At 40.1% G+C, this 72,089-nt stretch overlaps 4 protein-coding genes and 1 pseudogene across 7 annotated transcripts in view; 2 read left to right on the top strand and 3 right to left on the bottom strand.

Moving 5' to 3' along the window:
• The window catches only part of pgm2l1 (phosphoglucomutase 2-like 1), a 26,099-nt gene extending 25,050 nt beyond the window's left edge, over positions 1-1,049 (top strand). The window contains exon 14 of the mRNA XM_048160986.1: positions 1-1,049. This exon is cut by the window's left edge and continues 262 nt beyond it. The gene's annotated coding sequence lies outside the window, so the exon portion shown is untranslated.
• A 12,386-nt stretch (positions 1,050-13,435) lies between these two features.
• LOC125248965 (olfactory receptor 51I2-like) lies at positions 13,436-17,214 on the bottom strand. Of its 3 annotated transcripts, none has more exons than XM_048161135.1 (2): positions 16,647-17,214; positions 13,436-16,422 (listed from the first exon to the last, which is right to left on the bottom strand). In XM_048161135.1, exon 2 carries the CDS (start codon positions 16,390-16,392, stop codon positions 15,475-15,477), a length of 918 nt encoding a protein of 305 aa, XP_048017092.1. In that variant the 5' UTR covers positions 16,393-16,422; positions 16,647-17,214; the 3' UTR covers positions 13,436-15,474. The 3 variants fall into 3 exon arrangements, with proteins under 3 accessions (XP_048017092.1, XP_048017091.1, XP_048017090.1); XM_048161134.1 differs by having other exon boundaries at positions 16,610-17,212; XM_048161133.1 differs by having other exon boundaries at positions 16,517-16,654.
• A 7,954-nt stretch (positions 17,215-25,168) lies between these two features.
• Positions 25,169-26,639, bottom strand: LOC125249227 (olfactory receptor 51L1-like). 2 transcript variants are annotated; one of them, XM_048161472.1, is made up of 2 exons: positions 26,308-26,639; positions 25,169-26,127 (listed from the first exon to the last, which is right to left on the bottom strand). In XM_048161472.1, exon 2 carries the CDS (start codon positions 26,095-26,097, stop codon positions 25,177-25,179), a length of 921 nt encoding a protein of 306 aa, XP_048017429.1. In that variant the 5' UTR covers positions 26,098-26,127; positions 26,308-26,639; the 3' UTR covers positions 25,169-25,176. The 2 variants fall into 2 exon arrangements, with proteins under 2 accessions (XP_048017429.1, XP_048017430.1); XM_048161473.1 differs by having other exon boundaries at positions 26,345-26,639.
• Positions 26,640-28,862: 2,223 nt separating this feature from the next.
• LOC125249137 (putative gustatory receptor clone PTE03) lies at positions 28,863-30,499 on the bottom strand. The gene is made up of 2 exons (XM_048161344.1): positions 30,414-30,499; positions 28,863-30,290 (listed from the first exon to the last, which is right to left on the bottom strand). Exon 2 carries the CDS (start codon positions 30,257-30,259, stop codon positions 29,342-29,344), a length of 918 nt encoding a protein of 305 aa, XP_048017301.1. The 5' UTR covers positions 30,260-30,290; positions 30,414-30,499; the 3' UTR covers positions 28,863-29,341.
• A 13,621-nt stretch (positions 30,500-44,120) lies between these two features.
• LOC125249788 lies at positions 44,121-48,393 on the top strand (annotated as a pseudogene).
• The last annotated feature ends 23,696 nt before the right edge of the window (positions 48,394-72,089 follow it).

The raw sequence follows: 72,089 nt of genomic DNA, 5'->3' as shown, positions 1-72,089 counted from the left end.
AAAATGTAAGTATGAATGCTTATTCATTGTAGTGTTTAATATGACAAAAAATTGTCATGATCATTTTCTTTTCTTTTTTTCTTATCACAATTGAATGTGTTTTGCTCAGAGAAGTGAAATTACAAGGCTTTGATTTTATTTCTATAACATTTTTCAAGAAACCCAAACGTTGAGTGCCACATTATTGCCATTACTTCTGTTGTATTAATCCCACCTGTTTTGACCTGTTGTTTGCTGGTGTCCACATTATATTACATTATTATTTTAACCCATGATCTGCTCGTTGTTGTAAGAGGTTTTGCTGAGAGTTGCTGCTGCTACCTTTTTAAAGCTCTGTGAACATGTGTATTTGTTTTGCTCTCATAAACCCGTGTCCGTATTAATGTGTTGATGCTCACATATGTGTTGCAACGTTTGTTGATGCTCACACGCTTTATGTGGTGTATATGCGTTGATAATCAGGAGGCAAGCAGGACAGCATCTTGTTGCTTGCCTGACTTTTGCTGGTTTTGTCATGCTGGATACGCACAGAGTAAATGTACTGAATGGAAGAATCTGTGTTTTGTATTTGAAACTTTTGATTTCTGCTGTACACAGTTTGATGGGCATATTTGACTTTTGTGGGTTATATACACAATGTGCAAGTTGCAGTAAGTCATACAAGTGCCATTGCCTTGCAAGCAAGACAAGCAAGGCATTGGACTCTACTGATAGATTAAGACCTGGAGAAGGATAATTATTCACTCCCTAAACAAGAACTTTCAAAACAGTTCAGAAAAGAAAAGTTGGTCACGTTACTGTTTTATTTCCTAACAGTTCTCCATCACATTTCTTTGTACAAATTAAGAAACAAATTGTTTAGGCATTTTTATTTTTTTTTTTCTTCATTTTTCCAAAGGATCTTAAACTACTATATTTATTTTGTTGTTCTATAACTATGCACTCTGATAGTTATTTCTGCCATACATTTGTTTTTGCCCACCATGAATTAGATTTATCCTTGTCTCAATTAATATTGAGTTGGTGCCATTTAAAGGGTTAGTTCTCCCCTTATAATTAATTCTGTCATTAATTACTCACCCTCATGTCTTTCTACACCCATAAGACCTTCGTTCATCTTCAGAACATCTTCAGATATTTTTGATTAAATCCGATGGCTCAGTGAGGCCTGCATTGACAGCAAGATAATTAACTTTCAGTGCCCAGAAAGTTACTAAAGACGTATTTAAAACAGTTCATGTGACTGCAGTAGTTCAACCTTAATATTATAAAGCGACAAGAATACTTATTGTGCGCAAAATGAAAAAAAAAAATAAAAATAACGACTTTATTAAAGGATATCTAGTGATGGGAGATTTCAAAACACTGCTTCATGAAGCTTCAAAGCTTTACGAATCATTTGTTTCGAGTCGGTGATTTGAAGCAGTGATTTCAGTAAATGAAGTTTTGTTACATCATAAGTGTTTCAAAATTTCAGTAGTTCGCCACTGGGGGGCGTGACTTTGGCAGTTTGATACACACTCCGAACCACTGATTCGAAACAAAAGATCGTAAAGCTTAGAAGCTTAATGAAGCAGTGATTTGATATTGCCCATCACTAGATATTGTTGAATAAAGTTATTTTCTTTTTTTGGTGCACAAATAGTATTCTCGTCACTTCATAACATTAAGTTTGAACCACTGTAGTCACATGAACTGTTTTAAATACATCTTTAGTAGCTCTCTGGGTGTCTGAGAGTGTTAATTACCTAATATATCTGAATTTGTGTTCTGAAGATGAACGAAGGTCTAACGGGTGTGAACGTGAATGACATGAAGGTGAGTAATTAAAAACAGAATTTTCATTTTTGGGTGAACTAACCCTTTAATATCCTTGGTATTGTACTGTTACACTGAGTGTATTTTAACAAATATCCTCTGTGTAATATTGTCCGATTGAAGACGCTTCATTATTAGATCCAAATCAAAGTTCATGAAATGTAAAGTATTTTAGTATTTTGAAAAAAATAATAAATATTTTTGTTGACTTAACTGGTTGAGAGGGTCAAATAGAGTGTACCTGATTTTTGAGGTGGGGAAAAAAAAAGATATTTTGGAAAATCAAATGAAGAACCATTTTCTTGAGTCTACATGTGTACAAGTACAGAATGTTTTCTTCTTTCTGCATTATTGTTTCAAGTAAAATATTTATTTGCAGTGCAACCTTGACATTCCTTATGTACACATTTCTACAAATAAATTGTATTTATAATGTGTTGTATTTTAACTTTCAAAGAATATGGGAAATAGCAAAAATTTTTTGTTAATATTTATGATCAGGAGCATCAAACAATCTGTCTTTGAAATCTGGACATCATCTGGCCCCAGTAGTCTGTGAAATGTATGCTATTGCAGAGGAACAGCATTTTAAAATTAAATTTTCGGTCGATAAAATGAATGTAACGCTGTCCAATGACAGCCTCATTTGCCTCCATTGAGCTTGTGTTCTCCCTGAAATCCTAAAGTATTGTATGTAAATATAACTGAAATACAGACAAATCATGTGAGATGAGGCAGTTCCTCTTTTCTGTGCCTGTTTATTATGTTGGCAAATAGACAACAAATCCACATCCAAACTGATGGAAATGGGTGGATTAAACCTGTGGTCCTCAACCAGGGAACACGAAGAGTTGAGAACCACTGCACTAATTATTAAACTTGACCATTTCGATATCATAAATTTCAGTGATGCCTTTCAGTCGGTCACGTTGACGTTACGGCAGAGACTGACAAAATGGGGTCTCACCTGAGAGCCCAATCACCTTTGAGTGTTACAAAACGAGCCAATGATACGAAGAGTATCTTGGTCTGCGGAATTTTGTACTTAATATACTAAAAATTCTTCTTTAGTACTTCTTAAGATAATCTTAAGAACATCTAAGTTTAATTTTGAGGCACCATGAAATATGAACTAAAATATGCTTTTAATATACTATCTCTGTATTTTAAAAAAATATATTTAGATACTAGTTATAGTACATTTGAACCCAAAGTGTACTACAAGTGGTAACTAATACAGTATATATTTTTTTAAATACAGAGATAGTATATTAAAAGCATATTTTAGTTCATATTTCATGGTGTCTCAAAATACAGTTGAGTACACTTAGATGTTCTTAAGATTATCTTAAGAAGTATACTAAAGAGGAATTTTTTGTATATTAAAGGGTTAGTTCACCCAAAAATGAAAATTCTGTCATTTATTACTTACCCTCATGTTGTTTCACACCCGTAAGACCTTCGTTAATCTTCAGAACACAAATTAAGATATTTTAGTTGAAATCCGATGGCTCCGTGAGGCCTACATAGGGAGCAATGACACTTCCTCTGTCAAGATCCATAAAGGTACTAAAAGCATAAATCAGTTCATGTGAGTACAGTGGTTCAATATTAATATTATAAAGCAACGAGAATATTTTTGGTGTGCCAAAAAAAACAAAATAACGACTTATATAGTGATGGCCGATTTCAAAACACTGCTTCAGAAAGCATCGGAGCATTGTGAATCTGCGTGTCGAATCTGAGGGCTGTTTCATAAAAGATGCTAAGAAAAGCGAGGATTAAACTCCAAAACCTGACTTGAATGAACCTAACAAATGAGTTTGGGCTAAAACGGTTTCATAAAAGGTAATTGAAGTTCACGCAGTCCCACTAATTTGATCCAGGTTTACCTAGTCAAGATAATTTTGCGTGCACGCTTTTTTTAAGCAGCCCTGTAGGTCGATCATGGATCAAATCGATCCACCATAGGAAACAGCATTCATTTTGTGCTATTTTATGCGTTTGAGACATGGTGTTTTCCTCAGTGCATGACTTACTTCTCACAAGTTTATTCTCCATCTGTAAATGTTAGAAAGTCATGCAAATATTTCAATTTTGCTGCTAAACTTCACAGTGAACGAGCGCTGCTGCGCGCTAAACAGACGGGACGCATTAGAAGCGCAATAAATCTAAAATAGCCTATACGTTTCGCTAAAATATTTGATGTTGGACATTAAATGTGCCTTATGTACAATTTTAAACATACAAGTAAGTGTACTTTTATGATAGTAACTGTAAATGGACTATTGTAATGGGGTAAATCAATATACTTTGGGCCAATTACTGAGTTTAGATTCATCTTACCAATTAAAATTTTGTCTGTGCGTGTTTATTTTAATTTTTAATTTTGTGATTTTAATTTCTGCTCCTCTAATAACCATAAAGGGTACTACAGCTGCCAAACAAAACCAGAGAGAAATGTATTCATATATTTTAAAACAATCTAATTAAATATTGGGCACAAAACATTTAGCCAGTAAGAAAAGAAAACCTGTAGGTTACACACACACACACACATTTTATATAATTCAGGTTGATTGGGACACTTTTTCCCAGTCATTTCAATAGCAATTGAAATAGCAATTCCCAATCAACCTGAATTCACTATATATATATATATATATATATATATATATATATATATATATATACACACAGTACAGTCCAAAAGTTTGGAACCACTAAGATTTTTAATGTTTTTAAAAGAAGTTTCGTCTGCTCACCAAGGCTACATTTATTTAATTAAAAATACAGTAAAAACAGTAATATTGTGAAATATTATTACAATTTAAAATAACTGTTTTCTATTTGAATATATTTCACAAAGTAATTTATTCCTGTGATGGCAAAGCTGAATTTTCAGCATCATTACTCCAGTCTTCAGTGTCACATGATCCTTCAGAAATCATTCTAATATGATGATCTGCTGCTCAAGAAACATTTAATGTGTACAATTGTACAAAATATTTGTGTACAATATTTTTTTTCAGGATTATTTGATGAATAGAAAGTTCAAAAGAACAGTGTTTATCTGAAATCTAATCTTTTGTAACATTATAAATGTCTTTACTGTCTTTTGATTGATTTAATGCATCCTTGCTGAATAAAAGTATTCATTTCTTTAATTTCTTTTCAAAAAAATAAAAATAAAAATTCTTACTGACCCCAAACTTTTGAACGGTAGTGTATAATGCTACAGAAGCTTTGTATTTCAGATAAATGCTGTTCTTTTGAACTTTCTATTCATCAAGGAATCCTGAAAAAAAAAGTACACAACTGTTTTCAACATTAAAAATAATCATAAATGTTTCTTGAGCAGCAAATCAGCATATTAGATTGATTTCTGAAGGATCATGTGACACTGAAGACTGGAGTAATGATGCTGAAAATTCAGCTTTGCATCACAGGAATAAATTACTTTGTCAAATATATTTAAATAGTACACAGTTATTTTAAATTGTAATAATATTTCACAATATTACTGTTTTTTACTGTATTTTTAATTAAATAAATGTAGCCTTGGTGAGCAGACGAAACTTCTTTTAAAAACATAAAAAATCTTAGTGGTTCCAAACTTTTGGACTGTACTGTATATATATATATATATATATATATATAGAGAGAGAGAGAGAGAGAGAGAGAGAGAGATACCAGAGTATAGATTAAATATAGGCCTTGGAAAAGGCTAGCTGACTTTATTGTGCTTTGACTACCGTGGGTAGTTCCAGTGTGGACAAAACCATACATGTCACTTCTGCAGGCTGCATCTTACTCTGTGAGATAAACAATCACTCCCTTTATAGCTTTTGCTGGCTCTGAAACACTCACTTGGTATTTCTCCTGCTCTTTGTCTAGCAAAAAAATAAATAAAAAATCACTCATCACTTAATGAAAGATTAAAAATGAAAGCCTGATTGTTTCAGGGGCCTTGTCACAGGTCTATTGACTTAATTTCTGTGTTACTTTTGCTATAGTTTCACACTTAAAACAATGATTTGGTAATCCTCTTGTCCTCTTTTGTGCTAAGAAATAAGGTTTACTGACAGTTCTCTCCCAAGTGGTTCCATTGTTGTCAGCATTAAGTCTGAGAATGATTCAGTGGGCTATATAACACTTAATTTTTAAGAAATTACTTCTCTTTAAATGTTTTGGTTCATCATACTTAACTTTAAACTTAAACTTAAACTTACACCATTTTTTTATTTTTTATTTAGCAATATTTAGTAAATGTGTGTGTGTGTGTGTGTGTGTGTGTGTGTGTTAATAAATATATATATGTTAATAAAGTCAAATAATTGTATGTGATTGAGTCAGCTGTAATATCATTGCGTTCCTATTGGTCAGTGTTAGAGGAGCTCAGCTTAGCCTGACAGTTAGCCTGCCCTGGACCAGGCTAGTTTCCCAGCATAAGTTGCCAGAGTAACTGAGTTTGAACTAATTTAAGTTTGTTTTATGAAACAGAATTCGCTGACAACAAGTCTGACTAAGTAAAATAAGCCTGGCTTGTTTTCTAATCTTGTTTTATGAAACAGCCCTCTGTAGTTCGACTTATAATATCAATATTGAACCACTGTACTCACATGAACTGATTTAGATGTGTTTTTAGTATCTTTATGGATCTTGACAGAGGAAGTGTCATTGCTCCCTATGTAGGCCTCACGGAGCCATTGGATTTCAACTAAAATATCTTAATTTGTGTTCCGAAGATCAGCGAAGGTCTTATAAATGACAGAATTTTCATTTTTGGGTGAACTAACCCTTTAAGTACGAAATTAGTGCACGAAAATAGAGCACTTTAAGTACATTATAGAAATGTACTTTTTTTTTCACCTGGGGTGGACTGTTCATGTTCCCATTACGGGAATATGACCATTAAAGTGCTTCAGTCAAGACTGGATTACCTTAACCCTCTGGAGTCTGAGGCTGATTTGGAGCCCTGGAGAAGTTTTGACATGCACTGACATTTGTGCATTTTTCAGTTGTTCATAAACATATTAATGGAAAAAGTGTCATTATACTGTGTTCAGCACAAACTAGGCTACCATAATATGTGAGAAACATGTATGTACATGTTTGTATTTTTGAAGGTTATTGAAAAAAACAAAAAACTTAAGTCACTGAAATAAAGCCAAAAAATAATATTATATATGTGTTCACAAGACTTCTGGGTATTGGAGGTTGTAGACTTGCATATTAATGAGCTCTTTCAGTCAGGTAAGCTGTGAAAAAACCCTCTGTGATCATGTCTCAAGCTCATCATGGTGTATATCAAATATACAGAAAAAAACAGCAATACTGTGAAATATTATTACAATTTAAAATAATGGTATTCTGTTATATACTTTAAAATATAATGTATTTCTGTGATGCAAAAAATTATGTTACCTCTATGACATTTCATATAGCCTTTTAGCTTAAAAGCATGCACATTTGGAGAAATATTGATGGATTCTCATATGTTTGTCAATTTTCTATACAGAGGAGTAATATTTATTTAATATTTATTGTCATTACCATGAGCGCTGGATACTGTGTTTTCAATTCATATGTGCAGCCGGAGGGCGCTCTGTGCACCTTTAGTCCACAAATGCCTCCTAAAGAAGAACAGGTCATGTGACAATCCAGGAACTAACAGAGGCTTCCAGAGATCGCTAACTATGGCTATGCAAATCACTTTTGAAGACAATAAATACACGATTGCGACGATGTATAGAAGTATTGCCTCAGAATTTGCGTCTGAATAGTGCTAGCTCCGTGGGCGTGGCCGCATTAGCGGATAATGAGCTGAATCACGGACTTCTGACATGGCTCTTTTTTCATACAGATTACACAAACAGAGAATATTTGTTTTCGATTTGACTTAAAACCTGACATTTCAACAGTTTTTTAGACATAAGTCTCATTTTTGTGTCGTTAGTATTCACTAAGTAACAGTTCATTTTCTGAGAACTATGAGATTGGACTTCGTTCAGAGGGAGACGACAGATCACGCATCATGTTTTCTTTATTTTGCAAAAAGCACAACATTTTGTTTTTACTCTGAGTGTACACAAATAAAAGAAGATATTCTATAGTTTCTATGAACAAAAAAATGACAGAGTATTTTAAGTCTGTTTTGCTGCAATGTGAAAAAAATCCTGCAAAACGCGCCAGCGCAGGCGTGCCATTGGTGCGGGGGACAGAAAAGACAGAAATCGACCCCCGCACTTTTGATAAGGGCTGCTTCTATCAGTCACAATATATCATCTTTTAGCTTAGGATATTTTCTTTGAAATGAGACCCTTTTCACGTTTCTGAGAGCTTTTGTTCGTAAATAATCAACTGTTTTGTCGCAGATGTGAACAGGAAATGCTCTCTTGAACGGAGAAACACGCGATCTCCAAGCAATCGATCACAGCGTGCTTACGTTTTAGGACAGGTAGATGGTATATAAATCGTGGCCGAACATTAGCGTTTGTCAATCAAGCCAAACCGTCCATTTAGAAACCGAGAAATTTGACACTTTAAGGTAAGGAGGCTGATCTCTCATGTTGACGTGCGAGGATTTGTAGTTTATGGACTGTTTTGATTTCGGTAATTATATCTAGAAAGTTAAAAGCATTGGTGGCATCTATAAAAGAGATATCTAAAAGTGAAACAAAAGTTATTGCCTTGAGTTCAAAAGAGAAAATGAATACATAGAATAAAGCCTATAAAAGAAAAGTCAGGAGGTAGGAAACTTGGATACATGTTTATACATTTCCCAAGTGGTTATATAGAGAATACATAGGATTAAAGGAGTTTATTTGTCCTTCTCAGAAAGAATGAGTCACTAGTCTCGGCAAAATTCTTCCTGATCATAAAAGGTCCAAGTATCTGTAACAGGACACCTAGTTCTTCCTGTAGTTTAGCTACGTTTGGGATGCTAGTTTCAGTTTTTGGGGGATGGGTTCACAGAACTTTGATAGAGTAAGTTTATGGGTAATTCCTTAAATATAATGAGTAATTTTGTGTGCCTGATTGGTCCAGATGCTACAGATCTCATGCATGCACATATTATTGTACATCATGTGAAGAAAATTTTGTATAGGCCTATGTTAAATTACAGTACCAGTCAAAAGATTGAACGCATTGCCATTATAATGTTTTTAAAAGAAGTCTCAAGGCTCTAACTAAATAATGGTTTTCTATTTTAATATACTTTAAAATATAATGTATTTCTGTGATGCAAAGCATCTGAATATTCCTACCTCTATGGCATTTCATATAGGCTACTATATTTGTTATATTATATAGCTTAAATGTTAATGTGCAGTTGACAAACTATACATCATTAAAAAGATCTAAGAATCAAGCTTCACATTTTGACTCTTAAAAAAATAAATAAAAAATATTGACCGTAATTTCTTAATATGCTTAACAGCATGCACATTTGGAGAAATATTGATGGATTCTCATATGTTTGTGTCAATGTTCTATACAGATGAGTAATGTGTAGCGAATTAACTCAAAGGGGAAATATTAATAATTATTAATAACTCAATATGATTAATGATTAATTATGAATATGTAAATCTGTTAATCAGATTTACTGGATATAGCTACATTAATCTTAATATTACAATCAATTAACCTGTTGTCCAGGGAACACTTAGTGTTGATTGTTTAACAATTCTAAGAAATGTTGATTTCCAGGTTATGGAAAAATAACATTCTTATCGCACCGTGCTACTTAGAGCATAGGTTCGGGTCTATATCACTTAAGAGGCAATTCATTAGCAGATGGAGTCAGAACCAAACATGTATTGTGCACAATCTTTATTAACTAACTCACAAACACATAACTAAACTAACAAACACATAACAAAACATAACATACACAAAGGGTCACACACATATGTAGGTCAGAATGAGTAATGATAGAGTTGAACCGGAAGAGGTACTGTTACTAGAGCTATAGGAAAAAGTCAAAGACAATCTGGAAAGGACTCATCAGGTTCTTTTAGCAATAGCAAAGGTAAGTCTTACAAATCAATACTAAATCGCTGCTTAGCATTAAAATGTGCGATACTTGCAAGATGCCTTTAGGCTGAAGAGCGTCGGATCTGCAGGTTGCGGATAAATATTGAGATTATCGTCTGAAGTTGTTGCCAGTCTGTTGGGTGATGAGCACATGGCTGGGTGGGGGCCTACCGGCCTTGTGGGCCGGGCCTAGAGAGGCCGGCCACAAGGAGACCTGTTCGGTCGTCCAGAAGCAAGGAAGAAGAGGGGGAGTGGCACTGTTCGCTGGTTTTTAACCTCTGGTCAAAGTCACACCTCTCAGTTGTTGACCGGACCAATGAAGATGTTGTAATTCCGGGTGGCAACACCCCTCCTGTCAGGGCTTTTACAACCCAGAAAGATTAACAGGCTGAGTTCTTGAATAAGAACTATTAAAGCTTCTTGTAATACTGATGTGTTGCACAGGTATGGACATACCGCATACACAAGCATTTAAATCTTCCCGCTATGAACGTATAGACACTAAACATGGCATGACTGAAGTTACCTTAAATGTCATATAACTTAAAAATCATAAAACATGTAAATACAATGACTGCAATACAACACAGTAATAATAGATACCATTTCCTGGGAATATGCCTGTTCATTTATAGAATTAATGCAGTAACGTCTTTGTTCTGTGTGGAAAATGCAGGGAAGATGCAGATTTCCCGTGTCTCTTCTCTGCTCTCAATGTGGCAGCACATTGTAAATAAACTTCTCAGGGGATGGGGACAGTCAAATCCCAGAGTGAGCTTAAAACTATTGGTGAACTAACAAATAATTGTGTCTGATTTGTCTCAGTCATTACAAATGTTTATTCAATATTTATTGTCATCACTATGAGCTCTGGATACTGTGTTTTCAATTCATACTTGCAGCCGGAGGGCGCTCTGTGCTTATTAGTCCACATACGCCTCCTGGAACCTACATGTGTGGTTCCTGGATGGGACAAGGAAGGTTTAGGTACCTTACCACCTCAGGTGGCAGCTACCATCACTTGAGCTAAAACTTTGTCTACCAGACAGGCACATGCCTTGAAGTGGAACCTCTTCGTCACTTGGTGTTCTTCTTGTCAAGAGAACCCCTGGAAATGTCCGATCAGGTCAGTGCTTTCCTTTCTCCAAGAAGGGTTGGATCGAAGGCTGTCTCCTTCCACCCTTAAGCTCTATGTGGCCACGATTGCAGCTCACCATGACCTTGTTGAAGGTAAGTCCTTTGGGAAGCACAACCTGGTCATCAGGATCCTGAGGGGGGCTAGGAGACTTATTCCGCCTAGCCCTCCCCTTCAGGCCAGTAGCAGGATCTGCTTGGTGTCATTTGCTTGCTGCGCCATTCCACTCTAGGGACTGGATGCGTGCGCTATTTTCCTCAGTTGAGTTCCACTGTTCAGAACCCTGGGTTCCTCCAGCACTGATGATGTCTACACTTGCATGCATGCCCTGTCGGTCAGCCCCTGTGTCAGACTCCATATGTTGTGATTCCCCTCTCTGGGCAATCCCACGTGTGTATTCCACTTTAAGGAGGGAACGGAGACATTACGTCCCCTTGCCACAATTACTGTTCTGCTGTACTGCTGGGCCACATGGCTCTGCTCCTGAGTGAAGACTTGAATGCAAGTTGCTCGCGCATGCAAATTCCTAAGACCAAGATACTCTTCATATCATTGGTTCATTTTGTAACACTCGAAAGTGACTGGGCTCTCAGGCGAGACCCCGTTTCGTCATAGCCTGACTACGTCAGACTTCCTACTTCCGCTCAATTTCATTTCGCTTCTGTACTCAGTCTGATACAGCGTCAGAGCTTTGTGTTTGCCACCGGTCTGGAAACAGCCGGGCCAATCAACGAACAGAGGGCGGGCTGAGAGCCGTGACGTAGATGCTAAGCGCCGAGTTTTACATTGTAGGTTAGAGAAATCGAAAACCGAAACAACCGCGGAAATGGGAAACGAGACACGGGATGCAAACTTCGGGATGCATTAACTTCGCATAATCTGCAAAAGTCGTTTACAGCCATGTTCACTCCGGTATTTCGCTCACATCATCATGTGTTTACAACAGGTTTACAGTGGAAGTTCAATCATAGATTTGAGTTCGATGCATGATGTCTGTGCTTCGATGCGGCTGTACAGGCGGATAACATACGTCATAACTAAACGTATCTGATTGGCTTACGGGTAACCAATGATTTTAAACTTCAGACAAGCGTCCCCTAGCGAGAGAGAAAACACTTCTCTATTATGCCATTCCAGACTCTGTCTACGAAGCAAAGTGAAGTAGCAGAGTCTGGTATTACCAGGCTAGTTTCGTCACTCTCTGACGTAACATCTCCGTTCCCTCCTTCAGGGAATGAGGGTTACAAATGTAACCTAGACGTTTTCTGTTTAAGAACAGATGAATTGAGTTAGTTCAATCAACTCTGAGTAGGTTGTGTAAGGCCGTTCCAATCGGCCCAACAATGGTTTCCCTTATGGTGGGGAAGGTTTATTGTGCATTTGGTCTTTTCAGCATGGAAAAGTACTTTTATTCCAATTAAACTTTTATTACAATTTATTATGACCTCAAATTTAGGTTAGAATGCCATTTGATTATTGACCATTTATATTATAATTTATCTAGACATTTGATTATTCTATTTAACTCTACTCTTATTGTACTGATCATTAGTCAAAGGTTATGGCTAAAGCAATTTAACAAAGCCACCCATGCTTGCTATTGTTGAAAGGTACCCATGTAGCTGTAACGGAAGGATCCACTGGAGGCAAGTGTAGTAGAACCCAAGTGCAGTTTAATGATAATAATCCATAACATGAACAACAAAACAGACGTGACTTGACATGGCTTGGCTTGGCTTGACTTGACTTGACTTGACTTGACAACAGAACCTGACACTCACCAATAGCGGGTTACATAAAACAAAGCTAGACCAGGAAACAATGGTACATTAGGGCTATTTATACAAAGAGACTAATGACAAACAAGGAACACCTGTGAACAATGAAGACAAAGGACCAATGCGTGGGGTCAAGGTGCACTGGAGGACCTGGGCCATGGTTCAAAGGTGTACCAAGCTCCGCAGCCGCAGGAGGTTGGTACCTATAGTCAGCCTATAGCCGCCGATCGGTCTGCGCAGCGCCGCATGAGCTCGAACACACCTCATGACACATGTGACAGGGGAAGCACATGACATGATCACATGAGAGCAATGGGAAAATCACATGACATAAAACACATGGAAAACAAGGAAAACAAACAAAGCAATGAAAAAGCATAACTATGAAAATAAACCATAAAACGTGAACATGAACCAACACAAAAACAAGACATGACAGTAGCCCTCTATAGTTAATAAGATAACTATATAACAACTTGAATAAAGTTGAGACAGTAACCAGAGGTTATGGCTTAAGTGATTTAACAATGCTGCCCATGCTTGCTATTGTTAAAATAGTAACCCATGTATCCCCCTACAAGCTTTCACTTAGTCTACTTGAGTCAATAATTCCAGAGTAAGTCAGAATAAATCCAAATGTAACAATTTATTATTAGTCAGGTAAATGTATCATGCCAATTACATAATTCAAAGACAATCGATACAAAATATCAAATGCTCAGAAACAGTAAAAGATGTACTTGACATCTGGAAAATAGATTTTGGGTGAATTTCAGGAATGGGTGAAGGGAATGAGATAAATGCTGATTTTGTTTCGGATGGGGATGCTAATTTGCAAGAGAGAGTTCAAATGTTAATTTCCTTTGTTTTCTCAGAGAGTAGCCTTTTTATATGTCTATAAAAAAACTTTAGACACAGATACTTTATTCTGAATATGAGCTATGATCCACATGGCTAGTGTTGTTAAACTCATCATGGAGCTCCACGCTGAAACCGATCATATGCGTGCTCCGCGTGTATATCATAACAATTATATTTTTGATATGTTCGTATTCAAACTCCAGTTCTGATGCATCGCGGGCAAAATACAAACAACACTCATGTGCTTGCTGTGCTGGGGGAAACATGCATGTGGCTTGCGTGTTTGAACGCAGAGCTGAATGAACAGCACTTTTGTGATATTTGAATTCTCTGCTGTTTCAACTGTTTCATTAACATTTAGAAGTTAATGCAAAAACTGCCTTAGGTGTAGCTTACATGTTTGCATATAGGCCTACAATTTGTTATTTGAGTGTTGATTATTTTATCTAAAATTAAATAGCGATTGAATTTAGGCTAATATTTTGGGCTCAGTTGTTAACCTTTAATATTATAGCAGCATAATGTTCAAGTAAGGGCTCCCTACATAGTTTGTAGCATTAGCAGAGATAATTTTTTTATCCTTAAGAAACTTATATTAAAATAAATTATAACTAAATTTAAAGACAAAACCACAATTTGTTCAGTAAACCACTGTTTAATAAAAAAAAAAAAAAACTATTTTATGTTTAGTTTTCTCCCCAACTGCTGTACCGAAAACAGTACCGAACCATGACTATAAAAATCGAGGTATGTCCCTAACCGTGAGTTTTGTGTACCATTACACCCCTAATTCTAAGAATAAATTGGAGACATAATAAGCAGGTTCACTTCTGGATTGGAATAAATCATAGCTTTAAAATCAAGAATGCGCTTGGAGTCAATAGAAAGAGCAAGAGAAAGGGCAACGCCCATCTCTATCTGCGAGCGCCAACATCTGAGTCACCGTTCTTCTCAGTAGCAGAACCCGGACCACGAGGTGCAGACAACAGGCTCCCACCTCATTTTATTTTGTAACACATTATTTGACAAACTGTTTTTATTGTCATGTTATTATGCACTATTATTTTAAAAATATTTATCTCAAATTAAAACAAATTAGATATTTCATTAAAATGCTTTTTTTCTCGGTTTAGAAAGGTGCAAATTTTAACAATCTGTGTTACACTTTGACAGTAAATTAAAACATATATTTCATTAAACAACTAACTCTTTTTCTTTTCTTCATTTGTTTATGGTTTTACATAATAAAGACCATCAATAATCAGCAAAATCTAAGACTGTTTTCTGGAATTTGTCTAGTTTACTCATTGCAAGCTGGTTTGAAAATAATAGTGTTAGTATTCTTACATGGAATCACTTTTATTTTTATAAATAACATAAAATAACATTCAGTCCGACAATATTATGGTTCACATGCAGTGTGTGTGTGTGTGTGTGTATAAAAATAAAAAAAATAAAAAAATCTAAATAACACAATTGTAAAGAATTACTGACACTAATATCATTTTTAAATGATTTCATAGAAGCTATATTCTATAGTTATTAATCTGAGCTGGTAAGATATGAATGGCCCCTTCATTATTTCAATTAAGAAAGTTAATCTGTGATTGTTTTACCAAAACCCTTATATAATTTTTTTCCACAAAAAAAAAAAAAAAATTTACTGAGGAGATAATTTAATGAAAACGGGTATAGAATTCAGAGAGGTGAAAACTATCACATTTAGTGCATATACCTTTAAAAACTAAAAGGTGAGTGATTGCGCAATTGAACAAATATCTTTACATTTATTCAAACTTGGTTTTCTGTGTAACACTATTACAACAGAAACAAAGCAGGTTATTTGGAGGCTTTTATAAGATGTCTAATTTTTTTGCGGATATCAGGAAAGTTTAGACCATAAACAATAGGGTTTACAATGGGTGGTACAACAATAAATTCAAGTGAAATGACAACATTCAGTGCTATAGGAAGTTCCCCATTCACAAATCGACTCAAAGTGAGCTCACAAAAAACAGCAACTGAGAAATTTAAAAGGATTATTATGTGTGGAATACAAGTTTGATATGCTTTGCTCCTGAACTCTCGTGTGCTTCTTTGACAAATGATAATAATTCTGACATAGGTATATATTATAAAACTCAAAGGGATAAAAATGGTAGTGATCAATACAATCAGGCCATAAATATTATTAACAGTATTGTTTACACATGAGAGTTTGACAATTTCATAGTTGTGGCAGTACACCCTTAACATTTTGTTACCACAGATTGTCAGCCTGCTAGTCAAAAGACAACCAATACCATTGAAAGTGGTTGGATAAAGCCATGCTATAACTATTAAAAAAGCTAGTAACCGTGTGGTAATTATGTTGTTGTAATGCAAAGGTTTGCTGATTGCAACAAACCTATCAAATGCCATTAGCATTAATATTGTAAGCTCAAAAGATGCATATGAGTAAATGACAAAAGTCTGTATGATACATGCTTCAAATGAGATTTTGTGTGTATCATAGAGCAGGTCTGTCAGTAACCTTGGGAAAAAGCCAGCTGTACCATATACAGAGTTGATGGACAAGCATGAAATCAGAATGTACATGGGCTGGTGCAATGTCTTTTCCAGAAATATTACAAGAATAATAATGACATTAAAGCATATGACAGCACAGTAAAAAATAAACCCCAAAGTGAAAAAAGCATATTTTATGCTCCCAAGATTTTCAAACAACATGAAGTAAAAGTATGTTCCATTCTCCATTTTCCTTTCACAAGAAATACTTTCATTGACCTGAAAAATAGAGCAAACAAAATTTGTGTTTTTTACATATAAATAAAAAAAAATAAACAATCAGCTTAGAATATTTAGACTCATTGTCTTATACCATTTAATGTGACCTTAAATTTAAAGTCTTAAGTTAGATTAGTAATATAACAATTATCAAATTAAATGAATGTTGATTTATTACTGTGCTAACCAGTCTAAGATTTTTTTTTTTTTTTTTTTAGAAATACCCTCTGTTATATACTCTGAAATGACCATCATTGCATCTTCAGGTAATGAGCTCTATTTGTGTTCTGATTCAGTGAGACTGTGGAGTCACCAGTGTGTGCTAGTGTTTTTATGGTATCTAACATGACTCAGGAGGCCTGCTGTGGCATAAGTGCTGCAAAGTCCTCTGAGGTTTGATTTCACTGGAAACATTTTAGCCTATATGTAAAACATACATAAATTTAGCATAATTCTGCATCTAGTGCTTTCCAAACTTTTCCAACAAATAATTAGAGCCAGCATTTTTCATCATTTTCTCAAAACTTTCATTGCACCCAAAATACGTTGTTGTATGAATATCTGAACATGTAATATATCAAAAGAAAGAACAGAGCTTATTACAGCTTCATGGATTATTTTTTTTCAACTACTGATTGTGGCTAAGTGGGTAAGTATAATAAAAAAAAAAAAAAAAAAAACAGCATTTGAATAAAAAGCTGATAAAATTGTGTTTGTTTTTCTTCTCGAAGACTGTCTAAACATTTTTGGAGTAGATTGCATCAATCAACACCCCAAAGCACAGTCCTACTCTCTTCCTGGGTCAACATTTCATAATAAGGTTAGGCAGGTTTGATTTATATGCTGTTTAATGTTCAATGATCACGTTATTTTGCATGTGCATACACTCTTAGAAGGAATGTGTAGAAAAAGTACATAAATTATGTTTAACACTCTAATTTACACATTTTATGTCAATATTAACTAAAAATGTGTAAAATAAAACATAATCTCTTTTACACATATATGTGTAGTTTAAAAATTAACACAACTTGGGAATTTAGTCACAACATTTAACACAATATGTGTAGACTGATATACTTAACACACTTCCTCCTGGTTTGACAGACAAGGCTTTAGCTAGTTCTAGACTGAAATGCATGTTTGAGCTGAAAGTAACTTGCACTGACATATCTTAAAATGTCAGAGGGGTAACACTTTAGAATACTCTTTCTTACTTACTGCATAACTAATAAGCAATTACTGAAGAACTAATAGGTAATTCTTCATTAACACTCAAGTCACTACTGTTAACTACTAAGGCAGATTTTTCATTTTCAGTATATAATAGAATTTTATGATTTTGTTAAGTAACAGTTAGCTAATCAATAACTAATGAATTCTGGCATATGTTCTTAAGAAGTACTATTAATTATCTACTAATTAATGTTCAAGAACAATAACTATGAAGTAACTACTAATGAACAAACACAATTTTATATTCAGTTGTGGCCCTTTTTATTTACTAAGGTTATCTATAGTAGTATTATGAAAAATGCAATATTAATAAAATACAATAATGTCAGGACACAGACGGAGGCAGAGGGGTGAGTGAATACAGATGTTTATTGAAACAGAGGCATGAACACAGGTAATAGAGATTGCAGGTGAGTAGATGAACAAGCACTTTAAAACAGGCACTTAGCTGAGAGTAATGAGAGTTCTTATTTGTAGGTTGGGAATATAACATGGAGCAGACGATGATGGCGAGAAGCTCTCTGTTCCCGATGTCATAATTTTGCTCCGCCGGGGATAGCTTCTTGGAGAAGATGGCACATGGATGGAGTCGTTGTAGGTCACCCTGCCGCTGTGATAACACCACCCCGATCCCGGTGGGGGATGCGTCAACTTCGACGGTGAATGGTAGATCATGGTTCAGATAGACCAGGATCGGAGCGGTGAGGAAGGCTTCTTGGAGCTTCTTGGGCAGATGGACTCCAGGACAGAGACTTGGGCCAGCCTTTGAAGAGCGAGATGAGGGGTGCACTGAGGAGACTGTAGTTGTGGATGATGCGACAGTAGAAATTCGCAAACCCCAGGAAACATTGTAGCTCCTTGACAGTTGTGGGTAATGGCCAGTTGCGGATGGTTTCCACCTTCCTCTGCTCCATCTGGATGCTGTGTTGGTCTATGACATATCCCAGAAAGTGTACGGAGGTGGTATGGAACTCGCACTTCTCCAGCTTGAGTTATAGATGGTGTTGGCAGAGCTTCTCGAGGACCTGGGAGATGTGTGCGCGATGTTTCGCCAGGATCCGGAAGTAAATGAGGATATCGTTAATGTAGGCCACCACAGAACCGGTTGAGGAACTCCTGGAACACCTCATTCATGTAGTTCTGGAACACGGAGGGAAAGTTGGACAGGCCATACGGCATAACCCAGTATTCATAGTGTCCAGACGGTGTAATGAAGGCAGTTTTCCACTCATCCCCCCGGCGTATACGAATGAGATTATACACGCTCCGCACTTCCAGCTTGGAGAAGATGTGAGCTTCACATAGCTGTTCCAGAGCCGCCAGGACCAGAGAAAGGGGATAACTGAATTTGACCATTTGGGAGTTCAGGTGACAGTAGTCAATGCTCGGCCTCAAGCCTCCTTCTTTCTTGGCCACGAAGAAGACCTTGAAGCGGCAGGGGATGTCAAGGGTTGGATGAAACACTGTTTGAGTGCCTCCTGGACGTACTCCTCCGTGGCCTTCTGTTCCAGGATGGACAGTGGGTAAACCCTACCCTTGGGTAGTATATATCTAAAACACCTTAGTGGTGTTTTAGAGGTAAAAAATGATATAAATACTGTTCGGTTTCTCACACAAACCAATCGTTTCGTGTCTTAGGACATCAATGTGTCATCACAAGCTGCAGGGTTTAATTTGGATTTGTCTTTGAACGGTTTTTTACTCTTATAGACTAAGTTACCACTGAATTGCATTATACCACTGACAGACCACAACGGTTGGAGTTAAAAATCATAATTTGTGTTCTACTGAAGAAACAAAGTCACCTACATCTTGGATGCGTTGGGGGTAGGCAGATAAAAATCAAATTTTAATTTTAAATTTTTGTGTCATTAGTATTCACTGTTACACTTAATTTTCTGAGAACTATCAGATTGGACTTCGTTCAGAGGGAGACGACAGATCACGCATCATGTTGGTTTTCTTTATTTTGCAAAAAGCACAACATTTTGTTTTTACTCTGAGTGTAGACAAATAAAATATGACATTCTATATTTTAAATTGATATATTATAATGTTAAAAAATCCTGCAAAACACGCCAACGTGTTTCCCGACTCCAGAGTATTAAGTATTAAGTATTTGGTGCTGTGATGAACAACATTGAGATTATAAAAAAATGAATGGCTGTTTGAGGCATTTTAAAAACTTCACGTTGCTTTGTTTGCGGGGTTTCCGTGGTAACCACTGCATTCTGCTGTTTCATCAGCACCCTCTGCTGTCAGTGAGTGAACATGCACTTTCATTCAGGGTGTCTCCTTCACTCATTCCACCATGTGCTTCTCATGCTCGTTGGGCTTATTTACATCTGGGCGCATTTTCTTTTGACGCAGCATATAGTGGTGTTGTGCATTTTATACTGTTCATGGGGAAAGTATTCTTAAATGCATTTTAAAAATGTTAATAATTGGTAATAAATTATTATTGTTTTCAATTCATACTTGCAGCCGGAGGGCGCTCTGTTCACCTTTAGTCCACAAATGCCTCCTAAAGAAGAATAGGCCATGTGACAATCCAGGAACTAACCGAACTAACAGAGGCTTCCAGAGATCGCTAACTATGGCTATGCAAAAAACTTTTGAAGACAATAAATACACAATTGAGATGATGTATGCATGTATTGCCTCAGAATTTGCATCTGAATAGCGCTGGCTCCGTGGGCGTGGCCGCATTAGTGGATAATGAGCTGAATCACAGGCGTCTGACTTGTGTCTCTTTTCATATAGATTACATAAACAGAGAATATTTGTTTTCGATTTGACTTACACGATTTAAAACCTGACATTTCAACGTTTCTTTAGACATAAGTCTCATTTTTTTTGTGATTAGTATTCACTAAGTTACAGTTCATTTTCTGAGAACTATCAGATTGGACTTTGTTCAGAGGGAGACGAGAGATCACGCATCATGTTAGTTTTCTTTATTCTGCAAAAAGCACAACATTTTGTTTTTACTCTGAGTCTACACAAATAAAAGAAGATATTCCACAGATTAAAATGGTGTATAACTCTTAATTGTATGTGCAAAATTGACAGAGTATTTTGAGTCTCTTTCACACTGGTAAGAAAAGAACAGAGGTGGTATCACCGGCGTGACCATTGCCTGTTGGAATGTGTGTATAAAATTAAGCTCAGGTTGAGCTAAACTAGTTAGCATCACTGGATGGTTTGGTTCTCAGATTTGGCTCCCTTAGAGCTTAGACACTGCCACTAGCTGATGGCACGTGCCTTTCTGGAGTCACAGGCCCTGTTTGGGCTTCCTTCAGAGCATGATGGTGTTTGTACACCTCTTGCTTAAAGAGTAAACATTGTTTTTACTGAGTACACTGCTTGTTGGAATGTGTGGATAAAATTAACTCAGATTGAGTTAAACTAGCTAACCTCATTGGATAGTTTGGTTCTAAGATTTGACTTTCTTAGAGTTTAGACTGCCACTGGCTGACACCTGCATCATTCTGAAGTTGCAGGTCCTGTTTGGACCTTCTTCAGAGCATGATGGCGTAAGTTTGTACTCTGCTTGCTTAAAGAGTAAAAAGTGTTTTTTCTGAGTACATTGCCTGTTGGAAGGTTTGATCAGGTTGAGCTAAACTAGTCAACCTCATTTGGATAGTTTGGTTCTCAGATATGGCTCCCTTAGGGTGAATGAGTTCGTGCGAGAGAACTTAATCTTTTAGGGTGCATTCACACTTGTAGATCGGTTCGTTTGGTTCACTTGGTCCATTTGGTCCGGACCAAAGAAGAAAAAAAAAACATTTAGTCCTGGTCTGATTAGCGTTCAGATTGGCAATTTTATCACCAAACCAAAAGATACTGAACCTTAAGGCATATGGATACATTCACAACGTGATTGGTCGGATTTTATGACGTACAGTATTGCATATTTTGAGACGGAACTTACTAAACATCCAAAACAATGCTGTTTGCTGAGGTAAATGCGCTTGTTGTGTGTGCGTGGCCTGCATGTGATGGTATTTTGGCCAGCTGGGAACTCCTGAAGAGCTTATAAACTGTGTAAAGTAGTCAAAACAGCGGCAGGAATCCATCCGTCACACACAAATGATCTGCTGCATGGAGACGGCGGATGCTGCTGCATCTGATGCCTGTCATGAGCAAACTCGTGACTATGACAAGAAAAACTGACATGCGTGAGGATTCTGTCCTTTTTAGGGTCTTGTCTTCCTGTTTTTGGTTTGTTTACATGTCTTTGGTCCATGTTGCATTCATATATCATTCGAACCGCACCAGAGTTTCGTTTGGAAGCGGGCCGAGACCCATCTTTTCAGCGGTCTCGGTCCGCTTGTTTGGTGAGTACCAGCGTTCACATATGTTCAAATGAACCGCACTAACCGAACAATCGCACCAGGGTTCGTTTTAATCGAACCAAACATGACAAGTGTGAATGCACCCTTAGAGAATAGACACTGCCACTAGCTGACGCCACATGTCTTTTTGGAGTCGCAGGCCCTGTTTCTTTAAGCAGATTGAGCATGTAGTTTCACATGTTTCACAAGGCTGCTGTGAGGTATTTCTACTCAATGTAGAATTTGCGCCTACTCGCTCAGGCGATCTCTCTCTCTCTCTAATACTGTACAAAATTCAATGAGTTTCAATCAGGAAGTCAGGAAATGACGAGATGGATGCAAGGGCAAATGCAGTGAGGTGAATTTATTAGAAGGACACTGTTGCAAACCAGCAGGCAAAGCCAGAAAGACACAGATGCAGTCCAGGGTATCCCGGCAACGCCAAGTACCACAAACAATAGTCCAAGAATAAGATCCGAATTCGTCAGAGCATGAATCCAGACGATAGCAGGACTGAGGCACAACAGAGGGCAGGAACAGACTGCCTGAACAAACACCAAACTTCTGACAACACAGAACAGAAAATGCACAGGTTAAATAGTAACGCTAATAAGAATCAAGTGCTTCAAATGACTCAATCAGAGCTTACGCACACAGACAGAGAGAACAGAGAGAGACAGCGAGAGTGAGTCAGTGAACCTGACAACCGTGACAGTACCCCTCCCCCCAGGAGCACCTCCTGGCGCTCCCAGTGGAACATATCTGTAGATTGTAATCATCTATAAGAGAGTGATCCAATATGTCCCTAGCAGGAACCCAACTTTTCTCCTCTGGACCGTAACCTTCCCAGTCCACCAGATACTAGAATCCGCGTCCCCTCCGTCTTGAGTCCAGAATACGTGAAAGATGGGTTTCAATTTGGGAACATGAAATACGGAGTGAATCCTCCTGTACGTCAGAGGGAGTTTGAGGTGGACTGCCACTGGGATTAATGATCTGGACAAAGGCGTGAGCAGAGGGGACTGCAACTTCGGATTCCAGACTAGGACAAATTGGTGGCTGGTACCCTACACTACACTCAAAAGGCGAGAGGCCCGTGGATGACACTGGCAGCGAGTTATGTGTGTACTCAACCCATGAGATTTGTTGGCTCCAGGAGCAGGGATTCTGAGACACCAAACATCGTAACACTCGCTCTAAATCCTGGTTAGCCCACTCTGTCTGGCCATTGCTCTGAGGATGAAAACCATATATATATATATATATATATATATATATATATATATATATATATATATATATATATATTGTTACAGACAGAAGGGCAGGAGACTACAGATATGGAAATAGATGACAGTTTATTGATGAACAGTTCATTAATGTCATTACATGACTCTAATTGGACTCTGGAACATTACATTGACTTGACTCTGCAACTGAGCGGCTCAGCATACACTGTGGGGGTAGTAGAGGATGATTTTAAGATGGCCGCCACTCCAGAGCCTCGTCACGTCTCAGCAGGTCTTCCAGAACCTTTGTCACGTTTCAGCAGATCTTCCAGAGCCTCGTCACGTCTCAGTAGATCTTTCAGAGCCTCGTCACGTCTCAGCCAAGGTGGCTGCCACACCTGAGCCCTCAGCCAAGATGGCTGCCACGCTTGAGCCCTCAGTTGAGATGGCTGCCATGCCTGAGACCTCAGCTGAGATGGCTGCCACGCCTGAGCCCTCAGAGATTGCAGTGCCTGGCCATTATGGCCACAGCCATTTGGTGTGTGTGTGAGCTGCACACACATCGAATCCAGTCCATGAATCCGCTCCAGAGCCCGCTCCAGTCCTTGAATCCGTTCCAGAGCCCGCTCCAGTCCATGAATCCGCTCCAGAGCCCGTTCCAGCCCATGAGTCCGCTCCAGAGCCCGCTCCAGCCCATCAGTCCGCACCAGTGCCCGCTCCAGCCCATGAGACCGCTCTGAGGGGGGCTTTGTCATCTTTCCAGTCTGTGTTTCCCTGATTTGTGTGAAGACTTTTGTTATTTCTTGTCTTGTGCCATGTTTTGTAGTTCTTTGTAGTTTTTTATGTTGATTAGTTTTTCCAGGTGTTTCCTATTGGCCACTCCCCCTTGTTACCTTGTTTAACGTGTTTCCCTGTGTGTATATATAGCCCTTGTGTTTTTCTTTTGCTTCTGTCAGTCGTTGATGGTGTTCATGTGTTCGGTTTTTTTTTTTTTTTTTGTTTTTTTGGAAAGTCTTGTTTTCTTTTTCTTCTGGATTTCTTTTGTCATCCTCATGTGGACTATTTGCCTGTTTCACAGTCTGAATTATCTGTTATTTGACTTTTATTAAATCTGTGTGTGCACTTGGATTCACCCTGGCCTCATCCTTGCCCTATCCATTACAATTTTAACATTATGAATATATTTTCTTTAGTAAACACTTGTTCTAATAAAAACAAAGTGTTGAGAAATTGTGATAATTACCTCATTTTATTTTGTAACATTATTTGAAAATTGTTTTTTATTGTCATGTTATTATGCACTATTCATTTAAAAAAAAAATATTTATCTCAAATTAAAACAAATTAGATATTTCATTAAAATGCTTATTTTCTGGTTTAGAAAGGTGCACATTTTTTTTAACAATCTGTGTTACACATTGATAGTAAATTAAAACCTATATTTCATGAGACATTGTAGGCAAGCTGTGTTTCCAATATGTATACACTGTGTATAATGTTTGAGCTTTATGTTTGCCTCTTTTTCTTCTCTTCATTTGTTTGTGGTTTTACATAATAAAGATCATCAGCAAAATCTAATACTGCTTTCTGGAATTCTTCTAGTTTACTCATTGCAAGCTGGTTTGAAAATAATAGTGTTAGTATTCTAGCATGGAATCACTTTTATTATTATTTCTATTGACAATAGATATAACTACACCAAATATCATGATTGGTAATTATTTGATAAAAAGTATGTGTGTGTATGTGTGTGTGTGTGAGAGTGTGTGTGTGTGTGTGTGTGTGTGTGTGTGTGTGTGTGTGTATATATATATATAATATATAGCTTATATTCTGTAGTTAATAATCTGATTTGATAAAATATGGATGTCTCCTTTATTCTTTCAGTTAAGAAAGTTAATCTGTGATTGTGTTTACAAAACCCCAATTTTTCACAAAAAAATATTTACAGGCTATTTGGAGGCTTTTATAAGATGTCTAATTTTTTTGCGGATATCAGGAAAGTTTAGACCATAAACAATAGGGTTTACAATGGGTGGTACAACAATAAATTCAAGTGAAATGACAACAGTCAGCGCTATAGGAAGTTCCCCATTCACAAATCGACTCAAAGTGAGCTCACAAAAAACAGCAACTGAGAAATTTAAAAGGATCACTATGTGTGGAATACAAGTTTGATATGCTTTGCTCCTGAACTCTCGTGTGCTTCTTTGACAAATGATAATAATTCTGACATAGGTATATATTATAAAACTCAAAGGGATAAAAATGGTTGTGATCATTACAATCAGGCCATAAATATTATTATTTACAGTATCGTTTACACATGAGAGTTTGACAATTTCATAGTTGTGGCAGTACACCCTTAACAATTTGTTACCACAGATTTTAAGCCTGGCAGTGAAAAGACCACCAATACCAACAAAAGTGATTGGATAAAGCCATGCTATAACTATTAAAAAAGTTAGTAACCGTGTGGTAATTATGTTGTTGTAATGCAAAGGTTTGCTGATTGCAACAAACCTATCAAATGCCATTAGCATTAATATTGTAAGCTCAAAAGATGCATATGAGTAAATGACAAAACTCTGTATGAGACATGCTTCATAGGAGATTCTGTGTGTATCATAGAGCAGGTCTGTCAGTAACCTTGGGAAAAAGCCAGCTGTACCATATACAGAGTTGATGGACAAGCATGAAATCAGAATGTACATGGGCTGGTGCAATGTCTTTTCCAGAAATATTACAAGAATAATAATGACATTAAAGTAAATGACAGCACAGTAAAAAATAAACCCCAAAGTGAAAAAAGCATATTTTATGCTCCCAAGATTTTCAAACAACATGAAGTAAAAGTATGTTCCATTCTCCATTTTCCTTTCACAAGAAATACTTTCATTGACCTGAAAAATAGAGCAAACAAAGTTTGTGTTTTTTACATATAAAAAAACAAATAAACAATCAGCTTAGAATATTTAGACTCATTGTCTTATACCATTTAATGTGAACTTAAATGTAAAGTCTTAAGTTAATTAGTAATATAACAATTCAAATAAATGAATGTTGATTTATTACTTGCTAACCAGTTAAGATTTTTTTTTTTTTTTTTTTTAGAAATACCCTCTGTTATATACTCTGAAATGACCATCATTGCATCTTCAGGTAATGAGCTCTATTTGTGTTCTGATTTAGTGGGACTGTGGAGTCACCAGTGTGTGCTAGTGTTTTTATTGTATCTAACATGACTCAGGAGGCCTGTTGTGGCATAAGTGCTGCAAAGTCCTCTGAGGTTTGATTTCACTGGAAACATTAATTTATAGCCTATATGTAAAACATAAATAAATTTAGCATAATTCTGCATCTAGTGCTTTCCAAACTTTCCACTGCAAATAATTAGAGCTGGCATTTTTGATCATTTCCTCAAAACTTTCATTGTACCCAAAATATGTTATTGTATGAATATCTGAACATGTAATATTTTTTTTTAAACTACTGATTGTGGCTAAGTTATAAGTAAAGGCACAAATTGATGTGCAACACTCTAATTCACGCATTTCGTGTCAATATTAACTAAAAGTGTGTAGAAAAATTACTAATTTTTTACACATATCTTTGTGTAGTTTAAAAATGAACAACTTGGGAATTTACTCACAACATTTAACAATATGTGTAGACTGATATATTAACACACTTCCTCCCGGTGACAGACAAGGCTTTAGAGTTCTGATGAAATGCATGTTTGAGCTGAAAGTAACTTACTGACATATCTTAAAATATGTCAGAGGCAGAGCATGATCATGAAAACCACCTTTTTACAAGGGAGGATATGATTTGTGCTGGATCACGGCAGTGACCACTAGCAAGATTCTTTAGGTAAGCTGTGCACTGTGATTGGACGGTGCTAGAGCCTGGCGTGTCTGTGACAGTACCCCCCCCTTCCAGGGCCTGCTCCTGAGACGTCATGGTGGTCATCCTCTTCCACGTGGGGCAGGTCTGTTGGGATGAGTAACGTGGAAGGTGACCAGCAAGTTGGGGTCGAGTATGTCGTTTCTGGGGACCCATGAGCGCTCCTCGGGACCATAGCCTTCCCAGTCCATGAGATAATCCAGCTGACAATCACAGCGCCGGGAGTCCAAGATCTCGTGTACTTCATAGGCTGCTCCGTCGTCCAGGATGAGAAGGGTTCAGCTGCTGCCCCACCTGGGACTCAGCTTTCGGCAAGGCAGACACAGTCTGATGTTCCTGGTTGACAGCCAGACCTTCTTTTCTGGTTGGTATGCTGGAGCGTTGGAATGGTGAAGGTCGGCTGTCATCCTGCGTCTGTGCAAGGCCTGTTGAAACTGGTGGAAACAGACCCTCTTGCTCTCTCAGAACCTGTAGTCGACTGATGGGGAACAATGGGGGTTGGTAACCGAGTATGCACTGGAAGGGAGTGAGTCCAGTGGAAGGTTGTTGCATGGAGATTTGCGCGTACTCGGCCCAACCCAGGAACTGGTTCCAAGAGTCCTGGTGGCCGTGACAGAAGGTACGGAGGAAGCGACCAATCTCTGGATCTTCCTCTCTGTCTGCCCGTTCGACTGCTGGTGGTATCCAGATGATAGGCTGACGGTCACACCTAGGAGTGAGAAGAACGCTCTCCATACCCGGGAGATGAACTGAGGTCCTCTATCTGATACAATGTCCTCTGGGATTCTGTAGTGATATGGTAGATCGACTGGAGTCCTTGAGGTAAGCGTGAAGGTAAGTCTTGATGCGACCGAGACCGGACAGTGACTGAAGGTGTGTGAGTGTCTTTTATGTGGTGACTGATTGGCGTGCTGATTGAGTGCATGTGTGTGTGATCAGTATTCTGGTGAGGGAGTGCACTGTGATTGGACGGTGCTAGAGCCTGGTGTGTCTGTGACAATGTTGGACAACGCTGCAAATTTTCGTGGAAAACCTGATTCAAAACCGACATCTTTTTTACACTTTCACAGCTGGGTCATTCACTGAAAACTGTTTTTTCAGCTTTTCAGAGTAGCTACTTTAAGCCACATTGATCTCCTTTGTTAGTCTGTTTCTGGCCTGGTTATACAAGATTTTATCCCCACTTCTGTAGGCATCCTCTTTGGCATGACAAAGCTCTTTGAGTTTCCCAGTAAACCAATGGTTTATCATTAGAGAATGATAAGAATGTCTTGGTAGGAATGTGCATATCCTCACGTAAACTGATATATGATGTTACAGTAGATCGGTGGCAGTAGCTTCAAAAACACTCCGGTCATTCCAGTTACAGGTTTAGCTGATTTCAGTTTCTGCTTCTAAGTTGGTATGAGATGAACCAGACAGTGATGGGAAAGCCCCTGCCCCTTTGATCGCAAAAGGGAAAGTTCCCTTTGCGGTCGTGTCGTGACCCCCCGCATTCCCATTATATTTTTCCCCCATAAAACTAATCAAAGAATAAAAAGCATACGTAGTCTACCAAATTCTTTCATTCAAAAGACTACGCTCTTGTTGCTTAAAGTTTGAATACTGATTTAATATCGCAGAATAATATAATTTGCATAATGAAACAACTAGTATCTCAGCATTACAGTTTGGCAGCCCATCTGAGCATGTGCAGTATAGGATTTGAATGCACCAAACATTGTTAAAACATTCACTATGTAATGGATCTAATCTGCTATCATCGGGCTACAGGCTGCGGCGAGGACCTCTTGGGAAAATTCCATCAATGGCGAGGAAAGAGTTAATATGAAGGGGTGGATTTTACAATCCCCTTCTTTTATAACAAATTCGTTTTTAAATTAAATGAAATTCTGGTATTCTAATGCAATTCTAATGTTTCAGGCAATGTCTGTATTTGGTATCTGAGAGGTGACTTAGGGTCTGTCTGACCCATGTCAGTAATGCAGTAACAGTGTTCACTCATTTAGCCAGGCTAAATAATAGATTATATGTATAGGCCTATAAATGTATAATTGTGTCAAATATTTACTGGGAATGTTACATTTACAGATAACATGTAATGTATGCGATTACAAAGCATGGTAAGAGATAAAACAATGTTTGATTAAACAATGATTTTTTGCTGAATATCATACACATTCTGTATTACCTATTACATCAAAAACACAGCTATTTGGATGCTTTTATAATACATATCATTTTTTTGCGAATTTCAGGAAAATTCAGACCATAAACAACAGGGTTCAGGATGGGTGGTACAACAAGAAACTCCAGTGAAAGAATAATCGAGAGCCATATAGGGAGATCCAAAGTCACAAACCGACTCAAAGTGACCTCACAAAAAAGAGCAACAGAGAAATTTAAAAGGATCACCATGTGTGGAATACAAGTTTGAAAAGCTTTTCTCCTGAACTCTGCTGAGCTTTTTGTACAAATGATCAGAATTTTAACATAAGAATATAATATAAAACTTAAAGGCATGATAACAGTTGTGGTCACTATGAAAAAGCCAAAAACATTATTAATAATAGTGTTTGAACAAGAAAGCTTGACAATTTCCCAGTTGTGACAATACACCTTCCAAAGTTTGTTACCACACACATTCAGTCTGGCATTTAAAATACCAGCAATGCCGACACAAAGCATTGGATAAATCCAGCTCATAGCTATTAAAACAGATAAAATCCTGGGAGTAATTATGCTGTTGTATTGTAAAGGTTTACAGATTGCTACATATCTGTCAAATGCCATTAACATTAATATTGTATTTTCATTTGATGCATATGAATAAATGACAAAAGCCTGTAAGAGACATGCTTCACGGGAAACCAAGTGTGTATCAGACAGCAAGTCTGTCAGTAACCTTGGGAAAAAAGCAGCTGTTCCAAACACAGAGTTGAAGGACAAACATGAAATCAGAATGTACATGGGCTGGTGTAATGTCCTTTCAAGAAAAATGGCAAGAATTATAAAGGCATTGAAGAATATAATAGCACAGTATAGAATAATTCCCAAACTGAAGAAAGCATATCTTATGTACCCAATATTTTCAAACAACATCAAGTAAAAATACGTTCCATTTTCCATTTTCCGTTAAGCAAAGGATGGATTCATTGACCTGAGGATGAAAGCAGACACAGTTCATGTTATTTATACCTTAAAAAAGATTGTTTGGTAATACTTCATTTTACAGTGTCCTTGTTACACATGCTACTACATATAGTTACTATAGAATAGTCACCTTCTGTGATACAATCTGACATTACCATCCCTTTGTCTTCAAAGAATGTGTAAATGTGCAGAGAATTAGCTCTAGCCTACTTGTGCTATGTTTTAGAAGAACTAGAGTCACCGTACATGCCATTTTTATAGCATAAAACATGTCTCTGAAGACCTCTCCACTGTGGCTCGATTTGCATAAACAGCACACCGGAAGTTTTTCTCAACTAAACATTTAAAATGTGGCACAGTTGGTAAAACTCTTGTAACTCAAAACTCACTGATAACCGCAAGCTATTGAACAATTTGCTTAAAATTAAATGTTTTGAAGTCTGACGATGTAAGAATGTAACAACAACTTGTGTTGGATGAAAATGTGCAGTCTGGTGGGCAGACACAACAAATGAGGTTGTGAGGTTTTTTTTTTTTTATTTTAAATTAATTTTCAACACAATATGCAAAGTGTCATTGGTGATATGGTACTATTGACTAGATTCATACTTGTTCTCAGTTGTGTTTATCTTTTAAATGGCAAAGGTTATGTCTTAACACAGCCTTGACCACCAGATGGTGATATTGATCTGTGCATAATTTAATAGTGTGCAGCATGTGCACATCTCCTAATATTATGATTATAGTGTTGAATGGTTCATGCTTGAAATCATGTGAACATTCTCATTGTGATCAGCATTTCCTTGGCATTGTGTCTTGTTGATGTAAAATAAGAATGATACAGTATGGTACACTAGCTTCTTCATATTACTGATTTACAACTAAACACTTCCTTGTATTAATAAAATAGTGATAGGGTTTTTTTTTTTTCAAGTTACTGAAGCACTGATTTATGTTAATCTGCTCTGTGATAGTATTCATTCTTCATGTATTTAAGTATGTTTTTGTCTGATTAGTTTATTAATTATTTTTGTCTAATTATTACCATAATATGCAATTCTAGCAAAAAAAAAAAAAAAAAAAAAGCGTTCAGATACACTTCTTTAAGGCCTCTCACTCAGGTGAAGAGAGACAGAAGTATAATAGACAGGCATTGTATTTTTAAACAGACTGAATATGGTGTAAGTGAAATCTGAAAGGTGATCTTATTCATATTTACCTTTTTAAAACTTTTTTTTAATTTTAAAACTAAAAATGTGTGTGAAATGTTTTGAATTGAAATATCAATTGCTTAAATATATGACCATGTTGAATTTCAGCCCTTAAATTGCAAGAATTTTGGCATTAATTAACTTCCATAGAGGAAATACTAATGAGCCAACTGGACTGACTCAAGTACTGCCGTATTCAGGAACATCTTCATTGCTGCTTCAGTGCCAATTACCTGAATTTGACACTAAATAAGCTACTCATACATACCAAAAAGATATGGCACCTGAAAGGAAAACCATTTATGGCTTTTACCAGTATGTAACCTGCGGTGTTCAATGAACTGGATCAAATCAGTTGTCACTTAACAGTCTGATGCTGCATCAAGAAATGCAGCTAAAATCTCTGTTACACAAGGAGAAAGCTATATATTTGTTCTATGCAGAGATGCTGCCAAGTTCTCTGTGCCCAAGCTCATCTCAGATGGTCTAAAGGACAGTGGAAATGTGTGGTCAGATGAGACAATGTTTCAGCTTGTTTTTGGAAAAAACTGAGTCCCAAGTTGCAAGGCACCATCCAGACTTTTATTAGCGACAGGCTGCAAAAGAAAACATCTCTCATGGTATGGGGGTGCATCTCTGCAAACGGCATGGGTGACTTGCATTTGGGTGAAGGTACCATTTTCATGGAGTCATATATTTGGATTGTACAGAGACATAAACTGCCATCAAGATCACATCTTTCCTGGGTAGACAAAGCCAGGCCTCATTCTGCATGTGATACATCAGAGTGGTTTCTAGACACTTTACACCACAGAGTGGATGTGTCTGACTGCCTGCCTGCAGTCCAGATCTGACTCTTATTGATAATGTATGGCCCATCATGAAAAGGAGAATCAGACAAGGATGACCTAAGACTGTTTGGCAGATGTCTTGACAAGATTGGGTAAAAATTCCATTTGCAAAACTGCAACAATTAGTATCCTCAATTTCCAAATGATTAAAAATTGTAATTAAATGGAAAGGTGATGTGACACAATGGTAAACATGGCTCTGTCCCAACTTTTCTGGAGTGTGCCATTTGCAGCCATCAAAATCAAAATTTGTTATACTTACAAAATACAATAAAGTTGTAAAAAAAAACTTTTCTTTGTACTTTTGTCAGTTAAATAGAGGTTGGGGAGAATTAATAAATCACAGATTCTTGATTTTATAGCATTTTACAGAATGTCCCTCTGGATTTGGGGTTGTACAATTACAAGTGCTTTCAGTATAGTACTTGCATACTTTTTTCTATTTTTTCTACTTTTGAGTATAATGAAATTAGGGTACTTTTACTTGAGCTGAATAAAACTAAAATATTCAACCTCTGTACATTTATTTTTCACCCAAAGTGCAAAGTACAAAAATGACAATAGGGCTAATGAAGCAACTGGGCCAGCAGGCATTGATGGGCACTCTTCAAACTACTGCAGTGGAGCCCTGCACTTCAGGTAATAACAGACAGGCAGCATTGAGGTCCCCGAGGTCCAGACCTCTGTATTTTCAGACAGGTCTGTCTCAGGTGCAAAACCTGTTGCTCAACTAGCAGGATGTGAGCAGGCTTTTCACACCACTGCAAAATGGCTGAGCAAGAAAGTGCCCACACACCGTCTCAGGTAAGGTTTTTGCTCTTCTCACCTTGAGAATCTTCCATCATTAACCATATTAGTATAACTTCCTTTTGTGATCTGACGTGGCTTTATATCACAGAAAGAGGCAGAAATTATAGGTAACACATTCTATGAAGACCATGCTTATAATTAATTACAGCTCCATTTATACTTATTTATAAGCAAGTATTACTATTTTATAAACATATTTATGAAGACTTATTAAAACTTATACCACATTATAAGAACAGTTATAGTTACATTTATATTATTTTTATAATTACTTATAAGTCATGCATTTTCCTTTTCAATGCATGTTCATAATTCATACACTGATTTATAAGTATTAATTAGCCTGTCGTATGGTTGCATGAATGTATTTATAAAGATTTAGAGATTCCACACTAGAGTTAATACAGGTTTACAAAGCCCCACAAAATGATGCTGTGGTGAGACAACAACCAATAAAACACAGACCTGCAACACACTCACTACAGACACATGAATATTAAAATATGACCATGGAGATAAGAAAAAAAAAAAAGAGTTGAGGGCACCTTAAGCAAAAATCTAACCCTATATAACAACAAACTGCCAAAACGAGGGAGAAACGCGGAAGAACATTTAAACTAAGGATGTTTTCAGTACATTTAAGAGCACTACAGTCTCTGAACAAATGACACACGTAAGTTAAACACAGAAAGAATAAAGCAGTTACATTTTTGCCCAGTCTATTTATTAACTTAAATCGTCTTCTGTGTAGCAGAATAACCCATCCTGTCATCGCGGTCGTGATCAGACGTACAGTTCAGTGTCCTTTGCATAACGTTACATTCAGGGTTGGGAAGGTTACTTTTAGAATGTATTTCACTACAGATTACAAAATACATGCTTTAAAAAGTAATCAGTAACGTATTTCATTACATTACTCAAGTTTAGTAACTTAATCTAAATACTTTGGAATACTTAACACAAAGGACCATATTAACTTGATGTTCTGTTTTAAGTTTACAGTTTTTTTAGACATAACCTATGTTTTGTTAAAGAATTTCAATATCTTGATAAACAAATTATGAAAATATTTGTTTCTTTTAAGATCACATCCATATAATTACTATTGATATCATTCCTAAATTATATTTGTAAAGATGTGCATCAGAGGGATAACAAAATATTAAATAACAACAATAAAATATTGTTAATAATATAGGTTGTTTTATAGGTGTATAGAGTCGAATTGACACAGTGGTTTAAATTGTTTTATTAACAAAGTTTGTGTGTAACATTTAGAATGTTTATAAAGAAAACGAAATGAAATGAAATGATTTACCCAATAATCTCGAGAGAAGGCCTGTATTCAAAGCTGACACACCTACGGTTTCTCAACAGTTTTTTGCATCTCTCCACCACCAATATATTTATACTAATATTTAACCTTAGTGCACTGATGCACCTATTTTGATTTTTCATGGCCAACAGAAGCAAATTGGCTGATTCTGATACTGGTTGCAGATTTTTTAAAGCAAATTTATTTGTTGTTTATTTGTTCAAAAAATATGTGTAGCTCTTTGATATTAGAGGCAAACATTTCATTTTTATCACAGTCCCAACAAATGAACATGAGCATGATCAGTTGTTTTTAATTTAAATTATTGTATAATTTTAAGATTAACAGAAAAAACAGCATGGTCTGACTTTAGCTTTGTGAAATTATGCTACATAAGACACCTGCACAAAACAAAATCAGCAGACGGACTGAATGAAATGCAAATTCACTCTCTGACAGTAGGTGGCGCTTATGGACCAGCAGTGATATAGCGTTTCCATGGTTACCTCTACACACACACACACACACACACACACACACACACACACACACACACACACAGCAGCGCTGCGCTGGAGAATAAGAGGAAAAGCCATCAAAACCTTTCTGAAGACAGTTCCCTTCAGAGATACATTCATATCAACCCCAATTTAATATTTATATTATTCTTCCTATATTTTGCGAACAGTGAGCTTGTGCATGGTGCAGTATTTCCTCTGCTGGTGTGTCTGTTCTCCTCTTTGTGTCCGTTTTCAGTGTATGCCTGTGTTAACGTCCTGTTGACAGGCTTAGTAAATATTTCCTGACATTTTGGGAAATTATTACAGAGCAGTTTGTTTGCAAGCCCGGAATAAAGATAGACCAAAATAAAACTTAAAAAACCTTTGGATTTATGACCAGTGGACTACTCTATTTTTGATCATGAACTTGAGTGCGCACCATAAAGGCCTACGTTACCTAAACATTTGGAGTGAATTAATAAGATTTAAAGTTTCTCTGTATAGCTGGCTTTATAAAACATTATTTAACGCATGATTAAGTGGATGTTAATTCTATGAGGATTTTGTGTTATTTTTCAAAGACCTAATAAATTCTTATAAATATTAACCGTAGGCTAATGATAAACATATAAAGCTCAACGTACGAGTAAATAGGAAAATAAGGAGTAAATAAGGAAAATAACATTTTCAAAGACCAAGAACAGCTTATAGGCCTACCTCAAGATGCTTTTTCAGATGTTGAATCGTTTGAAGCCAACAGAAGTTTTGTTGCAGGTAGACATAGCTTGCATTGCACTATGATGTTACTGTACGTCCTTTTTCATGTTTATATAAGTAAAACTGTCTTTGAATTTCCACTAGAGAAATGCGTTATGCCCTGTTTTCCTGTCCATTTTTGCGTGCGATCTCATGTCTGCACTCTGCAGGTTGCTTTATCTGAAGAGGCTGCGCGCGTTTTTTTTTTTAACAGACAGAGTCGGATAATCATCAACTATTGGCTCGTTGGTTAAAAATCCTCAAACAGCTTACGTTAATAGCCTATTAAATGAAATAAATGACATAAAAATTCAAAGTAATCACTTTGGAAATCTAAAATACTTTTTGAATGTAACTGTAATTTGATTACCATCTATTTAAAATGTAACTGTAACGAAATACAGTTACTCAAATTTTGTATTTTAAATGCGTAACGTCGTTACATGTATTTCGTTACTCCCCAGCCCTGGTTACATTTCATTTGAAGAAGACGTGATGAAATATGTGTGCATACACGCTGCTGGTTCATGTTTAGAGCACTAGAGTATATGAAATAGGTCCATAAAAACTTGAACGTGCTCGCTCCGGTCTATATCTGATATATATGATCCATGTGGAGAACATAGTTAATCTCATCACAGCACTCTGTGCAATAACCGCTCTTGCGCGCTGCGTGTAGTTTGAATTCCCTGCTGTAATCAAGGGCTGAATCCGAAATCGCCCCTATAACCTCAAATAGGGAATTATTTGAGGCGACAGCCATTTTTAGTGGTGTCCGAAACCATAGTGGACGTTATTGAGTGCATTCATCCAATCCCACATTGCACCGCAATAATGAGTGTGCAGCCGATGTACAAACAAAAGCTGTCTGAATTCACTCACTCGTTTTCATTCACTCTTTCAAGTGAACAATGTAAGTGGATAACGTAGGGAATAGTGAATGAGGATTTAGGGGGTGATTTCGGACTTACCATAGGCTGTGATGCGATCTCAGCTGTGCTCTCACTACAGTGCAACAGTGAAACGGGATGCTCTCAAACAGTGACGCTGCGCCGCGTTCCGAACGTTGGTTAAGCGACACATACCGGTATTGCGGCATCAACAAAATTCATATCATAACAAAAATAAATACCGGTATTTGGTATGAACTAGGGCTGCACGATATATCGCATGAGATTGTCACGCGCATTTCGTCAGTAAAGCCGGTTCCCTGATTACCGCTAAATCGCCTGCTTTCAAATGGAGCGCCATTTAATAGACAGAGCCGTAGTTCACTGAAAAGCCACACAATATCGCGTTCATTATCGAAGGCGATTCATCTGCGATATGAACGCGATATTGCGTGGCTTTTCAGTGATCTACGGTTCTGTCTATTAAATGGCGCTCCATTTGAAAGCAGGTGATGGCGATTTAGCGGTAATCAGGGAACCGGCTTTACTGACGAAATGCGCGTGACAATCTCATGCGATATATCGTGCAGCCCTAGTATGAACCGGTATACCGCCCAGCACTAATTGCTATAATGTTGTATTATTTTTAAAATGACTTTTTTTTCAGATTTATTTATCAAATTAGTGAACATATTGTTATTAATAATAATAATAATAATAATAATAATAATACATTTTATTTATATAGCGCATTTCCAGGGCTCAAGAACGCTTTACAATGTACAATTATCAAAGAAGAGATAAGGTGATTAGTAATTAATTAGTAATTCTTTATAATTTGCCATAGTTACCTATTAGTTCTTAATGATGCCAATCTCATTAGGTAATTATTGATTAGCTAATAAGGAACTATCTTCTAAATTTGATATTACTTACTGATTATTTAATTATGTTTCATTAACGTAGTTCAGGAGGAACAAGTCAAATAACCTACCCAATCATTACGTCATCTTAAGGATTACGTCATCTCAACCAGCTGTCAACAATCTGTAATCAACGTATCTATCCAATCGGCATGAGTTCAGGCCTGTATATAATCACAGTCAAAACTCACCCAAGGATCCTCGACAGGGGGGGGGGTACTCTGTGTTCGGGCCGATTACCGAGCTCGGAGCCCTCTCCCCGGACAGCACGCCAAATACGTTTACCAATTTATTTACCTGACTTATTTGTAAGTGTGAACTCGTGAAAGCTTGTTTCAATATTAGTTAATAGTAGTAGCTGAAGTATTAATGTAGTACTACGCATTAGTCCTGCTTTACTTCCTGCATAGTTACTTATTAATGATGGACCATTATTCTAAAGTGTTACCAGAGATAATACGAGTAGACAATGATGAAAAACAATAATGGACAGGGAAGCATACAGAAGAATAGAGTCAAGTACAAAAATACAAAACAGGACTTAAGAGACATAACATAACATTCAGAGAACTATTAGTAATAATGCAGAGCAATCAGTTAATCAAATCAGAGGTATAACATTCAGAAAACAGGTGAGTTTTGAGTAATGATTTAAATTCAGAGATATTATTAACACAACAGAGTGAGCGGGGGAGAGAATTCCAGAGTTTGGGTGCAATAACACTGAATGATCTGCCCCCCATTGAAGAGAGGCGATGCCGAGGGACAACGAGAAGGCCAGCGTCAGAGGAACGTAGTGAGCGAGTCGGGGTGTAGGGGACGAGCATATTACAAAGATAAGGGGGAGCCAAGCCATGCAAAGATTTAAAAGTGTGTCGGAGAATTTTGAATTTAATATGGTAGACAACTGGAAGCCAGTAGAGATATGTAATAGCAATAGTAATAGTAATAGTAATAGTTAAAAAAGGTAAGATCAGATGTTTAAGGTAAGATCAGAGGTCAAGCTATTATTATTATTATTATTATTATTATTATTATTTTACATTTAGACAACTATGTAAATGATACATAGCAGGCCTTGGTACTGAGAAAACATACTAGGGGTGAAGGGTTTACGTCTTACGAAAAGTATGGACCATTTTTATATTTTGCTATAAAGTAAAGTAAGAACTACTAAAAACAAACGCAGAACCTGATTTTGCTGAGTTCAACATGTTCCTGGGTCAACATTTTTGTTGATCCTGGAACAACATTCAAATCAACCAATCAGATTTGAGGGACAAACAGGCCCGGATTGGCTAATCGGGAGCACCGGGAGAATTCCCGGTGGGCCGGTTTATTTGGCCGCGAGGGCCAGTGTTGTCATGGCACTGGGTTGAAATATGGATGCTCTAGAAACTGTGGACACGGCATTTGACCTTATTGACGAAGTGCATGAATTAGGTCACAATACTGGAATTTCTAACTTCAATACAATACCTTGAAAATGATTCATATTCAGTATCATTTTAAATACCATGGGGAAAACCACCACATACTGTACACTGTAGATATTTTAATATTTAATTTAATAACTTTTTTGTCCATCCATTTTGTCAAGATAGTCATTTTCAAGACTCTTAACAGTAATCAATTTAAATGGAGCGGCTTATTTCAAGTCTTCTGAAGAGACACGTCCTTTGTTCATCTTCAGAACACAAATTAAGATATTTTTGATGAAATCCGAGAGCTTTCTGACCCTCCATAGACAGCAACATTATTACCACATTCAAGGTCCAGAAAGGTAGTAAAAACATTGTTAAAATAGTCCATGTCACTACAGTGGTTCAACCTTAATGTTATGAATCGACAAGAATACTTTTTGTGCACAAAAAACTAAAATAAAATAAATAACGACTTTATTCAACAATTTCTTCTCTTCCATGTCAGTCTCTGATGCTGTTCACTTAGTAAACACAGTGCAGTACTTCCAGTTTCTACGTCAGCTCATTATTAGCCGGATTCTGCGTCAGCATCACACGCATGTGTCGTGATGCTCACATGAACAGCATCAGAGAGTGACACGGAGAGAGGAAATTATTGAATAAAGTTATTTTTGTTTTTTGCACAAAAAAGTATTCTCGTCACTTCATAACATTAAGGTTGAACCACTGTAGTCACATGGGCTATTTTAACGATGTCTTTACTATCTTTCTGGGCCTTGAAAGTTGCAATTACTTTGCAGTCTGGGGTCAGAAAGTTCTTGGTGTAATGACTGAGGCAAATCAGACACAATTATTGGTTAGTTAACCAATAGTTTTAAGCTCACTCTGGAGTCTGTCCCCATCCCCCGGGAAGTTTTCAGTTACAAGTTTATTGCGTGGAGGAATGTGGTTGCCGCATGGAGAACAGAGTAGAGACACAGAAAATCTGCATCTTCCCTGCATTTTCCACACAGAACACAGACTCTATGGCATTAATGTATAGACAGACTGTGCTATAAATGATTCCTTCTCAGGAAATGGTATCCATTATTACTGATGTTGTATTGTACTCATTGTATTTACATGTTTGATGATTGTTAAATGTTATGACCTGCATGGTAACTTCAATCATGCCATGTTTAGTGTCTATACGTTCGTAGCGGGAAGATTTAAATGTTTGTGTATGCGGTACATCCATACCTGTGCAACACATCAGTATTAAAAGAATATTTAATAGTTCTGATTCAAGAACTCAGCTTGTTAATCTTTCTGGGTTGTAAAAGCCCTGACAGGAGGGGTGTTGCCACCCAGAATTACAACATCTTCATTGGTCCGGTCAACAACTGAGAGGTGTGACTTTGACCAGAGGTTAAAAACCAGCGAACAGTGCCACTCCCTCTCTTCTTCTTCCTTGCTTCTGGACCGAACAAATCTCCTTGCGGCCGGCCTCTCTAGGCCCGGCCGCAAGGCTGGTAGGCCCCTGGCCTACAACACCCAGCCATGTGCTCATCACCCAACAGACTGGCAACAACTTCAGATGATAACTTCAAGAGTTATCCTCAACCTGCAGATCCGACGCTCTTCAGCCTAAAGGCATCTTGCAAGTATCGTACATTTTAATGCTAAACAGCGATTTAGTATTGATTTGTAAAGACTTTACCTTTGCTATTGCTAAAAGAAACTGATGAGTCCTTTCCAGATTGCCTTTGACATTTCATGTAGCTCTAGTAACAGCATCTCTTCCGGTTCACCACTATCATTACTCATTCTGACTTGCGTGTGTGTGTGTGTGTGTGTGTGTGACCCTTTATGTATGTTATGTTATGTGTTTGTTAGTTTAGTTATGTGTTTGTGAGTTAGTTAATAAAGATTGTGCACAATACACGTTTGGTTCTGACTCCGTCTGCTAATGAATTGCCTCTTAAGTGATAGATCCGGACTACGTGAGTAGTACAGTACAATAAGAAATATTATTTTCCATAACTTGGAAATTGACATTTCTTAGAATTAATAAACAATCAACACTGAGCGTTCACTGGACGAACAGGTTAACTGATTGTAATGTTAATTTTAATGTAGCTACGTCCAGTTAATCTGATTAACGGATTTGCATATTCATAATTAATCATAATTAATAATCATAATGAGTTATGAATAATTATTAATATTTCCCCTTTGAGTTAATTTTCGCTACATTGGATTTCATCAAAAATATCTTAATTTGTGTTCTGAAGACGAATGAAGGTCTTACGGGTTTGGAACAACATGAGGGTGAGTAATAAATTACAGGAATTTAATTTTTTGGGTTGAACTAACCCTTTAAAGGGATAGTTAACCCAAAAATGAAAATTTGATGTTTATCTGCTTACCCCCAGAGCATCCAAGATGTAGGTGTCTTTGTTTCTTCAGTAGAACACAAATGATGATTTTTAACTGCATCTGCTGCCGTCTGTCAGTGGTATAATGCAAGTCAGCGGGAACTTGGACTATATAAATAATTGCTCATTGAAGTATATGCGCGAGACATCACTGCTGTTGTCAGAGCACGATCAGACCTCACGAATCGAGTGATGAATGCAGTTGGACATAGTGGTGTATTAGAGGTAAAAAACTATATAAATACTGTTCGGTTTATCGCACAAACCGATCGTTTCGTGTCTAAGGACATCAATGTGTCGTCACGAGCCGCAGGGTTTAATTTGAATTTGTCTGTGCATGTTTTATTTACTCTTATAGTCCAAGTTCCCGCTGACTTGCATTATATCACTGACAGACGGCAGCGGTTGGAGTTAAAATCATCATTTGTGTTCTACTGAAGAAACAAAGTCACCTACATCTTGGATAAACATCAAATTTTCATTTTTGGGTGAACTATCCCTTTAAGAGCCATTATAATATGTTGTTTATCTAGATATAAAGAACATCAGAGGGGTTTGACCTGTAATGTCTGTACAATATAGTGATGCAGTTAGACAGACTAGGTTATATGTAGGTTTTATGTACAAATCATACAAATTCTTAAACATATATCTACATTGTAAAGAAATAAAAGATCCACCTTTGATTGTTGAGAGACTTTCTGGTGCATTTCACTTAAAGCCAATAAGATTTCCTGTAGCATTTTCATCGGCCAGGCATGGAGGTCTATTCTGATTGATAACTTTTGACAACGTTTAATTTAAGAGCACGGAGAGATTCAAGACTGCACACTACACAGTCTGACAGCACTCACGAGGAAAGCAGTTCATTTGTATATTTGAGAGCTCGCGTCGTTTTCTGCGCATTACAACAATGCGCTCTCGACATTTGGAATTAAAATACGCCATAGAAACCAGCGGGTATGATTAAAATTATGTGCAATACCTGCAGTCTCGCGCTGACATTCAGGCGCTGTAACTGAAACATGTGAGTGACAGCAGGAGGAGGAGCGGGTGTGTCAAACTCTCTGTCGGGGAGATGAGAGAATGAGAAAGCACCGCTGGTAAAATATCAGGGTTTTCATTGGTCCGTTTATGATCAGATTTCTTTATTGGCTACTGAAATACCGGTCAAAGGTTTGAATATTTAAATCGTTGGTGTACTCAGTAATGGAATGTGATTTTACTGTAGCGAAGTAGATTACTTAGCTTAATTTGTACTTAAGTACAAGTACAATTACAGATTTAAAAATGTACTCAAAAAAGTACAAAAACCTGAAAAAGCTACTTAATTACAGTAACGTGAGTAACGTTAGTTGTAATTCGTTACTTCCACCTCTGCTTGGACGACATGGGCAACAGCAAACAAACAATCAAACGAATGTGCGATCGGATGTGCGATTACATTTGCATGTAATGTCAATGATATCATGTCACCCTGTGGGTAAATTAACCTGGTCGGGAGGGACTCAGAGTGTGCGCCCGGAGAAGACAACTCACTCAAAAGTATACGAGAAGAAGGGATGAGGTGACGTCTGTAGGGACAGTGGGACAAGTTCTAAATCAACGCTAAATTATGGTAAGGTAAAATGACTTTGGTAAAGTTGGTTTTATATTCGCACATTCGGACTTCTGATAAATTCAGACTTTCCAATAAATGTGCAATAAATTAATGTTTGCGAATTTTAAGCAGCGACATGATATTGACAACCAACGATTGTCAACTTACAACATTTTTCACAGTCGATCAAAATAGGCAAGTATTGTTTTAATGGCATATTTACTTGTGAATGTCCACTGAATGTCCAATGTAGTGTGATTAACAAGGCTATTGAATACGGATGGCCGAATGTGCGAATATAAAACCAACTTTACCGAAGTGGTAAAAGGTCTAAGCCACCGGAGGCCGATTTAAGTAACGTAAATAAATAAAAAGGATGAGGGGAAAACATGCAAAAGATAAAGGCATGTATGCAGCTTACTCATCGTAATAATAGTAGGCAAATTGTGGTATCCTGATGTTGTAGTTGTTCCGCTCCGTGCCACAGGAGGTGCTGTTGTCCTTCGGGATCACGTGGGTGCTGTTACAGTGAGCCAGAGAAGAAGTGTCAGAGAACCGCTATGGCGTATGTATGCTCTGTTCTAACAATAATGTTAATAAACCACCAGTGCAGTTATCTAGTGTGATTCAGTTCAATCATTATAGAAGATATTACATATTGGCGACGAGGATACTGGAAGGAGGAGAGAAGTGTCGATCTAAAAGGTGGAGGATACTGAATGTGTTCAGTGAGCTGATGGTGAGAGAGCGAAAAGCTAACGTTAGCATTGGATCGGAGGATTCACAGAAAAAAACGCAAAGATGACAACGATGATAGGCACTCTGTCGACTTGAAGGAGCAGACGTGGGAAGAGTATTGTGAGATACTAGAGCAGTTTTTTGAAGCTAACGGGATTGATGATGGAGAGAAGCAAAGAGCTATCCTCATCAGCGTGGTGGGACCAGCCACCTACAAGCTCATAAGGAACTTGGTGAGTCCAGATAAACCCAGCTCGAAAACATATGGTCAAGTGAAAACTTTAATGAAAGAGCACTTCAACCCAAAACCGAGCGAAATAGTACAGCGATACAAATTCGACTCGCGCACCCGCCAGCCAATGGAGACCGTCAGTACATACGTAGCAGAATTGAGACAGCGCATGATTGCAACTATGGTACTACATTGGAACAGATGTTGAGAGACCGATTGGTATGCGGTATTAATGATGACAGGATCCAAAGACGCTTGCTGTCCGAAACAGATTTGACTTTTGAAAAAGCGTTCAAAATTGCAGTAGCGGCGGAAGCTGCTAGTAAAAATGTTCAAGACCTCCATAAAACACCGTTAGCGTGTAACAGCATGAAGACAGAGGGGGCACGGAAAAAAGAGGGTGAATGGAAAAAGGCAGGAAGAGAATGCTACCGATGTCATGGGAAGCAGCATAGCGCAGCCGAGTGTAAATTTAAAGAGGCAAAGTGTCACTGTTGCGGGAAAATAGGACACATAGCTAAGGCTTGCCGAAATAAAAAGAAAGAAAGCGCATACCCCAGTGAAAAGAAAGCATACCGAGCAGAGAAAACATACAGGGCAGAGCGGTGTTCACGTCCACATCGATCACATAATGTAGAATGGGAAAAGCAGGATGGTGATAGATCTGAAGAGGATGCTTTCACATTAAACTGCATGGAAACGGAGACTTCAATTCAGCGGATAAAACCGTTTGAGGTGACGTTGGAAGTGAATGAAAAAACAGTGAATTTTGAGATTGACACAGGGTGTAGCGTAAGCATAATGAATGAGAGGAAATTTAAGGAGCTGTGGAGCGAGAAGCAACGTCCGAAACTAAAACAAACTAAACTTTCACTTAAGTCATACACCGGGGAGAAAATCAAAGTAGTGGGGGTAGCAAAAGTGGAAGTTCACTACGAGCAGCAAGTAAAGACATTGCCCCTAGTGGTGGTGGAAGGCACTGGACCTAGTTTGTTGGGAAGAGGATGGTTGGAAGCCCTGAAGCTGAGGTGGGAGGAAATAAAAAATGTGAGAACAGAGGCACAGAGTCTACCAGAAGTACTCATGAGAAATGAGGATGTGTTCAAGCAGGAGTTAGGCATGTTAAAAGGCATGACAGCAACCATTCGGGTGGAAACTGACGCGCAGCCTAAATTTTATAGGCCCCGATCAGTTCCTTATGCCATGAGAGCTAAAGTAGAAGAGGAGTTAGATCGTCTGCTGAAAGAGGACATTATAGCTCCTGTCAAGTACGCCGAATGGGCCGCGCCTATTGTTCCTGTTCTGAAGCCAAATGGGTCAGTCAGAATATGTGGAGATTATAAACTAACGGTTAACCGTGCCTCCTCACTCGAGCAATACCCCATTCCTCGTGTTGAAGATCTGTTTAATGCACTGTCAGGAGGGAAACAGTTCTCCAAGCTTGATTTAAGCCATGCTTACCAACAGATTGTGATGGATGAGGCTTCAAAGAAATACCTCACAATAAACACACACCGAGGCCTGTTCACCTATAATAGGTTACCTTTTGGAGTTTCTTCAGCTCCTGCCATTTTCCAGCGAACAATGGAAAATCTGTTACAAGGCCTTCCAAGAGTAGCTGTGTATTTAGATGACATTATTCTGACAGGAAGGAGACGAAGCTGAACATCTGAGGACCCTAGAGGAGGTCCTCAGACGTCTGAAGGACGCTGGCCTGCGTCTCCACAGAAGCAAATGTGTGTTTCTAAAAAAAGAGGTGGAATACCTCGGGCATGTGGTTAATGCTGAAGGCTTGCATCCTGTGCAGAGCAAAGTGAGAGCCATAGAGGAAGCTCCATCGCCAACCACCGTGACTGAATTAAAGGCCTACTTAGGTCTCTTGAACTACTATAATAAGTTCCTACCTAGCTTAGCTACACGCTTAGCGCCACTACACAAACTGTTGAGAAAAGATGTTCAGTGGACGTGGAACCCTGAGCAGGAAGAAGCTTTTCAGAACTCAAAACAGTTACTGAAGTCAGCTAAGGTCCTGGGTCATTACTCAGCGGACAAGGACCTAGTGCTCGCCTGTGATGCCTCGCCTTATGGATTAGGTGCGGTATTGTCACACGTCATGGAAGATGGTAGTGAAAAGCCTTTGGGGTTCATGTCACGCACACTAACACCAGCCGAGAAGCGGTACTCACAGCTCGATAAGGAGGGGTTAGCGATCATTTTCGGAATCAAAAGGTTTCACAAATACATCTACGGTCGAACGTTCACCATTAGTACTGACCACAAACCACTGATATCCCTGTTTCACGAAAAAAAGCCAGTGCCACAGATGGGGTCACCGAGAGTGCAGAGGTGGGCAACACTACTCAGAGCTTATGAGTACAAGATCATCTATAAACCTGGGCAAGAACATGCCAATGCAGACGCGCTGAGCAGGTTGCCACTGCCACAAATAGAGGAAGAGGACGTGGAAGACCAGGTTCTCATGTTGGATGTCCTGGAGGATCCACCAATCACAACAAAGCAGCTGAGACAGTGGATAGCTAAGGATGAAACACTCTCCCAAGTGCTAGTCTGGTGCTTGAAGGGATGGCCACGGGAGGTGGATGCAAAGTACAAGCCCTACAGTCAGAGAAAACTGGAGTTGAGTGTAAAGGATGGGTGCGTGCTCTGGGGAGCCAGGGTTGTCGTTCCACAGAGGTGTAGGAAAGCCATTTTAAAACAGTTACACCACACACATCCAGGAATATCTAGAATGAAGGGCTTAGCTCGTTCATATGTCTGGTGGCCAGGAATGGACTCCGAAATTGAAAAGGAAGTGATGTCCTGCTCTACATGTCAGGAAAACAGGAATTCTCCAGCTGGAGCCCCGCTACATCCATGGGAGTGGCCAGAGTCACCGTGGAGCAGACTGCATGTGGATTACGCTGGCCCTTTTCTAGGAAAAATGTTCCTTGTCATTGTAGATGCACACTCCAAATGGATTGATGTGTACCCAGGAAATACAGCTACAAGTCAAGTTACCATTGAAAAGCTCAGACAGTGCTTTAGCATACATGGTTTGCCCCAGACCCTAGTATCGGACAATGGAACTTGTTTCACAAGCCAAGAGTTTCAGGCATTCCTAAAACAGAATGGCATACAGCACATAACATCCGCACCATTCCATCCGGCGTCGAACGGTCTAGCGGAAAGAGCTGTACAGTCGTTCAAGCAAGGAATGAAGAAGATAACGGGGGACACCATAGACACCAGGTTAGCTAGATTTCTGTTCAATTACAGAATCACACCACAGACCACAACTGGATTGTCACCCGCTGAAATGCTTATGTCCAGAAGGTTGCGCTCAACACTGGATCTTCTGCTGCCTGATGTGAAGTCAAAGATACGTCAGAAACAACTCAAGCAGAAGGGTCAACATGACACTCACAGTAAGTGGAGGAGTTTTTCTCCTGGGGATGAGGTGTACACTCGCAACTACAGTCATGGACCTCGTTGGATACCAGCGGTCGTTGTTGATAACACCGGACCTGTATCCTATACAGTTCAGACAGGAGATGGCCGAGTCATTAGGCGTCATGTCGATCAAATGAGAAAACGGCATACCATTGGGGGCAGCGAGACGCGCATGTCAGATTGGACGGAGGAGCCTACCAGTTTTCCAGTCTCAGGGACAGCATTGGAGGCCCTGCCTGCAGACTCAAATGTCCCCACTTCCGTCAGAGAGGAATTGAGTGCTTCAGAGACAGTTCAAGCACACCCTTCAGTTGGTGAAAAGAAACCAAGAGGAGCTGATCCGCTACCTGTACTGCGCAGGTCCGAACGCACAAAACAGACTCCTACTTACCTGAAAGACTTTGTGACATAGTAGTGAGATCCCTCAAGTCAGAGCAAGAATGAGCTCTGGGACTCACTGGAAGGATGGTAGTCTACCCACCTTCCTAGTTAGTTTTTTTTTGGTTGAAAAAAAAAAAAAAGAGAAACATGTGAGAGTTATAAGAGATGTCTGTGTTAACTGTTCAATAAGTGATCAGAATGGCTAAAACAGTTCTTGTTGATTTGTTTTTTTTTGTTTTGTTTGTTTCTCTAGGTTTAAAGTATTAAGTGCAATGACACCTTTACTGTACATGTGTGAGTAGTGGGAAGGAACGTATGTAACTTACCTCTGGAGTAATTTTTTCTCTTAAGGGGGGAGGGATGTGGTATCCTGATGTTGTAGTTGTTCCGCTCCGTGCCACAGGAGGTGCTGTTGTCCTTCGGGATTACGTGGGTGCTGTTACAGTGAGCCAGAGAAGAAGTGTCAGAGAACCGCTATGGCGTATGTATGCTCTGTTCTAACAATAATGTTAATAAACCACCAGTGCAGTTATCTAGTGTGATTCAGTTCAATCATTATAGAAGATATTACACAAATAATAAAATATAGGGTCTATTACTTATGTTATGTTGCTTGCTATGCTATTACACATTGGCCAACAATATTAATTTTTTTTCTGTCTAGCTTACATAACCAGACAGTAAAATGTGATTTTGTAACATGTAACTTTTTTTTTTAAACAAACGTAATAGCCTACTTTAATATTTTACTGTAAAGTTGTGCAATTTTGTAGGATTGATATTTTTATTTAATTTTTATTTTTATAATTGATATTATTATTTTTGTAGTATTTTGTGTTATTTATTTGCCATTTATATAAAATAGCAAAAATTTTATGTTAAATCCACTTTAATAAAGATCTACATTTCTAAATTTCATTCATAGTGATAGACATGAAAAATGTGCCTGGGTTAATTGGAGGATTACTGCCATCTATGGAAAGCAAACACTTAAAATGCCCTAGAACGTTTTTTTCACAAGATGTAATATAAGTCTAAGGTGTCCCCTGAATGTGTCTGTGAAGTTTCAGCTCAAAATACCCCATAGATTTTTTTTAATACATTTTTTTAACTGCCTATTTTGGGGCATCATAACTATCCACATTCAGGCTGCGGCCCCTTTAAATCCTCGCGCTCCCTGCCCCTGAGCTTCGACATAAAACAGTGCATAAACAAAGTTCACACAGCTAATATAACCCTCAAATGGATCTTTACAAAATGTTTGTCATGCATGCTGCATGCATGCTTCGGATCATGTGAGTATAGTATTTATTTGGATGGATTCTGAATGAGTTTGAAGTGCTCCGTGTAAAGCTAACATTACACACTGTTGGAGAGATTTATAAAGAATGAATGTGTATAAATTATGTGTTTATGCATTATACAGACTGCAAGTGTTTAATAATGAAAATAGCGACGGCTCCATCTCCGTGAATATAGAAAACGATGTAACTTTAACTACATTTAACAGTACATTAGCAACATGCTAACGAAATATTTAGAAATATCACTAAAAATATCATGTTATCATGGATCATGTCAGTTATTATTGCTCCATCTGCCATTTTTCGCTATTGTCCTTGCTTGCTTACCTAGTCTGATGATTCAGCTGTGCACAGATCCAGACGTCCTGCCCTTGTCTAATGTCTTGAACATGGGCTGGCATATGCAAATATTGGGGGCGTACATATTAATGATCCCGACTGTTACGTAACAGTCGGTGTTATGTTGAGATTCGCCTGTTCTTCGGAGGTCTTTTAAACAAATGAGATTTACACAAGAAGGAGGAAACAATGGTGTTTGAGACTCACTGTATGTCATTTCCATGTACTGAACTCTTGTTATTCAACTGTGCCAAGGTAAATTCAATTTTAAATTCTATGGCACCTTTAATTAAATTAAAATTAAAATAACATGAATTTTTAACTACAGCCACTAGATGGCTATTGAGAATTAATCAATGGTTAACATTATAAAATCATTATTATAACTATAAAAATAACTCTATATCAAATTTTAGCATTTTTTGTACTATCATTTGTACTATCATGGGTATTTGAAGATATTTTTGAAAAATACAATTAATTACAAAGCTGTAGAGAACAGTGCACTATTGCAGACTTATATACTGAGGTTTTAATTACATTATTTTAATATAGTCAGTCATGAATTAAAGTGGGCCGGTCTAAGGCATGAAACTCCAGGGCTGAAAATGAGTCCCAATCCAGCCCTGAATATCAAGAATATAAAAGATCATTACACATACTTGTTCTCAGTTGTGTTTGTCTTTTAAATGGCAAAGATTATGTCTTAACACAGCCTTGAACACCAGATGGTGATAGTGATCTGTGCATAATTTAATAGTGTGCAGCATGTGCACCTCTCCTAATATTATGATTATAGTGTTGAATGGTTCATGCTTGAAATCATGTGAACATTCTCCTTGTGATCAGTATTTCCTTGGTGTTGTGTCTTGTTGTTGATGCAAAGTAAGAATGGTACAGTATGGTACAATAACTTCTTCATATTACTGATTTACAACTAAGCACTTTCTTGTATTAATAATAAAATAGTGATAGGTTTTTTTTAAGTTACTGAAACACTGATTTATGTTAATCTGCTCTTTGATAATTAAATTCATGAAGAATGAATACTATGTTTTTGTCTAATTAGTTTATTTATTATTTGTGTCTAATTATTACCATCATATGCAATTCTAGCAACTAAAAAATGCATTCAGATACACTTCTTTATGGCCTCTCACTCAGGTGAAGACAGACAGAGACATGCCTTGTTGCAGGTTAATGGCCCAGTTGTTTGGAACTATGGAAGTGAATTAATGCCAAATGTTTGCAGTAGAGAAAGTGGCTTACATGTAGGCCATAAACAAGGAAAATAATTGTGAAAACACTGAATTAAACGTAAACACAGCTTTTATGTCTTTATCAGCTTTTCCGCATACATTCTGGCCCTGATAATCATCATATACACTAACACTTATACTTACTATTTCTGTAAAATTATTATTGTGAATGAATGATTCTCTCTAGCTTTTGTTTGGGTTTTTGTTAACAGCCACTTGCGCCACCTGCTGGTGAGCACGGCTAACAGCAGGTGAAGATCATGCATAGGCAATCTACAGCTATTCCTGCAGTTCCCAGATGTCCAATGTTGAATTCTCTGTCAAATTTGAACCACTGAATTTGTGGAAGCGAAATAAAATGAACCGAAAATTGCATGTTGAATATTTTAGGTTGTATTTTTAAACAGACTGAATATGGTGTGAGTGAAATCTGAAAGGTGAATATGAATCTTTGGATTTTAAAACTGAAAATGTGTGTGAAATGTTTTGAATCGAAATATCCATTGCTTAAATATATGACCATGTTGAATTTCAGCCCTTAAAAATGCAAGATTTTGGCATTAGTTAACTTCCTAAAGGAAATACTGAAGGGCCAACTGGACTGACTCAAGTACTGCCGCATTCAGGGACATCTTCATTGCTGCTTCAGTGCCAATTACCTGAATTTGACACTACATAGGCTGCTCATACCAAAAAGTTATGGCACCTAAAAGGAAAACCATTAATGGCTTTTACCAATATGTAACCTATGATGCTCATTGAACTGGGCTGGGTTTCCCGATAACGTTGTCTCGCGTGCTATGAAGACTCTAAAGGTAGACCTTAACTGAAGATATATCGTTTCTAGGTGTGTTCCCCAGACTATCCCTTAAGAGGTTGCTTAAGGTATATCTTCTTAAGTCCGACGTTACCAGGTGCTGTACATGGCGAATTGAATTGGTTGATATCGATGGCTCGGGAATTGATAATTCACTCTATACAGGGGCTGCTTCACTGCATTATGTGAGAAATCAGTGTTCTTTATAAAAAGAAGCACTTCAGAAGTAGAAATTGCATTTATCAGGACTCATGGGATGTTATAAAAGTAATCCAAATTGCAAACTAAATCTATATTGTAATTTATCTATATTCTGGGGGCGCGGAGCGCATCTTTTAGGAATTAAGTTTTAATTCCTAGCCTTCTTAATTCAAATGTGTATTTAAATGTCTGAAACCTAAAATAAAATGAGGTTAAAAACACTGAATAGTTGTGATAACATTACATGACAAGCGTGAAGCGGGTGTCGGTCTCTGGATCAGCGCTAAAGCACATTTGAATTTAGCAGTAAATTTTAGCATTTTATTCTTTGCCCTAATCCTAATCGGACACTGGGTGTATTACAGCTTCAGAATTATATTCGTATTGACTGTGAACAGTGATAAGTGTTACGGCCAAAGCCTTTGTATTTATTATTTAGTGTGGTGTGTATTCTTTCTTTATATTAATTTGTGTCTTTCTCTTCCCCCGAGGGTAAGCTCCGCCCTTGTGCACCTGCGCATCATTCATTTACGACGCGCTGGGTTCAATATAAGACGGGAGCATGTAGACGCGGGGTGTGCTGTTGAGTGTCGAACTTGTGCTGCCTCCATCATAACTCCAGTCGCCAGGTCACCACTGCCGCTATCTTTAGCTCTATGTGAGCGTGGTGCACCCTTGAGAGTCCAACGACTGCATCTCCAGACGCCAGGCCGCCACCGCCACTGTCTTTGGCTTTATGTGAGCGTGGTGCGCACTTGGGAATTCCCTATGACTACAACACCTGTCGTGTAGCCGCCACTGCCACTGTCTTTAGCTCTACGTGAGCGTGGCGCACACTTGAGAGAGAGGGCTCGTGCGGTAAGCTGACGCGGACGGCCAGCTTCTGTCCGACGAGTTCTGTGTGCGTCCTGATGGCCCGCTGTTGTTACTGAGTGGTTTGTTTGTTGTTTTTGTTTTATTTTGTTGATCTGTGTGTTTGTTTACTTCATGTTTGTTGTATCAGAGCGCTGGTTCTATACTATCTGAACAGTTGCCTGTGATACGCGAGTGCTGCGGCATTAATAAACGGATAAATTGTTACTCTTTTGTCTTGCGTGTCCTTTTATGTTGCTTACCCCCTTCCCTAGCGAGTTCTTTAAAAGTGGGGTTCGTAACATAAATGGGGGCTTGTCCGGGATCCTTTGTAAGTATTGTTTCCCGAGAATTTAGCTGCCAGTAATTAACGTGATTTGTTTGGTGTGGAGCGGATCAGGTTTGTCCTACACATTCTCCGGTTAGGCAGAGTAAGCCAACAGGGCTGTGCTTAGCGCCAGTTCTGGCTACGGTTTACTGTCTGTTGTTTTCTTTATTATTTTAGTTTATTTTGTTTGGAGGTATTCCGGGGGAGAGAGCAATCTCTTAATCGGTACCCTCCGAAGACTAGCTATAGGAGGTAGTTAGACTTCTGGGTAGGTAGGTAGGTCCGGAGTGTGTGTGGATTTTCCTTATCTGTTTCCACACCAGTTTTGTAAAAAAAATGGCAACTTTTGATTTGAACAAATTCATAGATCAACCTAGTGTTGAGGGGTTAGAGGCGTGTCGAAAAAATGATCTGTTTCTGATTGCTCAGCGCTATGAGATTTCTGTTTCTAAAACACAGCGTAAAGCGGAAATAAAAGCCTGTATTGCGTCTGCTTTGGTTGACAAAGGGGTGTTTCCTTCGATGGAAGCAGTTTCTGGGGAAGCAGCTGGTCCCGCGATAACTGCTGCAGGAAGTCCTTCACGAGTGCCGGTTGGTGATCAGTCCACTCCAGTGACTACTGGTGCAGGGGTGAGTGCACCATTTTCAATGCCTAAATTCGAACCGATTTCTCTTTCTACAGAGGCATCGCCTGAATTTCGTTCGGATTTGCGTTTAAAAGTTCGTTTAGCTCGTCTACAGTTAGAGACTCAGGATCGAGCTCAGGCGAGACAAGATGATTTAAAACGTCAGATTGAGATGTATCGAATTGATGCTGATACAAAAGTGCGACTTCGGCAGGTGGAGTTGCAGGCTGCTCAAGATCTCTCTAAACAAACGATTCCTAAAACATCTAGTTTGAACGATTGCTCTGAGGCAGCTGCTGGTCCATCAAATTCGAATATTGTCTCTAATTATTCTGTTCCGTCAGGTAATGTATCCGAGTCTGTAGTTGTATCGTCTCCTCATTTCGACGTGGCTAAAAATATCTCGATAGTCCCACCTTTTCGGGAGAAAGAAGTGGAAGCTTACTTTCAAGCGTTTGAACGAATCGCGAGTGCTCTGAAGTGGCCAACTGAAGTTTGGGCTTTGATGTTACAGTGTAAACTAACAGGTAAGGCACAAGACGTGTGTGCATCTCTTTCGTTAGAAGAGAGCGTTCAATACGAAGCCGTGAAAAATGTGATTCTGAGAGCGTATGAGTTGGTCCCCGAGCATTACCGACAACGTTTCCGTACCACGAAGAAATCCGCGTCTCAAACTTATGTCGAGTTTGTTCGTGAGAAAGGAATGTTGTTTGACCGCTGGATTAAAGCGTGTAAGGTCGCAGACTACACTTCTCTGCGAGAGTTAATGTTGATTGAGGAATTTAAGAACTGCGTTCCGGAGCGCACTGCTTTGTATTTAAACGAACAAAAAGTCAGTACAGTGCAGCAGGCTGCTGTATTAGCAGATGAATATGCTCTGATGCACAAAACGGTGTTTTTTAAGCGTTCGAGTGATTCTGGAGGTTCAGTACCAAAGGAGAATGAGATGGTCTCTGATGGTAAATGTAAATGGGTTCCTAATGCTCCGAAGTCCCGTAAAGAGTGTAGTTATTGTCACAAACTTGGACATGTAATGGCTGATTGTCATAGCCTAAAACGAAAGCATGAGCGACAAGAGTCTTTCTCTGTTCAACCTCGAGGTACCGTTTTGGTTAAAACTGTCTCTTCCTCCGGCACTGCTTCTACTCTGGATCCCTGTTTCCAGCCTTTCGTGTTTGACGGTTTTGTATCTTTGAATGGTGTCGAAAGTCGTAAACCAGTGCGAATTTTACGTGACACTGGAGGATCTCAGTCTTTTATATTGTCGGATGTTTTGGATTTCTCTGGGGGTTCCGCGTGTGAAACCAGCACGATTGTGCAGGGTATTGAAATGGGGTTTGTAACTGTTCCTCTTCATCGCATATGGGTAACTTCTGAATTGGCATCTGGGTGCTTTGAAGTCGCAGTTCGCCCATCCTTGCCTGTGAAAGGTATTGATTTCATAATGGGAAATGATATCGCTGGTGGTAAGGTTATGCCGGTCGTAAAAGTGACTGATGCTCCGTGCAGAGATACGCAGTCTGATGTACTCGCTGAAACTTTACCTGATGTGTTTTTAATAAGTGCTGTTACGACACGAGCACAAGCAAAACGTGACGTTGAAGATACTAACCCACGATCATCCTTGGTCTGGACATCTAGGAATTAATAAAACCTATAATCGTGTGCTCCAACATTTCTTCTGGCCAGGATTAAAAACTGATGTCTCCAAGTATTGTAAAACATGCCATATTTGCCAGGTTGGGGGAAAACCTAACCAGGTGGTGCCACCCGCTCCCCTCTGTCCTATTCCTGCCGTAGGAGAGCCGTTTGAGTGCGTTTTGGTAGACTGTGTGGGTCCACTTCCCCGCGCCAAGTCCGGTTGTCAATATTTATTGACGATAATGTGCGTGGCTACTCGGTTCCCAGAAGCGATTCCTTTGAGAAGCATAACTGCCAAATCTGTGACGAAGGCCTTAACGAAATTTTTCACGACTTTTGGGCTTCCAAAAATTCTCCAAACGGATCAAGGGTCCAATTTTTTATCTCGCGTATTCCGTAATGTGTTAAAAGCTCTAGGAGTGTCTCTCGTGGTTTCGAGTGCCTACCATCCTGAATCTCAGGGAGCTCTGGAACGTTGGCATCAAACGTTAAAATCAGGTCTGCGTAAGTATTGCCTAGAGACTGGGAACGATTGGGAAGAGGGAGTCCCTTTTGTTTTATTTGCGGTGCGCGAGGCGCGACAAGATTCGTTGGGTTTTAGCCCTTCCGAACTAGTGTTTGGACATAACGTGCGTGGGCCTTTGAAAATGCTCAAGGAAGAACTTCTTTGTTTAGGTCCTTCTGAGAAGACTAATGTAATCGATCTGGTCTCTCGTATTCGTGAACATTTACGCACAGCTTGTACTGCGGCTAAAGAAACTCTTGCTCTGTCGCAGAAGAAAATGAAGCGCTGTTTTGATCGGAAGGCAGTTACGCGTACGTTTCTACCAGGAGAGAAAGTTTTAGTGTTAATTCCTACTCCTGGATCTGCTTTTGCGGCGCGGTTCTCAGGTCCTTATGTAATTAAAAGCAAGGTAAGTGAGACGGATTACGTAATCCATACTCCTGAGCGAAGGCGAAAAACTCGCTTATGCCATGTAAATATGTTAAAGCCATATTTGTGCCGTGCTGCTAAGGACGAGACCGCTGACGTTTCTCCTGAGACAGTTGATGTTTCTTTACTTGAGACAGTGACCGAGTCAAGAGAGCGCGTTTCGTTACTCACCCGTACTCTGCCTACAGATGATGTGGATGATGGGTTGGAGGCTTCCATGGAGGTCGTAAGGGGTAGTAGTTTGAAAAACTCAGAGGTTTTGTCAAATCTTTTGTCAAATTTGTCCAGTGAACAGCAGCAGGACATAAAGAAATTGTTGGATAGTTTTCCAAGCTTGTTTAATGATGTCCCTCCGGGTACTAATATCATTGCGCATGATATAAATGTTAGTAGTGCATTACCCATTAAGCAACATGCATACCGCTGTCCGGTAAGTAAACGGGAAGAAATGAAACGCGAGGTAACGTATCTTTTGCAAAATGGTTTTGCTGTTCCGAGTGCCAGCCCTTGGAGCTCGCCATGCATTTTAGTGCCAAAATCTGATGGGACCGTCCGTTTTTGCACTGACTTTAGGAAGGTTAATTCTGTCACTGTGCCTGATGCTTTTCCATTGCCGCGCATCGATGACTGTATTGATAATCTTGGAGTAGCGAAATATATCACAAAACTAGATCTATTAAAAGGTTATTGGCAGGTGCCTCTAACCGAACGTGCTTCTGAGATCTCCGCGTTCGTTACTCCAGATTCGTTCCTTCAATACACACGGATGGCTTTCAGCCTGCGAAACGCACCGGCGACGTTTCAGCGTTTGATGTCCATGTTTTTGGGCGAAGTGCCCAAGTGTAACGTCTATCTGGATGATGTAGTCATCTATTCATCCACCTGGGCTGAACACTTGTTGACTTTGCACAATGTATTTCATCGCTTATCCGTTGCATCTCTTACGTTGAATTTGAAAAAGTGCGAATTCGCTAAAGCTTCGGTCACATACCTAGGAAAACAGGTAGAAAATGGGCAGGTTCGGCCCTTGGATGTAAAAGTGACTGCTGTTCTTGAGTACCCGGTACCTACTACGAGGCGAGAGCTGCGTAGATTCCTTGGAATGGTAGGATACTACCGGTGTTTCTGCAAGAACTTTTCGAGTGTTGTTGCACCTCTAACTCATTTGTGTAGCCCTAAAGTGGATTTTAGTTGGACTAGTGACTGCCAACAGGCATTTTTGTCTGCAAAATCTCTCCTGTGCAGTGCTCCTGTTCTCTCGGCTCCGGATGTGACTCGGGCGTTCCAGCTGGAGGTGGATGCCAGTGCTGTCGGAGCGGGAGCTGTTCTTCTACAAGAGGGTGCTGACGGAATAGCTCATCCAGTATCCTACTTTTCGGCTAAGTTTAACTGTCATCAGCTTAACTACTCGACAATTGAGAAGGAGACCTTAGCACTCTTACTGGCATTGCAGCATTTTTATGTTTACGTTGGAGCCAGTATTTTCCCTGTTATAGTTTATACGGATCATAATCCACTAGTCTTCCTCAGTAAGATGTACAATCACAATCAGCGCTTAATGAGATGGGCACTAATGGTGCAGCCGTATAACCTAGAGATCCGTCATAAAAAGGGATCTGAGAATGTGGTCGCCGATGTCTTGTCACGGGGCTAGGCTTTATCTTTAATACTCAGAAACAGTTTTTTTTTCCCCTTGTCTCTCCAACAGGATATAAGGAGAAAATAGGAAATCTGTTTCTGTTTTCAGGGGGGGAAGTGTTACGGCCAAAGCCTTTGTATTTATTATTTAGTGTGGTGTGTATTCTTTCTTTATATTAATTTGTGTCTTTCTCTTCCCCCGAGGGTAAGCTCCGCCCCTGTGCACCTGCGCATCATTCATTTACGACGCGCTGGGTTCAATATAAGACGGGAGCGTGTAGACGCGGGGTGTGCTGTTGAGTGTCGAACTTGTGCTGCCTCCATCATAACTCCAGTCGCCAGGTCACCACTGCCGCTGTCTTTAGCTCTATGTGAGCGTGGTGCACCCTTGAGAGTCCAACGACTGCATCTCCAGACGCCAGGCCGCCACCGCCACTGTCTTTGGCTTTATGTGAGCGTGGTGCGCACTTGGGAATTCCCTATGACTACAACACCTGTCGTGTAGCCGCCACTGCCACTGTCTTTAGCTCTACGTGAGCGTGGCGCACACTTGAGAGAGAGGGCTCGTGCGGTAAGCTGACGCGGACGGCCAGCTTCTGTCCGACGAGTTCTGTGTGCGTCCTGATGGCCCGCTGTTGTTACTGAGTGGTTTGTTTGTTGTTTTTGTTTTATTTTGTTGATCTGTGTGTTTGTTTACTTCATGTTTGTTGTATCAGAGCGCTGGTTCTATACTTTCTGAACAGTTGCCTGTGATACGCGAGTGCTGCGGCATTAATAAACGGATAAATTGTTACTCTTTTGTCTTGCGTGTCCTTTTATGTTGCTTACCCCCTTCCCTAGCGAGTTCTTTAAAAGTGGGGTTCGTAACATAAGGTATAGCTAAGAGTGGTCCAGACCAACCTTACGAAAGTATGTCTTACAGAAGGTATACTTAACTAAGAACGTTTCAGGAAACACGTATTAACGTTAAAGTACAGCTTAAGGTATAATTTAAGAGTGACGTAGAGTTAAGAAGGTTTCGGGAAACCCAACCCTGGATCATCCACATTCCTCCCGTTAGTCCTATTTGGTTGAATCCACCAAGCAGTCCAGCTGATTCAGAAGTGGAATACAACCCCAATTCCAGAAAAGTTGGGACATTTTGTAAAATGTGATAAAAACCACAATCTTTGATTTGTTAATTCTCTTGAAATTTTTTTTTAACAGACAAAAGTAGAAAGAAATGATTTCCAATGTTTTCACTGACCAACATAATTGTATTTTGTGAATATAAACAAATTTTGATGGGTGCAACACACTCCAAAAAACTGCGAGGGCATGTCCATGTTGGTGTTGAGATCGTGACTCTCCACACAGAAGTGAGGGTCCCCTCTGTCACTACCCCAGCGCAGCCGCCGGTCCGGTTAGTGCTCTGGGAGATCTGAGGATCACAGTGGGAGCCACTTCGTCGGGTCCGTCCCCACGAACCTCCCACTCCTCTACAACACAATGTGCCGTCGAGCTGCCGCCTGCTGCCGCGGGGCCCTCCTCGGGGGTGCCCCACATCACTTTCGGCGCTCCGGAGGAGGATCGTATGTCAATCGCTGCATCGGGGAGTGGGCTGAATGGTTCAGAGAGCGACGACGACTCCGAACTTCCGCCCTCTGGGATGGTTGCTCAGTCGGAGGTGGACTCTGAGCTAACAGCCATGCTTGCCCGGGCCGCCGTGGGCATCGGCCTGGTGTGGAACCCTCCACCGTGTCCTTCAGTTCGCCAGGCGTCCCCCCAGGTTCAGCGGCGTTCTGTTCACTTCGGTGACGGGTTCCAACGCCCCTGTCCTGCGGGTGGAGATTGCGGTTCTTTTGGCGAAGGACGCAATAGAGCCTGTCCCTCCAGCCGAGATGAAGTCCGGGTTTTACAGCCCGTACTTCATAGTACCCAAGAAAGGCGGGGGGTTACGGCCAATCTTGGATCTGCGCGTCTTGAATCGGGCCCTTCACAAGCTCCCGTTCAAGATGCTTACGCTGAAACGCATTCTCACGTGCATTCGCACCCAGGATTGGTTTGCAGCAATCGACCTGAAGGACGCGTACTTTCATGTCTCGATCCTTCATCGACACAGACCATTCCTACGGTTTGCGTTCGAGGGGTGGGCATATCAGTACAAGGTCCTACCCTTCGGGTTGTCCCTGTCTCCTTGCGTCTTTACCAAAGTCGCGGAGGGGGCCCTTGCCCCGCTCAGGGAAGTGGGCGTTCGCATCCTCAACTACCTCGACGACTGGCTCATTCTGGCCCAGTCCCGAGAGCAGTTGTGCGAACACAGGGACCTGGTGCTCAGTCACCTCAGCCAGTTGGGGCTTCGGGTCAACTGGGAAAAGAGCAAGCTTTGCCCCGTGCAGAGCATCTCTTTTCTCGGTGTGGAGCTGGACTCGGTCAACATGACAGCACGTTTCACCAACGAGCGTGCACAGTCGGTGCTGAACTGCCTGAATTCGTTCTCACGGAAAACAGCAGTCCCACTGAAACAATTTCAGAGGCTCCGGGGACATATGTCACGCCGCTCGGATTGCTTCATATGAGACCGCTTCAGCACTGGCTTCACGACCGAGTCCCGAGGTGGGCATGGCACCGTGGCTCACTCCGTGTGGTCATCACACCGAGTTGTCGCCGCACATTCAGCCCGTGGTCGGACCTTGCTTTTCTATGGGCCGGTGTGCCCCTAGTACAAGTGTCCAGGCATGTTACAACAGATGCCTCCACCACCGGCTGGGGTGCCATATGCGGTGGCCAGTCGGCGTCGGGCTCCTGGACAGGACCCCATCGCCACTGGCACATCAACTGCCTCGAGTTGCTGGCAGTACTCCTTGCGCTGCGCCGGTTTCGACCGCTGCTGCAGGGCAAGCATGTACTGGTCTGGACGGACAACACATCGACTGTTGCGTACATCAACCACCAGAGTGGTCTACGCTCCCGTCGCATATCACAACTCGCCCGCCATCTCCTCCTGTGGAGTCAGCGCCGACTCAGGTCGCTGTGCGCCTCCTACATCCCGGGCGAGCTCAATCGTGCAGCCGACGCGCTCTCACGACAGCTCACACTCCCGGGATAACACATTCCGGGGGAATGGAGACTCCACCCCAGGCGGTCCAGCTGATATGGAGCCAATTCGGGGAGGCACAGGTGGACCTGTTCGCCTCTCAGGAATCCGCCCATTGTCAGTTGTTCTATTCCCTGACCGAAGGGACCCTCGGCTTGGATGCACTGGCACACAGCTGGCCCCGGGGCCTACGCAAGTACGCATTTCCCCCAGTGAGCCTCCTTGCACAGACACTGTGCAAGGTCAGGGAGGACGAGGAGCAGGTCTTGTTAGTTGCGCCATACTGGCCCAACCGGACCTGGTTCCCAGAACTCATGCTCCTCGTGACAGCCCATCCCTGGCGCATCCCCCTGAGGAAGGACCTCCTTTCTCAGGGGCAGGGCACCATATGGCACCCGCGTCCCGATCTGTGGAACCTCCACGTGTGGTTCCTGGACGGGACGTGGCAGGCTTAAGTGGCCTACCGTCCGCGGTAGTTGACACCATCACTTCGGCTAGAGCCCCCTCTACAAGGCGTGCCTATGCCATGAAGGAACCAACTTGGAACCAACAACTTCAACAGAAGGGGTCCCTCTAAAGGCCATATTGCAGGTTAGAGCTTCAGTGATTCAATGTATAGAAAAATAATGTAGGAAATAGATTTTTTTTTTTTTTTTTTTTTTTAAACACACACATATAAATAGGCTACATAGGCTTCTGGAGTCATTTTTTGTGAGAAAATTTTATTTTCACATCTGAAAAATGCCAAATCGGAAGTGACGTAACTGGAGGGAGTGCGATCAATATAAACAATAGGAAAAAAATGGATCGCAATGACAGTTCAGACACTGAGGAAATTGTAAATGTTTATTCATACTTGTATAACAGACCACAGCCACTCCCTTCCGGGACCAGGTGGTGAACCTGCAAGCGCTGCCCCCCAGAGGAGGCAGACCCAGCCCTTGCGCTGCTGTGTCCCGTTCGTGCTTTGCGCGTTTACGTGGACCGCACGCAGAACTTCAGAAGCTCTGAGTAGCTCTTGGTCTGATTTGGAGGTCAGCAGAAGGGAAAGGCTGTCTCCAAACAGAGGTTGGCCCACTGGATAGTGGATGCCATCGCCTTGGCGTACCAGTCTCAAGGCGAGCCGTGCCCCCTCGGGTTGCGAGCTCACTCCACTCGGGGGTGTTGCTTCTTCCTGGGCGTTGGCGCACGGCGCCTCTGTTGTAGACATTTGCAGAGCTGCAGGCTGGGCGACACCAAATACATTCGCGAGATATTACAATCTCCGAGTGGAACCGGTGTCCACCCGTGTGCTGTCTACTCGTAGATAGCCATGGGTGTTCGCTTGCTGCGCCATTTCCCTCGGGAGAGGGAATGCGAGCACTTTTCCCGCTCTTCAGTTCAGTTCCCCGTAACGGTGAACCCTGTGGAGCTCCTCCTCCATCCTGCGGCAGCCAGACGCGGCAGAGGCGTCCGGCGCTAGGTCCAGTACTCGTGTGTATGCCCAATTGGTCATTTGTCTGTCCTTGTACTGGGCTAGATGCCCATATGCTGTGATTCCCCGCGGGTAATCCCATATGTGTTTGTCCACGGTACGGTTTCCCAAACGGTAAACCCGTGTCTTTCCCTGGGCGGCTTCGTTTTGCCCTATCTCTGATTGCTAGTATGTTCCTCCCAGAAGGCAGGACCTACATCAGAGATCTTCCATATGCATTACTGTGCTCAGACCAGTCCATATGTGTCTTCCACACATCACCTCCCTTCAGGCAGGGTGTGGTCTCCGTAGCTTTCCCCTCCTCGGGGAATGCTTTCCTGGCATTTTGGTCATGGCTGAAAAACGTGGGAATTGAGTTCCGAAGCACTCTTCCCCTTGGGTAAGGAACAGCAGCTTCGACCTCTCCACTGTAATGCCTGGTCCTCTCCATCCCACTGGTATGGAAGACATTCCTGGGCTTACTCTGGGCGCTGGAGGGTTGCGAGTATGGGCTGCACTTGCATTTGGCACGCTACGGCCTGCCAGCATCTGCCTCCCTAACACTCATAACGTGGTTCAGTTGCTATGGCGCTTTCCACGGGACCCCATTACGTCAGTATCGACGTAACGTCGAACGTGACTGACTGAATGGGAACGTCTAGGTTACTATTGTAACCCCCGTTCCCAGAAGGAGGGAACGGAGACGTTACGTTCCCCTGCCATAGCTCTGAGTCACCGCTGAGCGGCCAGATACCTATCTCGGCTCCTCAGCAAAAATATGAATGAAGGTGAGTATGCTGGCCCTATTTATACCCGGATGCCGGGGGTGTGGTCCCGCATGTAAATCTCACTGGCCAATTCCCATTGGCTTGTTTTACGCTAATGGGGAACGAAATACCCACGCCGCTATGCTGAGGGGAGTGCATGCCAAAGAATGGCTGACAAATAACAGATGGACAATTTCACGTCAATGTCAAAATCACTCCTCCTACGGGTCTAGGCTATCAGTGACAGCATTCCCTACGGCCACCACCCAAGCTATAAGCCTCAAAGAGGCCTCCAGAAACATCTAGAGGCCTATCATGGGTGCTCAAAGACTTGGAACCAACAACTTCAACAGAAGGGGTCCCTCTAAAGGCCATATTGCAGGTTAGAGCTTCAGTGATTCAATGTATAGAAAAATAATGTAGGAAATAGATTTTTTTTTTTTTTTTTTTTTTTTTAAAAACACACACATATAAATAGGCTACATAGGCTTCTGGAGTCATTTTTTGTGAGAAAATTTTACTTTCACATCTGAAAAATGCCAAATCGGAAGTGACGTAACTGGAGGGAGTGCGATCAATATAAACAATAGGAAAAAAATGGATCGCAATGACAGTTCAGACACTGAGGAATTGTAAATGTTTATTCATACTTGTATAACAAACCACAGCCATACAATTAGCTTGCTATGTGGTAAAGAGCAGGAACAGGCCAGGATTAGACAGAATAACGGTCAGAGGAGACAAATTGAGCTGTGGTGTGAGGAGAACCAGTGAAGAACAGGGTAGGAGACCGGTGATAGCTTATAGATATACATGTTAGCTAATGATATGTAACACTGCTCAGATCACAATATTGTAGAGATTATTATCATGAATCAGGCAATAGCAAAGCTATTGGTCATCTAGTAGTAATGTTATTGATCACTAATAACAGAAACTAATGTGAGATTTATTTTTATTGTTTTGTAGTATGTATTCATTTGTTAAGGGGTATAATCTGGTTTGTTTATGTAAGTGACGTAATGCGCGGTGGATTGGCGCGATGACATGCGCAGTGAGAGAGATAGAGGGAGATACACAGGAGATGTGTAGAGGTAGAAGTGTGTGACGCGAGCTGTGAGTTGCTTTCATGCTTGAAGGCTGACAAATAAAAGTCAGTAAAGTTCCACATGAAGTGTATGCCTGCATTATTTCGACGGACCCATTCTAAAGAGACTGGAGTTTCCTCATATGATCTACAGCCCCTCTTACACTAATAAACTTTGTTAATATCTGTCCATGCTAACATTACGTGATATAACGGTTTCTCATCATGACTGATTTGGTAGTTAGTAGGGATGCCACAATTCTCAATATAATATTGAACCGTTTGGTACGACATCCATGGTTCAATACGCGCTTGTGAATTGCGTTTTTTTCGGTTTTACGTTTAAATAATTCATGTGCATTTTATTTCTCTCCGAATTGACTGTTTGTGTGTGCCTGTAAGTCTACGAGCTGAGATGAGGAAAATCCTCCCCGCGAGTAAATATTCAGTCACTATGCTCTAAAGTTAGGGGGCGCTGAACCATCAATCCACACTTTAACATGGCGTGCGGCGGTGAAGTGAAGGGGGTCGCACACCGGACGTGAAGCTCAGCGCCGCGCCACATCTATAAAATTCGAACATTCGACATTCGGCGCCTGTCCGCGGCGCCCAGCTACGACTCAGAAAACAATAGAAAACAATGCGTTCGAATTTTAAAGACGTGTCCCACCACTGAGCTTTGCGTCCGGTGTACGACCCCCTTGAGGCTACAGTACGAGGAAGCGCTGGCGTCTTTCAAATCCAGTATTCATGTAGATGCTGATCCATTCATATAGTGGAAAACAAATGAATGCAAGTTCCCCCATGTAGCAAAAGCTGCACAACAACACCTCTGTGTCCCAGGAACCTCTGTTGCGAGTGAGAGAATTTTCTCCACTGCCGGGGACATTGTAAGTGCAAAACGCTCTCGCCTTGCTGCAGAGAATGTTGACAGGCTTATCTTTTTACAGAAGAACCTCAAAATACAGGAATAGATAGCTGACCTAAGTGAAATTGCACTTTACATTCTGAATGAAGGATACTGTACTGGAGTACTGTTAAGTTTAATTAAGATGGTTTATTTATGTTTACTAAAGTACAAGTATGTTTATTTGAAATGGTCAATTTATGTTTACTAACTTCACATGTATGTTTATTTTCAAAATTTAGGAATTTATGTGTTCCCCAATTTGTACATGGGCTACCAGCAGCTGTGACATGTCAGTGTTAATTTTAAAATAAAAAATGATTTTATCTTATACGATACACTAGGCGGATCGTGATCATGTCTCCTGCTGGCGGCCGAACATAAGTAGTGTTACTGTAGATGTTTCATGTATTGTTTATTCCGTGCCGATCACTGATAGTGTGGGGATGCATATGACGTCGTGATTTTGTAGTTGTGTGAACTTGAATGTGTATATATATGGGTCATTCTACAGAAACGTCCACTTTTCTGTCCCTAGACTTTACAGAAATATTACACTTGAAAAACACTTTAGGATTAAAATTTTTTATATTTTAATATGAAACAATATGTTATTTGAACAATTAAACCTTCTTGAGCCATCAATGTGGCAATATTTGTTTTTTAATTAATTATAAAAATTCCAAGCACCACAGAAGTGCTCGTCCCTACAGTCATGTACAGAGGTAAAGTGCTTTATTTTGAGCTCAGAAATAGGTTTTTATACCATTTCAAATACAATAATGTATGCATAACTATCAAATATATAATGTAAATGACATAAAAAAACAAATGCCAAATAAATATTTTAAAATATATAATGAATGTAGTTGTCCCCTGGTGTTGTGTCACTGGTGTTACCTTTAACAAAAATCTCTTATTTTGAAAGAAAATATCACACTGATGACATCACTTGACTTCCTTCTTCCTATTTCCTGAAGATCAGTAAAGATAGGCCAATGGAAAGTCCTCTATCTCTTTTCAATTATCAGAAATTTTAATTAGAAAATCATAATTTCATATGAAGCTTTTAGTTGAAGTCACTGGTGTGACCTACTTTATTGCTAGGGAATTATAAAAAACTAGAATACAAATGGATTAAACTACTTGATTTAGTGAATATATCATGATTGACAACATGTGGGTTGACACCTTGCAGCAGCCTCACACCAGAACAATGTAATATATTTTGTTGACTTGTGTACTTACAATATCCCAAATGTTACCAAGAATGTTTAAATCCAGAGAAAAAAGCAATTTTAACCAGGACACGGACCGTGTCTGTGCGTCACCTATCAATGACATCATTACTCTTGATTTCCGGTTTTATTTTGTAGAAACCATGGAAACATCAAAGATGCTTTAGTATATTATTAGACAGGGGACTCATCATGTTAAATAAATCAACACAGTCAAGTCTTTTTGTTTGAATCTTGTTTTTTTGATTTACTGTGAGTACTATGTTCTTCCATGACTAATATCAATCTAGTTTACTGTAGTGTGCAACAAGTGTCTCATAGTAGCCGCCGAGCGAACGCACAGAGTAGTACTATAACGACTTTCAACACACAAATGTATCTAATATGAAAAACAGTGCTGTGTTACCCCACATACTAATGACTGGAAGAAGTGGAAGCGGCAACTGCGGCATAATAAAAGTTCAAAGCTGCTGTCGAGACATGTGTCGTGCTCGTCTCTCATTACCACTCCAACAGTTTTCAGCCACACCCTGTTTCATACTACAGTAATGTTAATAATCTCATCCATTAATATGATTTCTGCCTGAGTCCCATCCCGATTCTTTTCCACCAGCTGTGGACATTAAGACAACACATCCCATGATTCTGTGAAATCAAGGCATCATCAAGCTACGCCTTTGTTTTGAATAAGTGACCTTTAGCGGCAAAAATTTACATATTGTGGCTTTAACAGATCAAATATTCACATATCCCTGTGATCTACCAGATGAAGGTTATTTTTAAAGAAACCAACAGTTTAATGTTTGCGAATGACACATAATTATATCCTAATTTATTTACTTGGTGTTTGGTAACGAAGGGCCTACTTTGCATCAGCAACACTGACTCAATGACAAACAAGTCATTCATAAGAAGACAACTGATGGCACCTGTATTCATAGCAACTAGTTTCTAACTAATTAATCATTTGATTGCTAATCATATATATAGGGGGCTGCTACTCGGTATAATAATTTTCAAGAACATTATGTAAACTGGTAAACTATTTAGCCTAGGCTACCAAAACGAACACCAAAACTGTTAAAAATTATAGCAATTTATGCAAAAAAATGATGGAAAGCTGGCAGCCTGCACGTTTTTACCTTCTTCCATATGGATCAATTTTCTGTTCTGATCCCAACAAGTCTGGGCAAACTATTGAGTAAGCACCAATCAGAGGCCACAATTTTATGATGTCATCATGTAGACTTCTTACAAAGTATTTTACAGTATTTTAAAAATACAAAAATACAAAACACTAAAGTATTTTCATACAAAATACAAAGCTATTTTCATCAACCCTATCAAAAACAAATTACAAAATACTATTTTGTATTTGAAATACATGTATCATAAATACTGCCCATCCCTGATGAGAGCCCAGGTTGCTCTGATAGTGGCCTTCAGCTCTTCTGCATTGTTGGGTCTGGCATATCGCATCTTCCTCTTCACAATACCCCACAGATTTTCTATGGGGTTAAGGTCAGGCGAGTTTGCTGGCCAATTAAGAACAGGGATACCATGGTCCTTAAACCAGGTAATGGTAGCTTTGGCACTGTGTGCAGGTGCCAAGTCCTGTTGGAAAATGAAATCTGCATCTCCATAAAGTTGGTCAGCAGCAGGAAGCATGAAGTGCTCTAAACCTTCCTTGTATACGGCTGCGTTGACCTGGACCTCAGAAAACACAGTGGACCAACACCAGCAGATGACATGGCACCCCAAACCATCACTGACTGTGGAAACTTTACACTGGACCTCAAGCAATGTGGATTGTGTGCCTCTCCTCTCTTCCTCCAGACTCTGGGACCCTGATTTCCAAAGGAAATGCAAAATTTACTTTCATCAGAGAACATAACTTTGGACCACTCAGCAGCAGTCCAGTCCAGTCCTTTTTGTCTTTAGATGCTTCTTATGCTGTCTGTTGTTCAAGAGTGGCTTGACACAAGGAATGCGACAGCTGAAACCCATGTCTTGCATACGTCTGTGTGTAGTGGTTCTTGAAGCACTGACTCCAGCTGCAGTCCACTCTTTGTGAATCTCCCCCACATTTTTGAATGGGTTTTGTTTCACAATCCTCTCCAGGGTGCGGTTATCCCTATTGCTTGTACACTTTTATCTACCACATCTTTTACTTCCCTTCGCTTCTCTATTAATGTGCTTGGACACAGAGTTCTGTGAACAGCCAGCCTCTTTGGCAATGACCTTTTGTGTCTTGCCCTCCTTGTGCAAGGTGTCAGTGGTCGTCTTTTGGACAATTGTCAAGTCAGCAGTCTTCCCCATGATTGTGTAGCCTACAGAACTAGACTGAGAGACCATTTAAAGGCCTTTGCGGGTGTTTTGAGTTAATTAGCTGTGTAGCACCAGGTGTCTTCAATATTGAACCTTTTCACAATAGTCTAATTTTCTGAGATACTGAATTTGGGATTTTCCTTAGTCGTCAGTTATAATCATCAAAATTAAAAGAAATAAACATTTGAAATATATCAGCCTGTTTGTAATGAATGAATATAATATACAAGTTTAACTTTTTGAATAGAATTAATGAAATAAATCAACTTTTTGATGATATTCTAATTATATGGCTGTTGTGATCATGTGTTTTTCAAACACATTTGCAGTAGCAATAAGATCTGGTTTTGGCCGTTAGCTATTGATGATTTTATAATCATTGTGACGTGGCCTGAATCACGTTGTTTAAATGTAAAAATTGTTTTGCGCCATTAATACATTGACATCACAAACCCTGTGTTTCTGTGACATGAGATTCAGCTGTACTGCAGAAATTTAAAAAAAGCAATTTGAGATGACACAAAGACATCAAGAAAGACATCAAGAAAGACAACAAACTCGGGTTTGATTTGGGTATGCAAGAGCCTATATTGCTGTCTGTGTAATAACTAAAATAATGTTTATATATCATATTTTCTGGCTAGTTTAGTTTAGTTTTCTATAATATACCATACTTTAGCCCAAACTGAATAATTAAAAACAAGTTTAAATGAGTAAATCTTCTATAAATATTTTTTAATATTGATTTTCTTTCATGACATACTTCAATTCTTGTTAAAACACACTAGATATGCTTATTCTGTGCATTTTGAGCACTTTTTGTGTGAAATTATATTTATTTTGTCCATCAAAGGTGTACTTTCACTTTAATTGAGCGTTAGCAGCGCAGAAAAAATAGACCCAGCTGTTATATTTGGTAAGGATCACACCAACACAAGCAGTTGCGTTAACTTATCTCTTTTTACTTTGTCTCTCTATTATCAGACCCCACTAAACAAACCCATACATAGTCAGGCATAACAGAATGCTTCCTGCACAATCAAACTATATGCGTCACTGAACACTAACTCCATGCATTACCAAAACAACACTTGTGAGAGAACATAACATTTCCCCCCCCCCCCTTCCTACAGGTTTTCAAACATGAAATGTTGACACAAAGTCCTGTAAGTGCCCCGGGCGTGAACGAGTACGAACAGGCCGTGGAGAAACATGGGAATGGGGCAGGGCAGCCTGTGGTGGGCAAGCACAAATTTCAGCCGGTAGGTTGATAGGCATGTCTGGAGCCCGTGCAGGAGCTATCTGAGGTGTCAGCTGAAGAGCTGGGGTGTCCTGCCAAGCTGGGGGTGTGTCTGGAGGTGTCACACCTGTTGTATGTGCCGGAGGTGGCACTTTGCGGAGACGACTTGCATGCCACCGTGTGCTGTCACTGAGCAAAAAGGTAACTGGTCCCAGCTGGTGAGTAACTTGGAGAGGGGAGGACCAATACGAAGCAAGTTTGTGGTCTCTGTGGGGCCTGCGAACCCTGACCCAATCTGCAGCCTGTATGTCAGGGACCTTAGCGCGTGCTGAGAGATCGAAGTTCTGCTTCATCCGCCTCTGCTGGCGAGCAACAGAGGCCCTGACCCCCGGTAGTGGTCCCTGAGGCAGTGTGGGGCTGAGCCTGTCAAGGGGAAGGTGGAGCTCACGGCCAAGCATGAGGAAAGCTGGAGAGACCCCCGTCGTAGAGTGTTGGGTGGCCCTGTAGTGCAGCAGTGTGTGACGAATGGCCTGTGAGAAGGTCCATCCCTGAAACAAGTGCGCCCTGAGACTGTTTTTCAGTGACTGGTGAAAGCGTTCAACGCCACCGTTAGCTTGGGGGTGATAGTATGCCGTGCGAATGTGGCGAATACCCTTGTTTTTGAGGTATGTGGTGAACTCAGCTGAGATCAACTGCGGGCCATTGTCAGTAGTGATAGTGTTTGGAAGACCCCAGCGGGAAAACAGAGAGTCCAGAAAGTCAATTATGACCTTAGAGGTCACAGAACCGGTGGCAATGAGCTCAGGCCATTTCGAGTGTAGGTCATAGACAACCACTAGGAAGCGTTGGTGATGAGGAACTCCCTGTATCTCACCACATATGTCCAGCTGCAGGTGGTCCCAGGGCTGCGATGGCCAAGCGAGAGGTTGTAAGGGTGGGGGGGCCTGGTGACCAGTCTTACCGCTTAAGAGACAGGCGGCACAGTCTTTCACCAGGGCCTCAATGTCTTTATCTATCCCTGGCCACCACACTCTGTCTCTGCAGCGCTGCTTCAATTTCACAATTCCCAGGTGGCCTTCGTGAGCCATTGCCAAGACACGTGCACGTAGGTTGCTGGGGATGACTGTGCAGAGGCCACGTGCCACACAGGTGTCGTTCCAGCAGGACAGCTCCTGCCTTATTCTTGAAAATGCTGTCAGCCCTTCTGGTACCTCCCGAGGCCAGCCGTTCAGAATATAGACACAGAGCTGAGAAAGGACTGGGTCCTGTTCTGACGCCTCCCTCAGTTCTTGTAGTGATACGGCGGCCTGGAGGGGTGTGTGTAACATCTGGACAATGTCCTGTTCCACACGGTCCGTGTCGGTGTGGGTATGTGTGGCAGGGGGGGTTGGAGCAGAGCGGGACAGTAAATCTGCCACAACATTGTCTCTGCCAGGGGTGAACTTTAGATCAAAGTTATATTGGCGAAGACGGTCAGACCAGCGATGTAGCCTCAGTGGTCTGTGGCCTGTCCCCGATGTGGAAAGCAGTGCAGTCAGGGCCTGGTGATCCGTCCTTAGGGTGAAAGGCACGGCCATAGAGATACAAGTGCCACCTCTCGCAGGCCCAGATGCAGGCTAGTGCTTCGCGTTCCCCCACCGAGTACCGCTGCTCCGTCTGATTGAGGGCCCGTGACGCAAAGGCAACAGGCTTCTCCACGCCCCGCTGAGTCTGTGACAACACTGCTCCTATGGCTGTAGCCGACGCATCGCAGGTCACCAAGGTGGAGCTGGAGATATCAAAGTGAGCCAACACTGGAGCTGTGGTGAGCTGCACCTTGAGCGCATGCACGGCATCAGAGCACGCCTGTGACCACACCCATGGCTCATCCTTACGTAGAAGACGCCGTAGTGGAGCAGTGGTAGAAGAATAATGTGGGAGGAACTTCAGATAGTAGGCTGTCATGCCCAAGAATGATGCCACCTGTGCAGCTGAGCCAGGTTCGGGAATTGCCAGTATGGCATCTACATTTGACTGAAGTGGTGTGACGCCATCCGCCGACAGCTGGAAACCCACGTACTCAATGGTCGGTGCAGAGAAAACACATTTTCCAGCATTGACGGTTAGTTTGTGTTCAGCCAGGGCTGTAAAGACTCTGCTGAGGCGTTCATCGTGGCTCTCTGTGGTGGGCCCATGGATAACCACATCATCCAGGTAAATGGCCACCCCAGGTATACCAGCCAACACCGACACCATGATTTTTTGGAAACAGCTGGGGGCGGAGCTAAGTCCAA

The sequence above is a fragment of the Megalobrama amblycephala genome, linkage group LG16 (genome assembly GCF_018812025.1).
Source record: "Megalobrama amblycephala isolate DHTTF-2021 linkage group LG16, ASM1881202v1, whole genome shotgun sequence".
Lineage (NCBI taxonomy): Eukaryota > Metazoa > Chordata > Actinopteri > Cypriniformes > Xenocyprididae > Megalobrama > Megalobrama amblycephala.
The sequence above is the reverse complement of the archived record's forward strand: the minus strand, read 5'-3'. Positions and strand labels throughout refer to the sequence as shown.

Bases quoted from the DNA above. Each gene is read 5' to 3' on its own strand.
- LOC125249227 (XM_048161472.1), bottom strand. From the start codon at position 26,097: ATGGAGAATGGAACATACTTTTACTTCATGTTGTTTGAAAATCTTGGG.
- LOC125249137 (XM_048161344.1), bottom strand. From the start codon at position 30,259: ATGGAAAATGGAACGTATTTTTACTTGATGTTGTTTGAAAATATTGGG.